General features: G+C 36.1%; 5 protein-coding genes and 1 pseudogene across 5 annotated transcripts; all 6 read right to left on the minus strand.

Annotated features, from left to right (window-relative positions):
* Positions 1-911: 911 nt before the first annotated feature.
* LOC108985364 (COMPASS-like H3K4 histone methylase component WDR5A) lies at positions 912-5,914 on the minus strand. The gene is made up of 2 exons (XM_018957644.2): positions 5,177-5,914; positions 912-1,512 (listed from the first exon to the last, which is right to left on the minus strand). Exons 1-2 carry the CDS (start codon positions 5,849-5,851, stop codon positions 1,219-1,221), a joined length of 969 nt encoding a protein of 322 aa, XP_018813189.2. The 5' UTR covers positions 5,852-5,914; the 3' UTR covers positions 912-1,218.
* Positions 5,915-6,938: 1,024 nt separating this feature from the next.
* On the minus strand, positions 6,939-14,852 carry LOC108985359 (kinesin-like protein KIN-8B). Its single transcript, XM_018957634.2, has 15 exons — positions 14,161-14,852; positions 13,991-14,062; positions 13,756-13,872; positions 13,228-13,316; positions 12,129-12,273; positions 11,940-12,035; positions 11,451-11,542; positions 10,750-10,998; positions 10,532-10,682; positions 10,010-10,072; positions 9,693-9,929; positions 9,263-9,367; positions 9,068-9,181; positions 8,107-8,691; positions 6,939-7,395 (listed from the first exon to the last, which is right to left on the minus strand). Exons 1-15 carry the CDS (start codon positions 14,206-14,208, stop codon positions 7,363-7,365), a joined length of 2,196 nt encoding a protein of 731 aa, XP_018813179.1. The 5' UTR covers positions 14,209-14,852; the 3' UTR covers positions 6,939-7,362.
* Positions 14,853-19,214: 4,362 nt separating this feature from the next.
* On the minus strand, positions 19,215-34,166 carry LOC108985362 (probable sphingolipid transporter spinster homolog 2). The gene is made up of 16 exons (XM_018957640.2): positions 33,989-34,166; positions 33,088-33,219; positions 31,466-31,567; positions 31,186-31,290; positions 31,023-31,098; positions 30,826-30,900; positions 30,132-30,234; positions 29,894-29,959; positions 26,695-26,776; positions 26,388-26,485; positions 26,025-26,101; positions 25,751-25,864; positions 24,938-25,057; positions 20,734-20,862; positions 20,167-20,245; positions 19,215-19,767 (listed from the first exon to the last, which is right to left on the minus strand). The coding sequence occupies exons 1-16, from the start codon at positions 34,045-34,047 to the stop codon at positions 19,631-19,633; spliced, it is 1,554 nt and encodes a 517-aa protein (XP_018813185.1). The 5' UTR covers positions 34,048-34,166; the 3' UTR covers positions 19,215-19,630.
* A 9,178-nt stretch (positions 34,167-43,344) lies between these two features.
* On the minus strand, positions 43,345-45,384 carry LOC118349867 (annotated as a pseudogene).
* Positions 45,385-48,328: 2,944 nt separating this feature from the next.
* Positions 48,329-60,217, minus strand: LOC108985361 (probable sphingolipid transporter spinster homolog 2). Its single transcript, XM_018957639.2, has 16 exons — positions 60,034-60,217; positions 58,964-59,095; positions 56,183-56,284; positions 55,903-56,007; positions 55,722-55,797; positions 55,527-55,601; positions 54,829-54,931; positions 54,592-54,657; positions 53,229-53,310; positions 52,926-53,023; positions 52,596-52,672; positions 52,321-52,434; positions 51,466-51,585; positions 50,432-50,560; positions 49,281-49,359; positions 48,329-48,881 (listed from the first exon to the last, which is right to left on the minus strand). The coding sequence occupies exons 1-16, from the start codon at positions 60,090-60,092 to the stop codon at positions 48,745-48,747; spliced, it is 1,554 nt and encodes a 517-aa protein (XP_018813184.1). The 5' UTR covers positions 60,093-60,217; the 3' UTR covers positions 48,329-48,744.
* Positions 60,218-63,760: 3,543 nt separating this feature from the next.
* On the minus strand, positions 63,761-69,379 carry LOC108985360 (phosphoenolpyruvate carboxykinase (ATP)-like). Its single transcript, XM_018957638.2, has 13 exons — positions 69,253-69,379; positions 68,529-68,827; positions 67,853-68,025; positions 67,468-67,621; positions 67,243-67,327; positions 66,475-66,575; positions 65,943-66,241; positions 65,539-65,712; positions 65,361-65,426; positions 64,893-65,071; positions 64,488-64,657; positions 64,221-64,389; positions 63,761-64,125 (listed from the first exon to the last, which is right to left on the minus strand). Exons 2-13 carry the CDS (start codon positions 68,816-68,818, stop codon positions 63,982-63,984), a joined length of 2,004 nt encoding a protein of 667 aa, XP_018813183.1. The 5' UTR covers positions 68,819-68,827; positions 69,253-69,379; the 3' UTR covers positions 63,761-63,981.
* Between the last annotated feature and the right edge of the window lie 1,829 nt (positions 69,380-71,208).

The following is a 71,208-nucleotide window of genomic DNA, read 5'->3' on the forward strand; positions in this document are numbered from 1 at the left end:
TACGTATATATGTCTTGGAAGAGACATTGGGCATCACAAGGTAATTCGTTAGGCTTTGGGTGTCTTAAATAATAAATGCGTACGTAGTTGATGCTTTGGGCTTAATTAATTAAAAAAAAAATGTCTTCCTTGATTCCAGGCTTCATGGTCGAACGAGGGAGATCAAGATGTTTATTCATTTGTATTAAACTTCTCATTATTCGGGGTTTTGATCTTTTGTAATAAACTTCTCTTTTAAGTTCTCTAGGATTTACAAAAATCCTCCGGTGCGGTCCTTGGCTTATAACCTTATTTTCTCCAAGGATTCTGCTACTTTCAGAATCAGCCACCATGACCTGTTTCTTCAATCTTGATGGATCAAATTTTCTAACCAACAGTAAATCCTTTATGCATCACATTAGTCCTCATCGTCATCTTCTGGCCAAAAGCATATCCAGCCGGATTTTGTTTGCCCTCCCAACTAATAGTTCTCTAGTTTGGATCGCAAGGCATTCCCTGCGTCAGCTCCTTTGTCTTTGTTTTAGGCACGATTTGGATGGTAAGTGAAAAAAAAAAATTTAGATACAAATTAAAGTTGAAAAAAAATATTATTTTTTACTATTACTATCGTTTTAAAATTTGAAAAAGTTAAATTATTTATTATATTTTATATAAAAATTTGAAAAAAATTATAATAATGAAATGAAACGAAACAATTTCTCCATCCAAATAGGTCCTAATGTATCATGTTAAAGATGGCCAGTTTCATGGATTGAAATTTGCTAACTGTACTGAAAAACTTATTAAAAAAAACTTACATCTCCATGCGTCAGTTAGTGAGATGTTGAAAATTATTAAATTTATTTTGAATTTCAAGACAAAAATGACAAAATGAATCTTATAAATAAAATTATCAGCATGTGGCACTACTCTTGGATTTTGTTCCTAGACATTCATTTCGCAGAAGCACACAGTGATTTTTGGGCATTCGCATGCTTAGTTATCTATAAAGTTATCAACAACATTTTTCACAAGATTATAATGCCCTGGTTATATTGAATAACAGTTTGGACAATAGCATTCGGTCCGATCCTAACTAAGCTAGGTTCTTGCAGACATTGACTGAATAAGGCTACAATGTAAGTGTTTCAGGCAGCATGATGGGTCTGGCTCACGCTCATAAAAATAAAGCCACAAGACAGATGCAATCTGACTTGCAGACTTGATCCAACAGGCAAATCAATCTTTATCTTGAGTCCAGATCTTCACAGTTTTGTCATTGCCAAGTGCACCAGACGCAATCATGTTCTGAGTGGGGTGACATGAAACGGATATAGCAGTGTCCGTGTGACCTTCCAATTTCTGAACTATTTTCCTGGTCTGCAGCTCCCACAAGTATAGACAATTATCTTCAGAACCACTAACAATATACTTCCCATTTGTTATAGAAAAGGCAGACGAAATGCAGTATTTGGAGTTCACATGACCAGTGTAGGTCTTCAAAAATTTCCCAGTCGAATAGTTCCATAGCCTCTGCAGAACACAACATAGACAATACAGATGAGCCTACAAAATGAATAGTACTCAAAGGAGACAGGATAATGAAAACATCTAAATCTAAATGTAATAACAAATTTCGTTGGACACTGGAATTCAATGGCAGGGAAAAGTCATCTCTTACCCCATTGTGGATGACATTGCTGGATCTGCCTATTCACTTATTCCCAGTGGACTTTCTGAGTATTTTGGGGAAGATTCTTGAAGGCAGATAAGGCAAAGTAAAGCTAAATGTGGATGGTTGCTATTTAGGCAACCCATCGGTGATGGGAGGGGTAGGGATGGTGAGAAACACGAAAGGGCAAGTTGTGGTTGCTTTTTTAGCATACTATGAGGAAAAGAGACGAACAACATGGCTGAAGCTAAGGCCATCCTTGATGGCCTGATAAAATGCTGAAAGAGGAATTTAGTAAACATTGGAGCTGGAACCCAACTCGAAAGTGGTAGTTACATGGTTGAAAGGAAAGGGAGAGGTTCCCCGGTCTTTGAGAGATTTATGGGATCAACTCTCCACTATTCTGCAGAAGTGGGTTGTCAATCTCCCACGTCTACCAAGAAGTCAATAAGGTAGCTGACTCCTTGGCCAAAACTTGGGGCCAAAGGAGTTACTCAGCAGTTTTCAAAGTGGGTTGAAATGCCTCGGGATGTCAGAGGACTTTTGGCTATTACTAAAACATGCTTACCGCAGATATGGATCTCCACTATTCTGTTTGAAGCCCTTGCCATGTTGTAGATAAAACCCATGAAGTAAGTGATCAAATAAGTCATTTGATAGTTTCAGTTCCCCATAAAGGTGTTTTTTCTTTGAAGTTTTTACCTATCAATGACGTGTGTGTATGATAAATAGGAAAAGTGACCAGAAAGTTGAAGATTCTACAGAGAGGCTTCATTACAACAGAAATGGATGCTACCTGCCAAAAGTCATTGAGGGCGTGTTCTCTAGATGGATAGAACAAACTAATTGATAAAAATTATGTACACAAACTGTGGTGATCATTCGAAATGTGCAAGAACATTAAAGATTATGGACTATGTTGTCTTGCTTATAGGGAGCATAGGAAATCCCTTCCTAATGCTAAAAAGGATTCCAAATCAGAAATCCTTTGACTCTGTACGAATATAGATTGTCAAGTTAGGAGTAAGCAGCATTTGAAGTACAACATCACAGACTAACATGTCCTCAACCTGAAAGTTAATAAACTTTTCTAGTTACACAGGAAGGGCAAGTTGTGGTTGCTTTTTTGGCATATACTATGAGGAAAAGAGACAAACAACATGGCTGAAGCTAAGGCCATCCTTGATGGCCTGATAAAATGCTGAGAGAGGAATTTAGTAAACATTGGAGCTGGAACCCGACTCGAAAGTGGTACTTACGTGGTTGAAAGGAAAGGGAGAGGTTCCCCGGTCTTTGAGAGATTTATGGGATCAACTCTCCACTATTCTGCAGAAGTGAGTTGTCAATCTCCCATGTCTACCAAGAAGTCAATAAGGTAGCTGACTCCTTGGCCAAACTTGGGGCCAAAGGAGTTACTCAGTAGTTTTCAAAGTGGGTTGAAATGCCTCGGGATGTCAGAGGACTTTTGGCTATTACTAAAACATGCTTACCACAGATATGGATCAAAAGAAAGGAGTAAGTACAGATTTTTCATTATTGCTAGGTAATTTTTGTTTTTGTAGGCTTGTTTGAAATGTTGTTTTTGCACCTTGGTTTTGGGGCCTTTGGGACATTTGGCCCCCAAGGTGTTTGCAATTTTGTTACCATGGTATTCCTCCCCTATAAGTGGGGTATTTTTTAATATAATTGTGATTTCGTCCTCTTCCAAAAAAAGATTCTGTTTGAAGCCCTTGCCATATTGTAGATAAAACCCATGAAGTAAGTGATCAAATAAGTCATTTGATGGCTTCAGTTCCCCATAAAGGTGTTTTTTCTTTAAAGTCGTGTGTGGTATGATAAATAGGAAAAGTGACCAGAAAGTGGAAGATTCTACAGGGAGGCTTCATTACAACAGAAATGGATGCTACCTGCCAAAAGACATTGAGGGCGTGTTCTCTAGATGGATAGAACAAACTAATTGATAAAAATTATGTACACAAACTGTGGTGATCATTCGAAATGTGCAAGAACATTAAAGATTATGGATTATGCTGTCTTGCTTATAGGGAGCATAGGAAATCCCTTCCTAATGCTAAAAAGGATTCCAAATCAGAAATTCTTTGACTCTCTACGAATATAGATTGTCAAGTTAGGAGTAAGCAGCATTTGAAGTACAACATCACAGACTAACATGTCCTCAACCTGAAAGTTAATAAACTTCTCTAGTTACACAGGAAGGCGCATCCAAGACCCACAATCCAGTCTAAAGTGATGCCTTCTATTGACATTGTGCCATATTACATTATCCACGAGTATGCTTGAACGCTCAAATCATGAAAGATGGTTGAGACTGGCTAGAAAAGATTGACTTCACTTTTTTCATTAGTCCACTTCAAACTGAGCAAACAAATAAATATAAATGATATCTTTAATTAAATTTCCATGTTATTGTACATAAATTAACTTGTTACTAATAAATTTAAGGAAAAGATATTGGATTTTCAATTTTGTTCTTGCCATATTCTAGATAAAGCCCATGAAGTAAGTGATCAAATAAGTCATTTGAAGGTTTCATTTCCCCATAAAGACGTTTTTTCTTTTTAGTTTTCACCTATCGATGACTTGTGTGTATGATAAATCGGAAAAGTGACCAAAGAGTAAAAGATTTTGTTATGATTCTAAGGGTTATAAGTTTAACCAAATTAGTATCCAACAGTCTTAAGATTTTTGGATCAATGGTTCAGTCTTTAACAATTGGTATTAGGGCAGCGACCACGTCACGGGTTCAAGTTACAGAAGGGGCGACCTATAGGCTGGATTAAAATGTCTTGGTACTTTGTATAGGCATAGTGTTAAGTCATTGAATACTGATAGATGAGTGAAGCCGCCAAAAGGGAAAGGGCTACCCGGTCGATAGAGTGGGCCGTTGTGGACGTTGGATTCAGAAGTGTGGTGGAATGTTATGATCCTGAGGGTTAAAGATTTAACCAAATTAGGATCCAACAATCTTAGAACTTTTGGATCAATGGTTGAGTCTTTAACAGATTCCTCTACATGGACAGCTTCATTACAACAAAAATTGATGCTATTTGCCATATATGTCATTGAGGTCGTGTTCTCCGGATAGTTAAAACAAACTAATTGATAAAAACTGTGTACGCAAACTGTGGTGATCTTGGCAAAAGTGAAAAACTTGTTGATAAAAACTATGTAAGCAAACTGTGGTGGTCATTCGAAACGTAGAAAAGAAAGATTTTGAGGATCAATTCTTAACAGAGAAAGGTTCTGAAAAGGAAGCCAAGGAAACAAGGCTAAAAAAAAAAAAGTTAATTTTATTTGGGCCGAGGCAGCACCCCCGTTTTGCCACGAATCATATAGGCCTCTGTCTGTTCCCAACGACATAAACAAACAAGTAGAAGCAACACCTCCCATATACTAAGAATTAAGAATCACTAGCACCTCAAATAACACACAAGGACAGCAATGCCATTGAACCAAGACCGAAACTTTAAGGTAACCCACATCGCTCGAGTAAGAAAGACTTACCAAAGTGTTATCCAGAGTGCCAACAAGAAGAAACTTGCCATTGGGCGAGAACTTGACGAAGGAGACCGGCGGGTTCTCATCGTCGATCAAGGTCTTCATACAATGGCCGGTCCCAGCGTCCCAAATCCGACACAAGCCGTCATAGCTGCTGGAGACGATCAAGGAGCCGTCGCGGTTGAAATCTACGGATGTGACGGGATCGGAGTGCGCGGGTAAGACCTTGAGGCACTTGGCGGACTTGACGTCCCAGACGCGGACCGTCTCGTCGAAGGAGCCAGAGACGATCATGTTGGACTGTGGATTAAAGTTGACGCAAAAGACGTAGTTGGTGTGGCCAGCGAGGGTCTTGACGAGGGACCCCGTCTGGACATCCCAGAGCCGGAGAGTCTTGTCGTCGGAGGCCGAGACGAGGAAACGCGAATCAGATGAGAAGGCGAGGTCGGAGACGCCCTGCTCGTGGCCGAGGAATTCTTGGAGGGGAGAGACGGTGGGATCGGCATTGGAGTCGGAGTTGGATAAGCAGTAGGTGCGGAGGGTTTTGTCGGCGGACGAGGAGGCAAGGAGGCGACCGCTGGATGAGAATTTGACGGACGAGATGGCGCGCTTGTGGCCGGTCAGGGTTTGGGTGAGGGTGTAGGGTTTAAAGGGCAGGGAGGGTTCAGAATCAGCGGCCATTGCTGTTGGATGGTGGATAGCTGATTCGGGAACGTGAGAAGCGGCGAGGGCCCAAGTCAGGACTTTAAGAAATAATCTCACGTGATTAAAATTTTTTATATTTCATCCTAAAAAAATCGTTTATATAAAGAAAAGTTTTATTTGTTATCTACCCACCACATATTATATATAATTTTTTTATTTTTTATTTTTTTTACTAAATGTATAATATAAGAGTGATAAGCAGAAAAACTTAATTAATTAAGAAAGAACAAAAAATTAAAAATTAAAAATAAATATAATGTATAGATATGATGAGTAACAAAACTCTTATATAAATATTAATTTTTAATAACATAATGAATATATGAATATACCGAAAAGGTGTAGAAATCCAGTGCATTTTTTTTAAATGATAAATTGAAAATTTAATATGAAAAAAATTACTTTTTAACTGTGGTCCCTATTAACTTTCAAAATGAATGTGCGAAACTTACATACTATATGACTATAACTAGTATTATTCTAAAAATATTATAAATTACTTAATAAAAAAGAAGATTTAAATATCAAAGTTGGTTTTAGGGTTTTTTATTTTAATGAATAAATCAGGCTTCAGATTGGTTGAAACTTGAAATTATGGTTTAGGTTAGATGATAGTTGAAGGATAGTAAATAATATTTTTCCAATCAAGAATAAAGAGTCTTTTTTTTTTTTTTTACGAATAATATATATTATCTATAAGAAATTATGATTAATCTAGAAATGCACTATCACTACAAAAAGTGACAACAATTCTCTGAGCAATCTCATCTGTAGAACTAGTTGAGATAGCAATTGTAGCCTAGTGATCAGGAATATATCTCCCCAATTTAGGTCTCCCAAAATTCTCCGCTCGTATTCTATGGATTAATTTTAGAGAGACAAGGCATAACATGCATATCTAGAATATCTTAAGTTTCTGTACTTGGAATTTAATCAGTTTATAATCCGAAATCTGCAAGAATACTTGCTGTGTGTCCTTACTCGTATGAGAGTGTGCCCATTTTGTCTTTGGAGACCACCTGACTAAAAATTTCGATCAATCAAGTTCTCAATTAGCACCAAATTGGAAAGGATAAGAATTGCTGTTTTCAATATAAGGTAAATGTACACAAATATATACAGGCAAAGCATAGTCTACAATTGAGGTTGGCTAGTTCTATACTATATTCCCAGCTACACCCTCGTTTAGTCTCCCCACTCTTTTTCTTCCCCTTCAGGCTTCAGATACGTATATTAGCACTAAAAAAATGAAAAAATGTGAAGGGGAAGAGGGGAAAAAGATGATCTAGCATTCAAGAATATCATACAAAATTGGAAAGGGGGCCTTCAGTATTGGGATTATGGCAACCAAATGGAATGAGCCCCATAGAAGAAAGTGGGATGTGGGACAGATCTGAGTAGTCTGAGGATTTAGGTTTCTGCAAAATACAATTTCCTTCCTATAAGTCTTGGCTGCTACTCATCGCAACATATGAGGACTCTCAACCTTAATGTTTCCTCATGGTAGTATTCCGTGCATCCTGTGTGAAAAATAACCATGAGGAAACATGCAATTAGTATATATATATATATATATATATATAAATTTAAAAATAAAAAAATAAAAACATTGCAGACTTATAAAAGCAAATGGAAATATATATGATATTGTTGAAACACAATAGTAACTACTAACCTCACGATTGGAGGAAAAATTACTAAGGGTACCGAGTACTTCTGGGAGTTTAACAAAACTCTCAAATGATCTAATCATAGCTCATCCAATTTGAACATTTCTCCAACAGACTATATAGGCAGAACCAGATAATTTAAATCCAAATATGTGTGCGGTAAAGAAGATACTTGCGGATAATTTGACTTGAGAATCATATCTTTCTAAGTAAATCTTAAAGAGAACAATTTAATGGTTTCTGCCAAGGAATTTCGTTTTGTTGTCTTTTCTTCCTAAGGAGACGAGGCAGATCAATTCTGATGAAGCATATAATATTTTCTTATCCCCTTTAAAAAGAAAAAATATAAAAGGAAAGCAAAGCGATACCAGGGTAAGTGGGTCAGTGACATAGTCCATTAGCTCAGATGTGTAATAAGAGTAAACAGAAGAAATGATCGTCTAAGACCTTAACAAGTAGATTAACAAAACTCATGGCGAATAAGGACTAGAACAACACACTAACAGCTGCATGACAAACTCCAGGAAGCAAATATACCATAATAATAATTAGCTTACATACCTTATGCCGAGTGTCAAAATCAGCACTGTGACGTGAAGAGGAGATGCAGCTTTCACCATGCGGTGAAGAATGAGTTCGTATCCCTGGATAAGAACGGCGCAAGTTTTGAGGAAGCTTCATTAGAGTGCCAAACCATGAACTTGGCCTGCCACCAACCAAATGTTCACTACTCTTACTCAACCTCGGACATGCTGATGAAGGGTGATCATGTGACAGTACGCAGTAGGAGTTAAGATGCTCCTCTCTGCAAAATGTAGCAGCTGAATCCCAGTACCCTCTCAAAAATGAGGTTGAACCAAAGTGTTGAGAATGCTGGAAGATGCAAGATGCTGAAGAATATTGCAAGGGTGCAAATCTTCCATCCACTAGATTTGGTGACTGTTTCCTGTCAGAAATCCCAAGATAGGCTGTCGATGTCCAATCTTCAATTGTTATTCCCTGTTTGGCTGCAAGCTCAAATATCTTTCTTTCATCAAGCCCTAATCCCACGAGCAAGTTCCACAGATTTCTTAGTGCTTCCCTTTGGTCATGGATGACTTGATCCCTCATTGCCATTTCAAACTGAAGCTCAGTATTAGCCATCCCCTACATTAGTGCAGTATAACCGTCAGGCTCTGAAGGCATGTTTATAAAACATCATATAAAGCCTTAGATTCTTCCTGAACCAATGTTTTAGTACGGCAATGCCCAGTCATCATTTTTTACAGATAGGAACCAACATGAGCTTAAGACAAATGATCTTGTTGTGACGAGTAAACTTGTTCAGAATAGATTCCAGGTTGAGGTGATTAATAGTCTCGGGACCATTTTATACATAGAGATCCCCTCACCAAGTGTTGTTTGGAAAGCGAGGACTTCTTGTAATAATATAAGCTAAGCTCATTTACAAGTATCAGACTTTCTATAATCGTAACAGCCAATTCCAAGACAAGTAGATTGAGTCCTACTTATATCTACTCACCAGGATCCTGTATTGACTGAGAATGCTCAAGTAAGTTTTGTTACCATTGTTACTTATTGCTTCCTCAATCATATTTTGCAATTGGCATCGATGCTTCTCATTTGCTTCAATTTCCTGCAAAAGATAATCGGTAATATGGTACAAAAGCATTAAAGACTGTAAATCTTATGATCACCAGTACGTGGAGAGCACTACCTTTTGGTAATTGACACCAGCTTCATCATTGTCACGGATGTTATCTAGAATGACTTGCCGTCTTGCTCTCAAAGCCTCCACAACTGCTCCATCTTTTCCAGTAACCTGCGACAGTAATAGAAAAAAGGTACTTTATCGTTGGTATAAACTATATAAAAATTTGGTCCTAGTATGGTAAGCAGAGCAAGAAAATATTGGGAGGGAGATGTGACAGTAAAGCAGACATTCAGACCTCTATCTTGCCCTTTTTTTGGTACTGCAATCTTGGTGGACAATTTAGAAATGCAACGTGCAAGAATCTAAATTCTAAGGAATTTCTTCAGGCATCAAATTTCAGAGAGAAATGAACACTTTGTTACATTTATGTATTTCTTAGACGATGTAGAATGGGCAAAATGCAGTCTGCATGATAAAAGTGGCACTATCTAACCTGTTTTTTTGCAATAGCATCATCAAGATGTTGGAGTTCAGTTCGGTTCCGAAGGTTAGTTTCCTCAAGCTCAAATAATGCCTTCTGCAAATTTATCCGTTCCTGAACATTTTCACTTATTTCATGGCTCAATATATTCAACCAAGAGAGCTCATCGTCTGCAGCCTTCTCAGCAGGTTTGACACTTTTGAGTGATTCTTTTGCAGCCAGTTCTTTCTTCAGTCGGCCAACCTCAACCTGTGAAATCAAATATGTCATATTCCAAGACAGGCTATGCTACCTCAAAAAAACAGATAAAGCTCTATTTAATAGCTTACCTGAAGACTGTCAATCATCAGTTGGTAATCTGATACGTGTGTATCTACTGTGCCTATGTTTTTCTGTTGAGAAACAAGAGCATGATGAAAACTCATTACCAAGAAACAATGCTTGATGTGGTGTGAGTCTACAGAGAGTGATAACTGAATTAAGCCTGGTAAACCATGTAGATACTAAACAGAAGCATATACAAAAGATACGCTTTACTGTGACAGAATAGAAACTGAATACTGACAATTCAATTAGCAAACAACATGACCTTACTCTGATGCCAAAAGGGAAGCTGCCCCAACTATAATAGAAGAAAAAAGTAGAGTTTATTGAGAGCTATAATATAAAAAGAGCTGAGTATTAGCCTTCCAGCAGAATTGTGTTCATCCAAAAAGAATATCAAGTAAAGCACTGCAAGCCATAAATAACTTTACAGTGCTCATGCTTTCAAGAATGATAATTTTTTTATAGGTAAAAAGAAAAAAAAAAGTGATAATTAGATGTATCCCATATTAATTTTTGAGTCCCACCTGAATGTGTGTCTTTATTTCCTTTGCTCGGTCAGCATACTTCAAGGTATTCACAGTGTGAGGATACTGACTGTCCACAGGGCACACTGTAGCAACCATGACTGTTTGAGAATTACCACTCAGACCATCTTTAAGTATTCGTGTCAATTTGCTGCAAGAAATGTATATTAGCTATCAAACAGGGACAACTTCAGATTATAATAAGTACCATCTGTCACCTGTTGCGGTAAGGAACATAAGCAAGACCCTTTTTTTGTTGTTTCCCCAAAGCATTTATACAGTTTGCTAAAGCAAGAAGTGACCGGTTGATATTAGCTCCATCTCTTAGCTTTTGGCCTCCGCTATTTGTTTCAGAAGCTCGTTCACTGCCAGCAAGATCTACAAGTGCAAGTTTTCCTCGCATTATTTGATTTCGATACTTATTTTTTTGTTTCCTTTTCACAGTAATCTCCAGAACTGCATGTGATCTGGTTACATGGAAACAACTTCAAATGAGATCATGCAAAAAGGTTGCACTACATAGAGATGGCTCCATGCTAGAAATATCTCAAAAAGATGATAGTGGGATAATGATCACAGCTGTAGTGAAGTGACAAGTGAGAAATTTCTTAACATGATGATGTGGTGCTTATAATTATTATAGTATCAGGAAAGTTTGAGTATCATTAATGTGGAGAGCGCAGCAGCATGTGTAGTCCCTGTCCCTTATTGGATATTTGTTAGTTACACCTGTTACAGAAAGAGCCTGTAAGAGACGGGGGAGGAGTGGGTGTTGGCATAGGGTTGGATTGGTAGCACCTGTTCCTTAGCTGGCTATTTATGAATAGTGTACGAGAAAAGGGATGCTATACACAGCTAATGATGACAGCAATGATGATATGTTTTGGGCAAGTAAGAAATCCAACTAATGCATGCTCACCGTGAAGAAGTTGCATTGACCTCTGTGCTTTCTGTTTTCCGTCGACTATTCCCCAAATTCAGGAGTTCAAGGATTTTATCAGCTGACTGAACCTGAATTAGAAGCATAAGTAATCAATAATAGGTTGTTAACCATAGTACATAATTGATGCATCAAAGACCCAGAATGCACATTGATAAAGGAAAATAAAATAGAGTAACTGGTTAATTATGTCGAAAAAAGAAAACATGGCGGATGAGAATTAACGAAACCATAAGTGGCCATAAGGTCAGACGAGCGCATAGAATCTATTTTGATTGCTTTATTGATTTTCAGCTAAAGACCAAATACCTATTCATTTATTTTATTAACACAGAATAAGGTTAACAAGCCACAGACAGATCAGCCATGATTCAGTGATGTGGTCAAGGCTTGCATCTTGCATGTCAAGCAGACAAACACCACCCAGATGAAACATATAATTGGCGGGGGGGGGGGGCAATAACGAACCTTGATATATCTCAGCCCAGCAACAATTATTCCTTGCTCGGGATCCTCTCTAAGTTCCAAATGACATGATGATTTTTCAAGCAAATCGTAGATAACCTAAGTTCATATGAGATCAAACATTAAGAGATAAAGAACGTGAGCAATATATATGTATATATATCAATATCTTAATCAAAACGAAAACCTTACTTCATTGTAGACTTCAAGGTAGGAGCAAGTAACTTCAAATTCATCAGAGCTCTTGTTTGATTTGATCAGATCAAAAACAGTATGCAGACTGAGAACCATGAGTCCAGGATCATCTTTAGTCCCAACCATTGTATAGGTTTTACCACTGGATATGTATTAAAAAAAAATAGGTAGATTCCATTACTAAGAGAATTAACAGATGGAGAATGAGAGAACAAATCAAAATACATAAAGATATAAGATCAAATTTTTGAATGAATACTAATTGATTTAACAAACTTTTTAATTATTCACAGTGCCCATTAATGATGATGATGAACTTTACAACCAATGCGCATCCCTGGACAGCATATAGGCTCACAAGTGGAATTACCATTACCACATATAAATAAAGAATAATTAAGAATATGATATGGAGAAATACAACATCTGTGACTACAGACCAGGAGACTAAAATCTAATTGTTTTAATAAATTGATCTCAAATGCTGGCAAAAGAAGGAAACTTATATGCAGCCAATTGACCTGCTTCATGAAATGATATTCATATCTCAACTAACTGCAAACTTCTATGGTTTAACCACAAAGAGTAGTTGAAGTGCGCCACCAGCTTTATAAAATCTTACATACCATGAAAAATTAGAAGATATTCTTAGGTGAATGCTTCACTTTTGATTTAAAATTGTTAAGATTCTAGAAACTAGTATCGCGCTTTTTGTATAGGTATTTTTTTATACCATTCATATAGATGGATGGTTAAAAAACTTTTATTCTAGTACACGAAAAAATTCAAAGTTACAACCAGACAAATACATTATAGGCTGAGGTTAATGATCAAATTCTTTACTAGCTTTCCATTTAGCCACTATGCTTTGATGCCATTCTGAAATCATGCCATAGAAATCAACTCTATGCACATGGAGAATCTTGGAAATTGATGGCAGCAAATATGGACAAACAACGCAAAAGTCACCCAAATTTTCAGATAAATAATGACCAAGGAAAGGAAATTGCCTTATCCAGTACGGAGATAAAAGTAGGCAAAAGATTAAGAGACAATAAAAAACAAAACAACTACACTAATAGATCTTGTTAGTTACCTTCCAGTTGAACCGTATGCAAACACAGTTGCATTCAGACCTTGAACAACCCCTGAGATTACAGAGGATATACATTTTTTGTAGACATCCTGGATAGATGAGTATAAGCAGAATGATAAGTTATAATAACATTAAAAAAGCAAATATATTCGAAGATGGTTTGGGCTATGCATTGAGTATAGTTTTTTAGCAAATGTTGATGGACTGAAGGAATTATGTTAACCTGAAAATCTAAGCTGTTTGCACATCCTAAAGGTTTAATATTCTAAGATTTTCGTGGAAAGTGGCATATGAACAAGCAAAATGCAAGTGAACAGACTGCAGCGACCACAATTTATCCGAAATTAGACTATTTTACACGATACGTGTGCCTAAGTAACCATCACAGATGAGGGGACCTAACCATAGGGAAAAGTCAATATTTATGTCTTTCTGTGCAGTATGCATCATTTTGCCAAAAAGGTTACATAATTTTAATCATAATGGATAAAAGAACATAACTCCACTACGTTAAAAAATGCAGCATACCACATTTGTACATCCAGGACCAAATGCGTGATCGAAACCATATCTCTTCTCTTTTGTTCGATTCTGTATGCGTTCAAGGTAATCCTTGGATGGGTCGGGATCCAACACAACCACCTCCTATAAAACGAATTACAGCATTAGCATACTCACAAAAATCAGTAATAGAACTCACTTAACTAATATGAAGCGAAGCCAAGATTTATAGGTTTAAAGAAGAAATCTAACACCGACACACCTTACTGTCAATTACTCGGACAATGTTGCGACCCCGTTCTCTCTCCGTAAAGGGCCTACATTTTACGGCAACCTGTGGCCAAAATCGAACAGAAAATATCAAGCAAGAAAGTGGTAACAAAAATAAGGCAAGTAATGATTTCTGGACTGGTATAGAAAGGAAAGATTCACCGTAAGTGTGGTGGCTTTCTTTGCGGCAGGAGCTCTAATGCTCGGCATGATTCTCCAACATCGATTTCCAAAGTATCACAGGGGCTTTAGCTGTAGCTACCAATTCGGATCGGGTTTTGAAATCTTGAAAAGAAAAAAAAACGATTGTTCATACCATTTTTACAGGCCTAAACTAAATCCAACAGCAGGAGAGTCGCTTTCATTCCGTTTCCACATAAATGCACTTCATTTTGATTTGCAAAATGAGCCCCGATTCATTTTGACAAGTCCCTACCCTTCGCAGAGTGAACGGGCAGTAGCAGAAAATTCAAAAAGATAAAAAAAAAAAAAAAGAAGAAAGAAAGGAAAGATCAAAGGAAAAGAGGCTTTCATCAGTACAAAGTTCTTTCCTTCAAAAAACCACAAGTAGCAACCAAACCACTGATTTTCTCGAACCACATTGTGTTGCGAGAAATTTGGAAAGCGTACATATCAGCCATTCCCTGAAGAACAAGAACTTCAAAAAAAAGTAGAAAGATCCAAAGATTGCATGCAGAACCCGAGAGGAAACATGCGATGCCAGAGCTCAACAAAAGGCTCCCGTGGAAGCGCGTGGCAATGGAAGGTAGTGGACGAATAAAAAAGAAAAGGCAAGAAAGATTCTGTGTTCTACGGTGTATCGTACTGTGATGTACTGTTGCAGGCAGCAGTTAAATTGCGCAGGTGTGCGTGGAAGAAAGAGCAGCAAGTGAATTCCAACTTATCATTGAATGTTACATTATTAATTTCAAAGAGTAACGTCGGATATAAGTTTTAAATATATAAGTTTTTAATAAATTTGTAAAAATGTGAAACTTATTAAGAAAAAATGACTTTTTCATATTTTTTTTTTACAATGGAGTCATTTTTTTTATAAAAGATTTGTGTAAGATTTGTGCATTTGAGATTTGTATATATTATTTATCTAATTTTAATATCATGACATGTTGCATTACGATAAGTATAAGTTTTAAATAGATAAATTTTATATAGATATTTTTATAAAAAAAAGTGAATTCCATTAAAAAGAATTTTTTTACACTTTTTTAATATGAAGTCTACATTTTTAGAAAGATCTGTACGAAATTTATCTATTTAAAACTTATACAAATCATTTATCATGCTATTACATTCCTAATTTATAGGGTTTACTTTATCCCATTGTGGCACCACAAATATCACGTGACTTATTAAAAATTTTAGAAATATATATATTATAAAAATGGCACTAGAAATATAAAAAGATGAAAACTAAAGTTAAAGATTCTCTCTACTTTCTCTACTTTTTTACGTTGTCATGTTAGTAGGGCAAAGTGAGTTATATAGCTTAGGGGTACAGGTATAGTAGCATTAATAATTTTTTTACTATTCAAAATTTTTAATTTTTTGAATTTCAAATAATATTTGTTGTAACAAGTTTTTATAATTAAGAAAGATAAACACGTATTACTCTTCGTTTGATACATCAACTCATCTCAATTCATATCAATTCATCATTATAATTTTTTCAAATCTCAACATAAAATATAATAAATAATTTAATTTTTTAAAATTTAAAAATAATAATAATATTAAAAAATAATATTTTAATAATATTTTATCATTTCAACTCAACTTAACTCAATTCAACATTAAAACGCATTTGGTTGATGCTAAAAATATAAAATTAAGAAATTAAGAAACGAGCACTCAGGAGTTATCGATCAAGATTGAAAAATTGGTTATCTAAATTTTTTAGTTGAAACTAATTTTGATAAAGGAATACTTGAACATTTATTTATCAAAATTGTTTTCGTTGACTTAGTTTTTGAAACACATTAAAATACTAGAAAACTAATTTTTTTTTTTATTAAAAAAAAAACTATTTACTAAATCGTTTTTCCACAACATAAAATGGATGAATGTGAATTTCTCGATATTAAATGTTGCCTAATGTTGTGGATTAATTTTATGTTTATTGATTTAAGAAATATGTAAGACATAATTCGTATTCAAAAAGTATACATAACAGCCTTATACCACATATTTGTTGAGTAAAAAAATAATAATTCTTTTATTCAGCAGGTGTGTAGTATAGAACTACTGAGTAGAATAATTCTTTTTATCTTCTAGAGTTTTTGTTCCAATTCTAGACTTTAGAATAGGCGAGCAATATACACATAAAGTGAGTCTCACGATATTTATAATTGTCCGAATGAATTTCTCAAACAATAATAAATATTTAATAAATACTATAAAATATGTTGGAGCGGGCTACTCTGGGCAGTAGAGTAGCCCGCTCCACTTTACCACTTATTGCTTTTCAATTTTTATTTTTCTATTTACATTTTTTTAATAGATTTAAATATTTTTAAAAAATAAAAAAAATACACTAATATACTTAAAATCAATTTTTTAATCATTAAGTAAAAAAAAAATTTATCAAGCGATACATCTGAGCGGTATGTCACGGGCGGCAAAGTAGCCTTTTTCAAAATATGTTTTATATGTCTATTTTTCTACTGTTGATGTGTCTTAAAGTTCGGACAAGAAGTTTAACAGACCTAAGTCTGGAATGAGCCAGTAGGATAATGTGGCTGATAGGTGTCTGATTTGGGAGGTTTTTTTGGAATATTGGGGAGAATGGAGTGTAATTGTTAACGACAGGGTTGGTTGGACGGTGGTTGGGTTGGTGGTTTTGGGTTATGATTTTATTTGTTTTCTTTTACTTTTTTTGGTTGACAATGATTTCCGGTGATTCGGACATAGTGATGGGCTTTTTTTGCTTTCCGGTGATCTGTGTATTCTAGCTTTATGTGGGTTAATGTTTGAATAGAAATGTTTGAAAGATGATGTTTGGATGAATTTGAGAAAAAATACAGATAAAAAAAAGAAGAAAAATGATGGGAAACAAACGCATAATTCCTTTGTGAGATACAGATAAGAGGGGGTAGATTCCTGTAAAATTCACTTGCCCAAAAGTTGGAAAATCTACCTCAAATAATTATGATCAAATCCAAAAACATCCATTGAAAAGAGTTATGCTCTTTGGCTCTATTATATTTAGAATAATGTTAGGCTGTGTTTGGTTTTTAAACTCAGTTGAGTTCAGTCTAACTTTAAATTGAGTCTAATATCCAGACATTCAATTCTCAAATTATTAAACGCATCTCAACTCAAAACATTCTTACACATAGGACCCACAATATTTTTCAACTTAAAACATATTTATACGTGAGACTCACAATCTTTTTCAATTTCTCATAAAAGTAATAAATTCATCTTAATATACAAACACATTTTAACCTCAGTTTAGATGGATCTCACATAACTTTCTCTATTGCTCAACTTACTACTATTCATAAAAAACTCAACTCAGCTGATCTCAACTCAACATTGAAACGTATCCTTAGAGTTGTGCAAGTACCGCACATTTTTTTTTAAATAAGTGTGATAGTTGTACACTTTATAACTGCAAATATCATTTCTCTTGTATTTATAAAATAGTTAAAAATTATATATAAACTAATGTGGGAGACCTGTATATTTGTTTGACGTGTCGATAAAAAAAGTTTGTAAATGGATTAATGCATGGTATTTGATGACCGCCTTATAATTTAATTATTCCATAAACATTGTATTTGTCGCAACCAGATGATGTAACACAATCCAATCCAAAAGGTTAGGATTTCCAAATTTCCTAAAACCTCGTTATATCAGACCGCGTTGGATTAATTTCGCCTCTCACCGGATTGGGTACCCAACCAGACATTTTCTACAATGTATTATCGACAGAGCTTTCTCCACCAACTAATCTAGACTGAAATTATACGAGAGTTTTTCATTTTTTCCTGAAAAGTCTTAAAATCAGGATTATTATTTTTAATAATTGTTTTTCAAAAGCTTTCTATAATTTAGACAGTGATAGAACAAAAATAAGCTCAAACCATTGAATGTTAAGGTCTACACTATTTATTTCTATGTTTTTATCTTTTTCAAAAAAGTTATTAAATTTTTAAGTCGGTGTGTAGAACATATCATCTACATCACTTAAATGGTAATATTTGATTTATACGGTTTAAATTTTAAAATTTATTTTTTAAATAAAATTATGACATGTAAACAATTTATTAAAGTATGATCCATACGGGCTTAAAAATAAAAATTTTATTTTTCAAAATAATATATATATTTTAGACAAAAAAAAAATGGTAATAGTATGAAACTATTTGACTTATCAACTAAAAAAATACTATTTTTTTTTCTCTTCAAATTGCTGACAGATAAGAAAAACAGGAATCTATATTGCTGACAAAACGCATTGCCAAAGTAGAGTTAGGGTCAAAGGCCATAACACTGTAAAATCTATCTGGAATGATAAGGATAGATCCTTGATTGAGTAGCACACCCATCTCTGAAGATGATAGTGCTTTGGCATTGGGATTCGCAGTGAATGAAAGAGAGCTGAAGGATGCCCCTTCACAAAGACACTCAAAATTGAATACAACATATATATATATATATATAGAAACATGTCAGTTTGGTGGTTGACACATAAATGGTCAATTTATTAGTCAAGAAGAAGACGACGCCCTATTCCCCCCAATTACCATCTCATTTGTCTTTGTAAAACTTGTCATATGGTCCAATCCAATGGTGGGGTTTGCCATTTGTATATCATGTGCTGAAGGAAGTCTCCATTCTTTGCTTCTTGTTTTTTCTACCCCCACCTTCTTTTTTTTTTTTTGTCTTGTTTCACAAATCAGGCTAAGTCGCTTGAGAAACTTATTTACAGAGTTTAAATAATATAGAGAAATACTAGTATACTGCCTGAATTTACCCCACTTTGACGGTTCAAGATTTTTTTTTTAATTTTTTTTACTTAATGATTAAAAAAAATAACTTTTAATATATTGATATATTTTTTTATTTTTTAAAAATATTTAAATATAAAAAAAATAAAAAGATAAATTTGTGCTAGGAGGCACGCCCAGCGGTCATTGCTGGGCGGCAGCCTAGCACTACTCAAGAACATAATACACACCGTAGTACAAGCATTTTATAAAGCTGTCAGCAATAATTTATCTTTACATAAATGGAAAGACTATACAGCTGAAAATCGTACTGCAAGCAATGCAAATATTCTGATTATATGCCTTTTTCTTATCTACAAGTTGTCTGTGAAACAAATAGGAATGCACAACCTCGACATTGAGCTGCTTGTGTTCTGACTGACTTGAAGGGGAAATATTATTTTTCATGTTCTCTTACAAATCTTCAACACACAAGCTTGGACAGCAATTTTTACCCCAAGTGGAAACCTAACACTTTACACTCATATGACATGTTAGGGCACCAGAACTGTACAGATTAACATAAGTATGGTTTCACATATACTCTTGAAAAGTTTGTTGTCGGAGTTCCTTCTTCTCAAGTCTATTCCTTGAGGTACTCCAGGCTTTGCATATAGAACTTATGCTTCGACAGAGTCATCTAGCATCTCATTTCTGTTTCCTCCCAGCAAAGGCTTTGTGCTAGCCGCCTTCTCAACCGTGGAGCCTTTATTTTCACCTTCTTCATTGGACATGTCCACACTGTTCAGGAAGATCCCTGTAAAAGTAAATACAATTTGCATTGTAACTCACTTTTTGAATATTTCATCAACAAATCAAGCAACTTGTATGGACTTCCATTTCAACCCGAATTCACATCTTATTTTTAGTAGTTCAGCAGAGTGATTTGTGAATGAAGCCAAAAATCTTTTTGTCTCTATATCCTTGGTGAAACGAGGAATGGAGATGTTTCATAAAGAACCAGGGTGTTGAAAGTTAAGGAAGCCGTGCCGAAGGAGAATTAAACAAAAAAGCATGGTAGCACCTGATGGGTAGTCAATCAAAGCTTGAAAGAGCCGCTCTGAATGGCGTTGGTTACACTCTAGTACCTTTCTCTCATTAAAATAATTTATCGTCACATCTATACAAGCTATTTATCTGATTCTTGATCACTCACCTATAAACCATATTCCAGCAGCAAGAAACAGAACGGATGTTAGAATAAGTGCTGTTTCCCTCCAATTGTTAACATGATCCTGTGTGTGACATTTACCAAAGCCAAAATAACATTATTTAGATTTTATATAAATAATCAACCTAATGCTCTTGCTGCTAATTCTATATCTGGCCCACAACAAATTTTGTTACAGACAATTAAAGGAAAATATGGAGTAGCAAGATTATTCGTCCATAGCGAAACAGGCTATACTTTGCCGAAAGTAACTTTTCATGATTTTGAAATAACAACAGATTTGACATAAATTATTAACCAAATGCACTTACAGCTAATACTATATAACTGGAAACTGCTTTTGCCACAATAACTTCTGTTAAAGGACAAAATGGAGTAACAAGATTATTTTTCCACAGCGGAACATGCCATACTTGCAGCAAAATAAATAAAAAAACATAAATTCGTGTATGTTGGATTAGCATATACATGTGAAGGAAACACAACTTAATATCAACTATATTTCTCTCTCCTTCCTCAAAGATATAAGTCGAGAGAGTTTCACAGCCACACCTGAAGAACCCCAACAAGAGGTGACGAAGGCACATCGCCAAAGATGTGGATTGAAACGGTGGATATAGCCATAGACAGAGGCCTCATACTTGGTTTGACACAATGGAGACACACGTAATTAACAGGAGCCTGCAAAAGCAAATTGATACTGTGAAGGAAATATGAGTGGATCAAATTTCTGGATGTTATTTGAGAATAAAGTAGTTCAGAAATTAATGTCAATGTGCAGAAGTGCATCAACATGCAAGTATATGGTCAGTTGAATTGAAACCCAAAGCATTTACAAATAAAGTAGAAAATTGTGTTAAGTTCTTAAAATTGATAGTAACATGTCATTTATATTATACATGAGTCATATATTCAACCATTCTGATGAGGATCCAAAATCAAAAGCATTTTTTTTCCGACAAGGCCAACCTTACATTTTCAATGACTATAGCAATAACCTTCAGCAAATCCTTAACAAGCTAACAAAAGTCTACAGAATATCGTTATGCTAACAAAAAGTTTCAAGGACTATAGCAATAACCTTCAGCAAATCCTTAACAAACTATCAAAAATCTACAGAATATCGTTAAGGTAACAAAAAGTTTAAACACATAAAACAAAGAAAGTTTTTTTCTGTAAGTAGAAAATAAAGAAAGAAATTACTTGTAAGAAAATATATTATTCTAATAAAAGCTCAACAAATACCTATACATCAGTATATCATTTGCCTACATGCACCCAAAAGAGGGAAAAAATATTTTAACCAAGAAAAGGGATTCAGGTTACAATTTTTAAAACTTCTGTCATTCTTTTTTTTTTTTATAAGTAAGAATAAAAATAAATAAAGTTCCGTCACTCTAACATTGGAGGGAAATACTTATTGGGGAGGAGCAAGCACAGAAAACTTTGCTAGTTGCAGATCTTGAGAGAATAATTCTACAAGAAGAGATGTCATGGTGCCAGAAATCAAGAGCTCTTTGGCTAAAAGAAGGGGACCAGAGCACGAAGTTTTTCCATAAAGTTGCAAACTCTCATAGAAGAAACAACACCATTGAGATGCTGAAAATTATGGGGGTTGAGTGTAGAGAAGAAGAGGTAATAAAAGACCATGTGGTTGATTTCTTTGGAGAGCTCCTCACTGAGCAGGTGGGGTGGACGCCTACTCTGAATGGATTGGTTTTTGACACTATTGAGCAGGGGGAAGTTGCTAGAATGGAGAGAGCTTTCGAAGAAGAAGAGGTTTATGATGTAGTAAGGAAAATGGCAAAAGATAAGGCCCCTGACCCTGATGGGTTCTCTATGGGTTTTTACCAAGATTGTTGGGAGGTGATAAAAGGGGATTTTCTGAAAGTGTTTCAGGAGTTTTTCTCAGTAGGAAAATTTGAGAAAAGCCTCAATACCACATTTCTTGCTTTAATCCCTAAAATGGTAGGGGCCACGGAGATTACAGATTTTCGGCCTATTAGCCTATTGAATGGGACTTACAAGATCATCGCAAAAGTGCTCGCTAATCGCTTAAGTGGGGTTTTGGGGAAGATTGTTACTAAGCCTCAAAATGCCTTTGTGAAGGCTAGACAGATCCTTGACGCGGCTCTAATTGCTAATGAATGTCTCGACAGTAGATTGAAGGCTGGCAGCTCAGGGCTTATGTGTAAGTTCGATATGGAAAAGACGTATGATCATGTTAATTGGGATTTTCTTCTATATCTATTGGTCAGGTGTGGTTTTGGAGAAAAATGGAGGTCTTGGATCAGCTGGTGTATATCCACAGTAAAATTCTCTGTGTTAATCAACGGCAGCCCAGAGGGTTTCTTCCCGAGCTCTCGTGGTTTGAGACAAGGGGATCATTTATCTCCTTTACGTTTTGTTATTGTTATGGAGGCACTAAGTAGGATGATCTCGGCTTTAGTGACAAATGGTTTTATTAGTGGTTTCCAGATTGGATCGCCGAGTAGGGGTATCACTACCATTTCGCATCTACTGTTTGCAGACGATACGCTTATTATATGTGATGCCGATTCAGATCAGTTGAGGGCTGCGAAGGCGTTGCTGCTTTGTTTTGAAGTAGTGTCTGGTTTAAAAGTGAATTATGTTAAATCTGAGTTGGTGCCTATTGGAGAAGTTCAGAATATGAGGGAGTTGGCTGGCACTCTGGGTTGTAAGATTTCGTCGTTCCCTATGAGTTATTTGGGACTACCACTGGGTATAGCCTCGAGGGCGCTCTCTATTTGGGATACAATGATTGAGAAAGTTGAGAGGAGATTGGCAGGTTGGAAGAGAATGTATTTGTCAAAAGAGGGCCAGATTACGCTTATTAAAACTACGCTCTCTAATCTTCCCACTTATTTCTTATCCTATTTCCTATACCGGCAAGTGTGGCGGGTCGTCTTGAGAAGCTACAGAGAGACTTTCTGTGGGGGGGCTTAGGCGACGAGTTTAAATTCCATTTAGTTAAGTGGGAGATGGTGTGCTGTCCCATTTCCAATGGCGGTTTGGGTATCAGAAATTTGAGGGTGTTCAATCAGGCATTACTTGACAAATGGTTGTGGCGATATATTAAGGAACCAGAAGCCTTATGGAAGACTGTGATTGAGAACAAATATGGTGGTTTAAGGGAGGGTTGGTGTACTAGAGAAGTTAGAGGGGCCGCAGGAATGGGGTTATGGAAACACATTAGAAGAGGGTGGGAGGTTTTTCATCGACACACGACTGCAATTGGGTACAGGTTCCAAGATCAAATTTTGGAAGGATGTTTGGTGTACCAATAGTGCTCTACAAGACTTGTTTCCTACACTTTTCTTGATGGCAAATGCTAAAGATGCCATGGTGGCAGAGGTTTTGGAAGTCGGAGGAAGGAATATCCACTGGAATATCAATTTCAATCGGGCGGCACAAGATTGGGAGATGGGGAGTTTTGTAGATTTTTATAGTCTCTTGTATTCTTGTCACCCAAATCTCCAGCATGCAGATGATCTGTGGTGGTGTCCAGCAAGAAAAGGGGTGTTCACTGTTCGCTCTTTCTACAAGGAACTCACACAAGTCCCTGAGATACAATTTCCCTGGAGAAAGCTTTGGCGCAATAAGGCTCCTCCCAAAACTTCTTTCTTTGTGTGGACAGCGTTTTTGGGAAAGATTCTCACTACGGATAATCTGAGAAAAAAAAAGCATAATTATAGCAGAGTGGTGTTGCAAGTGTAAAAGAGGGGGTGAGTCGGTGAATCATTTACTTTAACACTGAGAGATAGCCAGGAATATATGGGATGAGGTGCTTAATAGAATGGCATAGCGTGGGTTATGCTGAGAACCGTGTTGGATGTTTTGGACTGCTGGACCTCTATTCGAGGTGTGCGATAGATCAAAGCGGTTTGAAAAATTATTCCTATTTGTATTATGTGGTGCTTGTGGCAGGAGCGCAACGAGAGGATTTTCGAAGACAGAGAGATCAATGGCGGAGTTGAAAATGTTATTTTTTAGGACTCTTTGTACTTGGGCCATTGTTGTGGACTTTAATGGCATGGATTTTCATGAGTTTTTAGTTTCTAATGATCCTACATAAATAGGGCATATTCTGATTTTGTAATTGACAGTTGATTGGATGAATAAATACTTATTTTACTTATAAAAAAAAAAAAAGGTCTCCTCAAGATTTCTAGGCCTTTTCATATGTAATTTAAAGACTTCAAAAGAAACAAGGTGAAGAAGAAAGGATTCCTTTTTAAGCAAGACACAAAATACAACAGAAAGTTTGTACAAATCACCAAGTCTTCTAACGGTATCACTTCTCATTGCAATGACACGATGATATCAACATATACCGAATGACATGGTCAAATGCTGAAAGGATTCCTCAGCATCCCTAATATAAATTGGAGCAGTTTAAAATAGAATAATACAAAGTTAATAACATAGGTATTTGCCCCCATCCACATGCGTCCATCATCATACAATCCATGTTAAGTTATATTTACAGGTTACCATGATTTGTTCATGGAATGTCATGTGCCAGACAACGGCTTTAATATCGCTGGCAGCTCGGAACCGTTCGAGTCCTATACATCACACAATGCAACAGTTTCCAACAGTAATGCCCCATTTATCAACTTTCCGTCCACAGACACACTCTCTCCCTCTCTCTCTCTCTCTCTCATGCACATTATTAAAAAAAGAGCCATGGATCATCAAATTTTTAACCCAACTCAGACAGTTACAAATTTACCTGTGTAGCAAAGACTAGTATCTCGCCCACTGAGAAAAGAGCTATGAAACCATACAAGCTTTTGAGGCAGAAGGCACTGAAGCAAAACATTGCACCTAGTAATGTTGCTCCAGAAAGAAGCTGTAACACGAGTAGAGAAATTTAGAATACAATTAAGAGCATACAAGTTATTGTCCGACAACTCAGAAATTAAGAATACGAAACAAATTCAAAATTTCAAATCAACAGCAGATGATAAGTTCTCCACCAACGCCAGCATACAAACATGGAAAGAAGTCAGAAAAACTCATTTCAATGTAAAACTCAGCCTCTTCAAAGAGTAGTATGACTACTACGGTGATTACAAATAGATAAATTGCTAAAGGTAAAGTTAATTAAAAAAAAAAATTCATTATTCAACAAATAACAGGAAATGCTGAGTAAGAAACCAGCAAAATTTAGCTGCTCCAAATATAATGTGTATGTTTTCATGTGCTAAAGAAATAATAGGATGTGAAATAGAAACAATTCAGTGAGATTCAGGGTGAAATTGTGAGGTTTTTTTCAAAACTCTTTCCGCAATTATTTAGATGAATGAAATGGTTCAAGTAAATCATATCGAAGTCTCTCAAACAGAAAGTTCTTGCATTTATGCAACATCAACAAACGCTCATATCTATACAAGTGAAATTATGTAAAAGTTTAATATTGTCTTGTTCAATAGTACAAACTTGATATTAAAGTAGATTCAGCGCCTGGGATAATGATGAGTGAATGATTATGCACTGAAAGAGCCATCTACCTCACGTGTCCCCCAGACGCAACAGAACTTACCTTAAATGCATTTGAGATCGTGGCACTCATGTAATCCAGGATGAGGCCTCCAGATAACGTCCCAAAAATTCCGCAAACAATTGTGATCCCTCCAAACAGCAAATCTGCATTATTCTGCCCAAAGACCCAAGTAACAAGAGGGTAACTATCATTACTGAAGAGATGGTATTCTCATTATACAAGAAATGAGGATTTGAATCAAAGAAAATGTGTATTTTAACTGGAAAAAATTCAAGATAAAAAGTTAACAGATGGAAGTTAAAAGGTGTCATACCATGTGATAAATGTTATAACCAGCCTTTGGCCCCCAGTATGAGTATGCTCCACTGACAAAGTTGTACGATGTGTAACCTGCCAACCAAAAAACCAAACAAAAACAAAAACAAAAATAAAACTCCATATTTACCATATGTGCCAAGTAACCTGAAAGTCACCACTCCATTAGAAACTCTGGAATAACGCTAACAAAAACTATGATCGACCATAATTTCATACCATATCATAAGAATTCAGAATATTCTTGTACTAATACTTCTCCAGTTTGTATATAAACGAATAAAAAACTGTCGCCTTGTGCAGAAAATGAGGGTTGATAAAGTACCTAAAACATTTGTTTACTTATAAAAAAAAAAAGTACCTAAAACATTCACAACATAGACTTTATCAAGCAAAAGCACTTTCATCTCTCTCGAAAATCTAGAGAACTGATCCAAAATTTTGAATGCACCCCTTGACCTGAAATACAAAAGGAGACAAGACAGTCGTACCCAGAATAAAGGAATTTCACAAAATGATAGTATTCATTTCTTTCCAATTCACTATCTATAAATGTCATAAAAGAAGGCATTATTTTATTTTTCTCAACATTAGCAACCACCAATACATGTAAAAGCATATGTAAACATAAAGAGACATGGAGAAGGACAGCCGCAAGAGCCACTTACTTGGAAGCTTTATTAGAGGCTTGAGCACCAAAACCTTCATCTTCAACCACAACATAGCCATTTACACTTGGAACCTTTGAATCTATAATTGGGAACTAATAAGTGAAAGAAACCTCAAATCAAAAGAAGAATATAATGAACAATTACTACAATAAGAAATTTTAAGGCCCAAGTCAAAATCGGTCGCTTCAAGTTCATGTGTGCTGTAAGTTTGATTCCTCTATTTTTAATTGAACAATGCTACTCTTCATCCTAGATTTTGTCACTTTAGTCAGGCCTGCTGATATGACATATTTTAAGTAGCTTAATATGTCAACCATTAACTCGACAGCCACTTAAAATGTGCCCATCAACAAGGGTGATTGAGGCTGAAAAAATCTAGGATGAAAAAGAATCTCCCTTTTTTATTTGAACAATTTACTCATTGAACACCTAAATTGCATTCAATGTAATCATTCCATTCAATTCTAACAATGTGAATCCTGTTAATTCACATGAGACCACACATCGCCCCTAGACAATGCCAATTGATGGCAAACTCTGGGTGAAAAAAACAGGTGAGTGTAAGATGGAGCATGTCCGGTCCAAGAGCAACATAGTCTATAACTCCTCTTCCACACATCTCAAATCCAGCTCCTCATTCTACAGCCAACAACCAACACAAACAAAGAATGGGATGAGTTGTCGGCCTCCAGCTTCCAATGGCAATCATGGAGGTCAGATCACTTCAATCTCCTAATCTCTTCTCATGGCTCTCAAGCACCAAGCCTCAACAAAATAGACCAAAACCAAGCCTAACCATAAACAAAAATACCAAGAGACCCCTTATCTTAGCTTCTTTATGAGAGTAAAAATTGCTAGAATTGGGGTTCAAATAATCACTCAGATTTTGGGCATGCAACAGTTGCATGATGAACATTAGCAAGAATTGGACTTGGTATAAGGCAAGTTGAGGGGAGCTTTGGATCACAAGATGGGAACTTTGTGTGGTTGGATACATGGATTTTAGTAAGGGAGTGTGTTTGCATGAACAATCAATGATGGTAGTTTGGCTCACAAAATGGGAAGCTTAGTGTGTTCAGCCTCCATGGAGTTAAGGGAGTGTGCTTGGATGATGAAAAAGAAATTATTTTTGATAAGTAATAATCTTTATTGATTTGAAGGAGGAAGTGATGCAGATTTTTCATGCTTTTCATTCTAGTCAAAAGTTTGAGAAGTCACTAAACGCCACCTTCATTGCTCTCATTCCCAAAATAGTTGGTGCATATGAATTGAAAGACTTCTGGCCTATTAGTTTGGTAGGTGGGATATATAAAATCATATCAAAGGTGTTAGCTAATCGTATGAGTTTGGTGATGGACAAACTCATTTCCAAACCTCAAAATGCATTTGTAAGGGGTCGGCAAATCCTGGATTCAGTTTTGATAGCAAATGAGTGCTTGGATAGTCGATTGAGAGAAGGCACCCCGAGGGTTCTTTGCAAGCTCGACATGGAAAAAGCCTATGACCATGTCTGTTGGGATTTTCTCCTCTATATGCTTAGAAGATGTGGTGTGAATGGATTAAACATTGTGTCTCGACCGCTCAGTTCTCGATCCTAGTCAATGGAAGACCATGTGGTTTTTTTCAATCTTCAAGGGGTTTGAGACAAGGGGGCCCGCTATCTCCTTTCCTTTATGTTATTGTAATGGAGGCATTGAGTCGTATGGTGGAGACCGCCGTAAGGGGGGGATTTCTTGCTGGTTTTTTAGTGGGCAGCAATAGTAATACCAGCTCCATTTCTCATTTACTATTTGCAGATGATACGCTCATTTTTTGTGATGCTGTCAGTGGCCAGATTCAAGCTTTAAGGGCAGGTGAACTTGGGGAAGTCGGAGTTGGTTCCGGTGGGGGAGGTGAATAATATAGCCTCTTTAGCGGAGTTACTAGGTTGTAAAATTGCCTCTCTCCCTATGAAATATCTTGGACTCCCCTTGGGGGTGTCTTTCAAAGCAAAGAGTATTTGGGATGGAGTGGTAGAGAAGGTTGAGCAACGACTATCGGGCTGAAAGCAGCTATATCTATCTAAAGGGGGGGAGATTAACCCTTATCAAAAGCACTCTTTCCAACCTTCCCACTTACTATCTTTCTCTATTTCCATTACCGGTGGGTGGGGCAAACCAGATAGAAAAGTTGTTTAGAGCTTTCTTGTGGGGTGGCATGGGGGAGGAATCCAAACTTCACCTTGTGAGTTGGCAAAGGGTGAGCTGTCCATTTGCGAATGGGGGGTTAGGGGTGCGAAATTTGTGTGTATTTAACAAGGCACTATTAGGGAAGTGGTTGTGGAGGTACCAAATGGAAGGGAACTCGCTGTGGGGAGAGGTTATTGATCATAAGTATGGTTGTGTGTGGGGGGGATGGTGTTCTAAGGAGGGTAGGGGGTCTTATGGAGTAAGCCTGTGGAAATTCATAAGGAAGGGGTGGAACACTTTTGAAAAATATCTCAAGTTTGAGGTGGGTGATGGAACACGTACCCGCTTTTGGATCGATGTATGGAGTGGGGAGAGTCCTCTTTGCATGGCTTTTCCAGCTGTTTTTAACTTGGCTGGAAATCAGCAAGCTCCAGTTTCAGAAATTCTATGTCGTGCCAATGGGATGGTCACTTGGAATGTCACTTTTACAATAATGCACAGGACTGGGAACTAGAAGAGCTGGCAGATTTTTATAGTTACTTGTATTCAGCAAAGCTAGGGGCCAATGGGGGTGACCGTATGTTGTGAACTCACACGAAGAAAGAAAAGTTTACTATTAAATCCTTCTACAAGGTCTTGACAGTCCTACAGCCCACTTTCTTTCCATGGAAGAATATATGGAAGGTATTAGTTCCATCTAAAGTTGCGCTGCTCATGGGAAGATTTTGACGGTTGATAATTTAAGAACGCAAGGTATGATGATAACGGAGTGGTGCTACATGTGTAAAAAGAGTGGGGAATCGCTTTAAAGACTTTAAGACTGAGAAGATGGTGGTGGAACTTTAGGCCTTTTTCAACTCACTTTACCTCTAGACGGCTAATCATAAATGCTTTTCCATTTCTAGCTTCCAAGATTATCTTGCTCTTTCTTACTCTTGATTATGCATATGCCTTGTTAATTCGTGTATACTTGGGTAAAGCCCCTTTTTGCATTTTGATTTCACTTATAAAAAATGAAAAAATAGTACCTTCAATGGCACAAGCAACAGCCTCAATAGATGTCAAATCTTTTTTTGGCTCAACAGGGGCAAAACCTGTGGTTATAATAAGTTCAATGCCAGATTAAGGAAATATAAATTAATAATGTGGGATAAAAAACAATCAAAACCTTTTTACTTTTTTGGTAAGTAAGACTACCCAATTGTGGTGAGTGTGGATGGAACAATCAAACTTAGTAAGAAAAAATTTGCATTCCAAAACAAGTACCTTTTAATTGCAAAGGCTTCATCACAAAACCCAAAACAGCAAATGGAAGCATAAAAAATGCCTCTCCAAAGAATGCATAACGCCAATTCAAATTGTTTCCAACCTAAAAAGGGGGAAAAAAAACAAATACTGTTATGGTGAGTAAAATCAATAAAGAATGCCACTAACTCAGCTAATACATAAATTTTTTTTTTTTATAAGAACTCAATTAATACATAAATTGAGTGACCATAGGAGATGATTTAACACATCCAAAGAGATAAGGACAAGCAGACTCCTGGAGCATTATAATATTGATTCTAAAACCAAATCATGCTAATTAATGAAGCTTCTCTGGTTTAATATGTCACAATGAAAATCAGTCACACTAACTGACCAAATAGCAGAGAACCCCTCATCCTAAAAGGGATGGTATAGGAAATTTCGTCATAAACCCAAGAGGGCCTAAATCCAATTTACAGATTTTGGGGAAACTTTTGACAGAATGAAGAAAATTATATACACACCTCATGGGATAGAATGTCTCTATGGAATGGGTGTAAGAAACGTTAAAAAAGACGAATCAATGTAAGCGAACTACAAACAACCAAATCCACCTTCATATAAGAAAACAAAAAAGTTGCTATTTTAACCAAAGAAAATTGAAGCTGACAAATATAATCCGAAGATTAACTATCCCGATTCAAGAACTTACAAGTCCACCATAAACATAGCCTAGAGCGACTCCAGTTGGAATACACATGTAATATGTTGCAAGCCATGCTGTTTTCTGGAACCATCACAAAGACTCATACTCTGTAATTTGCAAAATCAGCACACATATTCACATAGCAAATTCCAAAATTCTAATTATAAACTAACAAGAGAAAAAATAAGCAAAAAGAAACTAACCTGAGCGGCAGGGGCATTGTCATCTATAAATGAAGCAGCAAGACTTATGAAAGAAGCCTCTCCAACACCAACCAGCCTAGACAGACAACATCCACAATAAAATTCGCAGCCTAGTACAAGAAGATGATAAAAGCACTGAAAAAAACCGCATTGTTGAACTTACATGCGACATATCGCAATGGACCAAAAGTCAAATGAACTACCACACCCAGCTGCAGCAAATGTCCAAACAGATAACCCAACTCCAATAAGCCTAAAAGGATTGTGGCTGCAAGAGGAATAATGTATTATATATAAGCACATGGATGCCATAAGGGTAAAGGATAAGATACTAATCCACCGTATGATAAAAATATCTTAATCAAAGATCTATCATTATGACATCATTGTCCAACCTTAAATTATGAACTGGTAAGCAACTAGTGAGTAAAGAAGATGATCACCTCTTTGCCAAGGATGCAAATATTGGAGAAGCTACAAGAAGTCCGACCATAAAGGCAGAAGATAGAACACCATCTTGGAAATTGTCCAAGTTAAAATCCCCCCTACAAGAATCATGATATGATAAGCCAATGAAAAAGACCCAAGATTATTAATAAACGGATGCTCTAGCATATCATGCTCAACTACTAGTCAAAATTCAGTAATATGATAATTGAAAATTTTCAACCAATATTTTAAGAAAAGCAACATCTTCAGAAATAAATGTATAGAGCATGTCACTGTGGTATGTGCGTAAGGGAAGGAGTGATCATAGTGTGTCAAGGTGGTTGTGTGTATGAAGGCTGCCAGCCTGGCCATGTCACCATCTAAGACAAATCATGATTTACTGGTGGTAAATAGCCAAATAATTGAAGTTTGCTTGTGCCGGTATGTATTTGTCAAGCACGCATGTAGCAAGCACAAATCCAACAAGAAGCCCTACAAACACATGAGCACCCCACTAGTGCATATAGAATTTATCAAGAAAACTAAGATTGATCAACAAATTAGTTGGCACCATTTAGATCACACCAAAAGACAATCTTGTGTTTTGGCATACGAAGATTTTTTTTATTAGTGTTTTGGCTTAAGAAGATGCATACCTAATACCTAATTTAAATAATTTTATACAAACACACACATATAGGTGTCGTTTGGATTCGAAGATGAGTTGAGATAAGTTGTGAATAGTAGTGAGATGAGTTATAAATAGTAGTGAGATTTGTGAGTTAAAGTTGCTGAATAATAGTGAATAGTAGTGAGATGAGTTGAGATGGGCTGTGAATACAAACGAGGCCATAAAGTTCTATAAGACTTGAACAAATTTCCTATCTTCAAATTTGATATAGATAGTACAATAGACTGTACCAATGTGCACACCAATTTATATATATACACATACATATATATAAGTGTGAGCACACCAATTAGTTAATGTGTAATGTAAAAAGTTTGATGCATTGGCATTGCAGTTGATGTATAGTATTGGAGTCCCTTGCTTATTCCGTGGAACATAAATACATGCCTGTATGAGCACCAGAAGAGAAATAACACAACGCGGATCAGAGAGAGAGGGGGCAGAGAAGGAACACATTCATGAGCCACATGACCCCTTTTGTTTTTACTTTCAAATTAATAAGTTGAACACCTAGTGGATCTTGAACTCATGACTATACCCTCCACCCCTTTCTTACGGGTAGAAAAGTTGCAATGAAGTTAGAGCTCATCGGTTTCATGACCTAAATATCCATGCAATAGCATTGGATGAATATGACTCCCAAAAATATCATTCAACAATCATTTCAAGCATATTCATTTAGAAATTCATTTCATAGCCATCTAGGAATATAAAATCCTCTAGTGTCACAATGACGCTTGATCAAGTACCAAGCTTCAAGTGTTGGTGATGATAAGAGAAGGTACAATATAAGAAAATAGCATGACATGGAAAGAGACTTTGAATTTCTTCGTATTCAATTCACATGAGAGGCACTCTTACTAAGCATGAGAAATCATGCAGCATATTAGATTCAGGTTGTTAAACTAGTATTTAAATGACATGAAATCATCCAGTAAATCTTACTGAATTCCGCTACCCGAAGAACAAATGCCACCATCAGTGCAAGTCCCAAGACTACCATTTACACCATTGCTTGCTATTGCTCCTCGATCCACATAATTTATCATGTTAATTACACAAAAGATCATAAGTAACCTGCAAATAATAAATAAATCCTTTATAATAAGCAAAAGCCAGCAACTAGGAAATTTAATTTAATTTTTACAATTAAAGAGCATGAAGCACGTCAGACTTCCATTCAGTAAACATTACAATTCAAGCTGAGCTTTAAACATGACCACTATCAAAACGGAATCAACATTAATTCGAGGTCGGAGAAGTATAACTTCAGAATATCGAAATCACAGATTTTCTTGTCATGATAAAAATAAGACCAGAAAAAGTAAATGTTTTCATTAAAATGAATGGCTCCTAACCTTGTAAAGACCCAACAGTCCTACAATGAACTCACTACACATGTACCTAATTCACCAGAATACCCAACTAATTGCGCAAGATGAAACTGTATCAAAGCCGCCAAAAGCTCCTTTTACATTTTTAATTATTAAAATCCAGCTTAGAAGATTATATTTTTTAAAAGATGTAAACTACAAATGCCCATCTACAATAACCCATGTTGGCAGATTGGTTCTCTATCATCTAGAAAATTTGCAGTCATCCTAGGCAAACCCAGTCCAAATGAATTCATCCATCTATTATTCACTCCACTTCCGTTGCTGTGTAATTACAGGAGAAAGGAAAAAGAAATTAAGAAGTTCCCCAACATCAAATAAAACCTAGAAATAGATCAGACGCAAGGTCAGAACTTTCAGAACATAATATTTTGGGAAACATAATTTACAATACAATATTCTCACTGAAAATATCCGGTAAAACGGAGGAATGCGGTGGGGGATGCGGGTACCTTTTGGGGGTGAACCATGAAGGACTCTGTGCCGAGTCTTCTCTGGGTATCTTCGCCATTTCTTCGTCTTTAGATGAATCGATGGGAATAGCTTCACAAGGCTTGAATCTGAATTGTTCCGACTTCTGATAAAATTTTTGGGTTCCTCGTTGGCTCGTTTACTTGATTTTTCTTTTCCTTTTCTTTTTTTCAACTGTTCTTCGTTTACTTGTTACTGAAGCAATTTTCTAATTTTTTATCACTATCTTTTTTTTGTTTTTGAAGTAATAGTTATAATTATAACTATCTTCTCAAAGGTAAAACATAGTCTTTTTTTTACGGCAATAAATTCATCAAAATTTTTTAATTCATTCCTATAATTTAATATAACGAGTACAACTCATAAATATAAATTGTCATTCTTTAGCGATATTGTCGATATAAAAGATTATAACTCATGTTCTTTGTTGACAATTAAGAAAATGCATACTATTGTTCTTTAAACTTTGACAATTAAGATGAAAGTTTAAAATTGAATAAAATATTATTATTATTTTAAAATTTAAAAAAATTAAATTGTTTATTATATTTTATTTAAAAATTTTAAAAAAATATAATAATTAGATAAGTTGAGATCAACTCTGAATCCAAACGGGATTTTAAAATTTTTTGTCTCGATTAATTTTATCTAGAAGATAAATTGTGAATTATGTTTAAAGTGAATTTTTAAGCATAACAGTTAAATGTCATGTAATAAAAATGCCCGATTTTATTTTTTATCTTAACTCTAGAAAAGGAATAAATTATCAGAGTCATAAAAACCAAATGAACATCCCAAAACTCATCACATAACAAATAAGAAGAAATATTCATCCAAAGATTCCAAACAATTTTTTCCATTGTACTTATTTTTTCACAAAGAAAAAATACAAAACAGATACAACAAAAAAAAAAACAATTTTTTAGAAAATCAGAAAAAGAATTCGCTTAACAAATATAGTTTGAAGGTAATAATACAGATTTCTAGCAACTGATAATTGTTTTTCTTATAATTAATTCTTACAAAAACAGTCTTTTTAATATCACCATTTCATTCTCTGGGTATTCTAATTCCTCCTTGTTATGTGTCTATTGTTACAAATAAATAAATAAATAAATAAATTTATGAAAATCAGCAAGTACTCTTGCCAATCCCATTTGCTAATTTTTATAGTAACTAATCCAAGCTCTAGTCATTAGAAAACTATTAATTATTATCAACATTAATTGGTATATAGAATATACCAACAAAAAATGATGAAATAAGATTACTCGTATTTCAAAGAGAAATTTAAAGTCTTACTTTTGAGAGTTTAAGGTTGAACATAATTAAGAGTGGCAATTCATGTTTATAGGTTGTATTCATGTCATATCAAATTATGAACATTTAACTATATAAATCAATCTAAATATGACCAATTAAGATAAATAGCTTAGATCCTAACACAACTCATTTAAATAATAAGTCATGTCTTGTCATCTGTTTAATAATTAATTAAAAATAGATAAACATGATTCAACTTATTTCAATCATTTTCATATAAATGAGTTAAACTAAACTCAACAATAATAAATGTGAGCATACGTGTAAAATTACAATTTTAGCAATAAAATATAAGCATATTAAGAAATACCAATATTACAACCAACAATAATTAAATTTTGGTTTTGAAATAAAATTAAACGGGGTATTGCGAATTGACCAGTTTATTAATCATATCTTAACAGGTCAATCCGTTTTTATCCGAACTCATTAATATCAAATTCAAAATCTCTAATTTTGTATCATATTCGTATTGGATTCATAAATAGGGTCAGATATTGCCACCCCTAACATAACTTATAGCAAAGGGATAGGATGTCTTGCACGCCTCCACTACCCAACACAAGTTTTGAGAGATTTTTCAATCTTCCATGTGAGTTTTTCCATCGTGTGATGGATATCTTCAATGAGGTCTATTTTTGCAGATAATGATTTCCTATTTTTTATGCATTTTTTTATGCGGAGACCTCAATAGTACTTGCGTGTCCTTTTCTCTCTTTGTAGTTTGCTTGGTAGGGGAGAAGGAAAACTCTATTAGTAGTCAAATTCGTGTACCCCTTGCGCACCCCGGATGACATGGACCGGATTTAATGAAATGGTGTGGATTGCACTTTAGGTGGGAGATGAAAAATTGAAACACTACAGATTGCTTTTGGCGGATTCCTTCTTCCCCAACCCTTCTCCTTCTTTCTCATTCCCCCAGAAGCTCTTCTCTTTTGTCTCATTCCCCATTCCCCCCGTAACTTCTACAAGTTAAAAATTGCTCTCTCTCTATTATCGACGAGACCCACAATTATCAGAGACGTCCGGTCCAGGTTCGTTCACTTCCTATCTCTGAATTTTATGGCTGAAAAGTAAACGGAGAAAGATGTTAAAAATCCATATCTAGTAATTTCCAGCAATTAGAAGTAGAGCTCTTCTTCCCTGCCTCCTCGCAATCCCTTAATCTTCAAGCCTCTGAATGTTTTCAAAAACTTTGAAACACCATCAAAACAATTACTCTCATTCTTCTTCCCATCAAAATTGATGGCTTTCATGCTTGTTTGAAGCTCCATTGCTCTCTCTAAAAAAAAAATGCTAAGTGCTTCAATTATGCAAAAAACATTTTATATTATATAGAAAAAAAAAAAAAACTTTCCTTGAAGTAGGAAAAGATGGTCATTTTGTCTATCTGAGTTTAAACACATAAATATGGGCAAGATCTTGCTCAAATCTGAGTTTTGATAAAAAAAAAAAAAAAAATGCATGATAAAAAGAATTGACTTTTGATGCTCAAACTTACTGGGTTGAGCATACTGTGCTCTTTGAAACTCTCCTCAAGAAAAGCAGATTTCTCTTTGGTGAGTCTGAGTTTCTTCTGAGTCAACTCATTTTCATCATCATCGCTAGCTCTTAAGTCACAACCTCCAAATTTCTCTTCGTTTGTCCACCATTCCTAACACATAAATCCATCTGAAACGGTGAAATTGTACTGTTTGGAGATGATCTCCTTAATCCAGCTTCTTCTTCTTTTCTTTTCTTTTCTTTTTTGTTCAAATTTGTTAAATTATCCTGCCAGGTCAGTAGGGGGTGCGCATGGAGTGCACGAATTCGACTACCCCTAGCAGAATTGAGGGGAGAATGCTCGAAGTATTCATGCATATGCTTAATGATAATGACTTGAAGAGAGAGAGAGAGAGAGAGAGAAGGATTTACATGGTTAGGCCCCTTTCCCAACTCCCTTCCCCTCCATTATTTTCCATCTCTACTTAGTACTAATTTAGATTCAGAGATGAAATGAGATAATTTTATATGAAAGTTGAAAAAAAAATATTGTTTAAATATTATTTTTTAATATTATTATTATTTTTAGATTTGAAAATATTGAATTGAAATTTAAAAAGGTTGAATTATTTATTATATTTTGTATAAGAATTTAAAAAAATTATAATAATGAGATAAAACACTTTTCGAATCCAAACGAGACCTAATTTTATGTGTAATCAAGTCCTTGTAATCAGATTCTCTGTTTCTCTGTCCTTGTTCAATCTTTGCACGGTGGGTTTTATTCTTCCAATAAGCCTTTGGATGAGCTTCATATTTGTACTAATTTCAACCCCGACACCTATACTTCTACTCTAAACATTTTCTGTGGTTCGAACGTTGATATACACAATATGTCAACTCTATAATATTTAATGTTGTTGGTGGATAATATAAATCATAACCTTAAATATTATGAATCCATATTATATATTATATATATATATGAATATCTCCAAATGATTATATATATATATATAGAGAGAGAGAGAGAGAGAGAGAGAGAGAGAGAGATACAAAACCTCGATACTTATCTTCATCCATTCAAAACATGATGATACTCAGGTATTTGTACCACCCAAGTATTTGTTGTCTGTAGAGAGAGAGAGAGAGAGCCACCCAAGTCTGTTACTTGAAAGAATTTGTACCAAAAAAAAAAAAACACTCTTTAGCAAAGATGGATTGGTGCACAATCCAACGGAAAATGACCAAAGAATCATTAAGATAATCAGTTTTTAACATAATACATCTAAAGATGTAAGTCTTGACTCTTAACTCGAAGATTGCTTCATTGAGAATTGGCATTTGCCCCATTGGGAAAAATAAAAATAAAAATAAAAATCTCATGTCTCCAAAGCTATTTTCTTTCTCCCTTCTTTAAAATTGGGGTTTTGAAAAAATAAAAAATAAATTCAGACCAGGGGAATGTCTGGCATATTTTTCATTTTAATGTAACTTTTTAAGATGGATCACCCTGAAGATGTTGAAGTTTTACTTTTAAGCCCTCATAAATATGTTGATGACATGGGTCATGATTTCACAACCTACTCTATTGTATCTCCTATCTCATATTCAAGCCCTCAATTATACGCAAAGAATCGAAGGCTTACTAAGCAAACATGGCAATTTGGATGAAGCACTACAGACAACAAAGCCGAACACCAAGTGCAAGAATAAAAAAACCAAGGATTTTCCACGTCGAAGAATACTTGGACATAAAGGATCAAACTTCATCTACATACCATATCATTCTGAAGGATCATACAGAAAAACCAACCAGTTTACATATAGTTAACTGAACCAAGTAAAATGCACATCCCAACAATTCTTATTTTTCCGTCGACCAAAACCTCCCAAGATAGTTCATAGTTTATTGCTTCTTGTTAAGGCTAATATTGTTCCAATAATAAAGCCTAGCTCACAGGTATCACAGCCGAAGGATTATAGCAGCATCACGTAACAAACACCTGCAACATGCAGCGGCATGCAGCGGCATCCTCATTTCATTTGTAACAAACCTAGAGTCTAGAATATTCTTTATGTACAGCTTTCCATTTCTAGCTATAAATATGTAAAACCATCATTGTAAAGATCAAGTGAATCAATACAGAAAACAGAGGAATTCTTTTTTTCAACATGGTATACAGAGCCTTATAGGACCAACGTCCATGGCTTCTCCCTCCCTCCCTAACCCCAGTTTTTCCCACGCCATCTCTGTCAAATTAACTCCTGATAACTATCTATTATGGAAGGTACAACTTGTACCTTATCTTCGTGGACAGAAACTTTACAAGTTTGTCGATGGCTCTTTTCCCCCTCCTAAACCCGCGCTGGACGATGGTGATTTTAATCCCATCTATGAAGCCTGGTTCCAGCAGGATCAATTTGTGATGTCTGCCCTTATTTCATCCCTATCTGAACCTATCATGGCTCAAGTTGTGGGATGCACATCTGCTCGTGATGTGTGGCTCTCTCTCGAGTCCACTTATGCTTCTGTCTCTCAAGCACGAATTATTCAAACACAATTACAATTAGCATCACTTAAGAAAGGAGCTGACTCTATTTCGACGTATTTTCGTCGTGCCAAAACTTTGGCTGATACTATGGCTGCTGCAGGACGTCCTCTTCCAGATGCAGATTTCATTCCTTACCTTTTGGCTGGGCTCGGACCTGATTATGATGCACTTGTCTCGTCCGTTGCTACTCGGTTGGAGCCTATTCCTTCTACTGAACTTCTTGGTCATCTGCTAGCACATGAAGCTCGTATGCTTCATCACACCAATACTAGTCTTTTCTCCAGCGAACCTTCTGCTCACTACACAGCAAAAAATCATTCTCCTCAACGTGGTCGAGGACATCGCTGGGGTCGCACCAACTCCCGTGGTCGTGGTCACTCAAATCGTGGTCGTGAGACGTCTACAGGTAACCATGGTCACATATCTTCTTCTTCCACTGACAACCGTTTGGTTTGCCAGGTCTGCAATCGACAGGGGCATTCTGCTCTTACCTGCCTGTACCGATTTAATCAGGCCTATACTGCTGCCTCCCCAACCACTGCCAACTTCTCATCAAACTACACCTCAGATCCCAGCTGGTATCCGGATACAGCAGCAACAAACCACATTACCAGTGACTTATCCAATTTGAATTTGCAAGCTGCTGAGTATCATGGCGAGGACACTCTGCGTGTTGGTGATGGCTCCTCAATACCCATCTCTCACTCTGGTTCCGCTTCTCTCTCATCTAATTCCTCTAATTTCTTGTTAAATAAAATTCTTTGTGTTCCTTCATTCAAAAAAAATCTCATCTCCGTTCGTCAATTCTGTGTCGACAATAACGTCTTCTTTGAATTTTTTGCTGATTCTTTTTGTATCAAGGAATGCATCACGGGGAGACCTCTTCTTCACGGGACCATCCATAACGGCTTATACTCATTTTCACCTTCACAGTCCACTGCTCTGACTACATCCATCTCTGTTCCCACTTGGCATTCGAGGCTCGGACATCCATCTATCAAGCTTGTTCGGTCCATCTTGCAACGCCATGGTCTACCTTTTGATCCACGAATAATTCCATCCTTCTGTAATGCCTGTGCTAAGGCCAAATCTCATAGATCTCCAGCTCACTCACGTCTCCACAAGTCCACCACACCTTTTCAACTTATCTTTTCAGATTTATGGGGTCCCTCCCCACATGTATCACATGATGGATTTCAATATTACATTAGTTTTATGGATGATTACTCGCGTTACACATGGTTGTTTCCTCTCAGAACAAAATCTCAAGCACTTGAAGTCTTTATTAAATTCAAAACTCAAGTTGAACTTCAATTCCAAACAAAAATAAAACAATTTCAATCAGACTGGGGGGGTGAATTTCGACCCTTTTCTCACTATTTAGAATCTCACGGAATTATTCATCGTATTACATGTCCTCATACTCATACACAAAATGGTATCATAGAGCGTAAACACCGTCACATTGTGGACACGGGTTTAGCTCTCCTTGCTCATGCCTCGGCTCCTCTCAAATTTTGGCCGTTTGCCTTCACTCATGCTGTATATTTAATCAATATTCTACCTTCACACTCACTACATAATTCTTCTCCTTACTTTCTTCTTCACCAAAAATCTCCAGATTATAGCAGTTTACGTGTTTTCGGTTCTGAATGTTGGCCTCTCACTACACCCTACAACAAACACAAATTCTCCTTCCGCTCATTACCTTGCGCATTTCTGGGTCTCAGTCCAGCCCACAAGGGCTTCATTTGTTATAACATTCCCACGGGCCGTTCCTACACATCCAAAGATGTTCAATTTAATGAAGACTCATTTCCCTTTGCACATGCGTCATCAACTGAGCCCACCACCTCTTCTTCTTCAACTCACGTGATCCTTCCATCACTTCCTCCAAATAATCCAATAACCCCGACTTCATCTCCTTCCTCTATCTTGGGCCCACACCCGTCGTCTCCTTCTTCTTCTTCCTCTCAACCATCATCATCAACGCAGAGTTTCACCTCGTCTGATCCTCCGCCACCTGCACATCAAATGGTAACACGGTCACAAACCAGCTCTCTTCGACCTCGACAGTTCACTGACGGCACCATTAAGTGGCCTCCACCTCGTGCCTTTCTCAGTAGTTGTACTACCATCCCGGAATCCCCCACAAGCTTCACGGAAGCTCAGAAATACCCCGAATGGCGTGAAGCAATGACAAATGAGTTCAATGCTCTCCTCGCCAATCATACATGGACTTTGGTTCCATTTTCACAGGCCTCCAACACCGTTACATGTAAATGGGTTTTTCGCACCAAACGGCTCGCTGATGGGTCCATTGAACGACGGAAAGCTCGGCTCGTTGCCAAGGGTTTCCTTCAACAATCTGGGGTCGATTTTGATGAAACGTTTAGTCCCGTTGTGAAGCCTACGACCGTGCGATCTGTTATTGCTCTTGCTGTAACCCGTCGTTGGCCAATCCGTCAATATGACATTCAGAATGCGTTTCTCCACGGACCCTTGCATGAAACCGTGTACATGACCCAACCTCCTGGATTTACTCATCCCCAATTCTCATCTCATATTTGCAGGTTACATAAGGCCCTTTATGGTCTTCGCCAATCACCACGTGCATGGTACTCAAGGCTAAGCTGTCGTCTGGTTGATCTCGGGTTCACAATTTCATCAGCAGATCCCTCACTTTTTGTACGTAAGACCAAGTCCAGCACAATTTTTGTACTTGTTTATGTAGATGATCTTTTGATCACTGGCTCCTCAACTTCTCATCTATCCGAACTCATCACCAACCTGCGCACTGATTTTCCCATTACCGATCTCGGTAATCTGCATTATTTTCTCGGTGTTGAAGCGACCTCCACATCAAATGGTTTGATTTTAACTCAGCAGAAGTATGTTCTCGATCTACTTAAACGGACCAATATGCAGTTTGCTAAACCTGTCAAGACTCCCATGGCTACCTCTGAAAAATTAAGTGCCTTCACAGGGAATATTTTCGAAGACCCTACACTATACCGAAGCATTGTCGGTTCACTCCAATACTTGTCTTTCACACGGCCTGACTTATCTTATGCAGTTGGCAAAGTATGCCAATTTATGCATGCCCCTCGGTTACCCCACTGGCAAGCTGTGAAGCGCATCTTGCGCTATTTGAAACATACTTCACAGGTTGGTTTGCATTTTTCTCCATCTTCCAATCTCAATCTCACTGCCTTCTCCGACGCCGACTGGGCAGGCTGTCCTGACGATCGTCGATCAACAAGTGGTTTTTGTGTCTTCTTTGGAGATAATCTAGTATCTTGGTCCTCGAAGAAACAGCCTACCGTCGCCCGTTCATCTACTGAAGCAGAATTTAAAGCAGTTGCTAACGCCACAGCAGAGGTCATTTGGCTCCAACATCTCTGCCGTGATTTGGACATCACCCTTACTCGTGCTCCCTTGATTTATTGTGACAATATGGGTGCGACTTATCTCTCTTCAAATCCAGTGTTTCATGCCCGAACTAAACATGTCGAGATTGACTTCCACTTCGTACGTGATCGAGTCTTAAACAAGTCCCTGCAAGTAGCGTTTATTTCTGGAAAAGATCAGGTTGCCGATGCGTTAACAAAGCCTCTCTCTGCCGCACGTTTTGCCTCCATGTGTTCAAGTCTGCACCTGCAACATTTGCCGCTTGACTTGAGGGGGGATGTTAAGGCTAATATTGTTCCAATAATAAAGCCTAGCTCACAGGTATCACAGCCGAAGGATTATAGCAGCATCACGTAACAAACACCTGCAACATGCAGCGGCATGCAGCGGCATCCTCATTTCATTTGTAACAAACCTAGAGTCTAGAATATTCTTTATATACAGCTTTCCATTTCTAGCTATAAATATGTAAAACCATCATTGTAAAGATCAAGTGAATCAATACAGAAAACAGAGGAATTCTTTTTTTCAACACTTCTCTTCTGCTGGCGGCTGCTGCTCGGGGCTTAGAAGTTTGAACCAGCTGCAAGGATTTCCTCTGTCAGTTTGTTGTCCTTGCCAATCTTGTAGCTTGTGAATGTTTCAAAGTTCTTCTTGAACAGACCAGCCAGCTTCAACAGTGTATCATTGTAAGCCTTCTTGTCTGACCACTGCAACCCAAGATCACATGCATCGGGTTAATGAAAATGGCAATCACATGAAGATAGAATTGTTGCCAAATACATGTGAAAGGTATCAAGTAGAAGGCAAACTTACAGTGTTCACCGGGTCCAAGATTTCAGAAGGCACTCTCTCAATCTCGGTAGGGATCTCAAGCCCAAACACTGAAGTCTTTTGTAATTAGACTTGAGGAGGCTGCCAGAGTGTATGGCGTCTATGATTTTTCTTGTGTATGGCAGCTTGATTCGACTCCCTGAACCATACCTGCAATGAGGAAAAATATCAGCACCTTTTTTTAAAAAAAAAGTAATAACTAGTGTAATTAACTTCAATGAGCTCGATAGACAATAATCTTCGATTCATACCTTCCAGTACCCGACCAGCCAGTGTTGACAAGCCATCCTGTGGCACCATGCTTCTGCATCTTCTCAGCCAGCATGGCCACATATTTGGAATCACAGTATTTTATAAAATTACCAGAGTAGTATAACCACTGATTAAATGGTACATAGTCTGTGCCAAGTTCAGCTTGCTCACTTGTGGGAGCACACCAAACGCATCACATGCCAGAAGTATGGCATTCTTTGGATGAGGACCAACGCATGGTACCTTTGCATTGGGGATGTACTCAATAGGGTAGGACGCACGCGTGTTCTCTGCTTCAACAAGAATAGCACCTCATGAAAAGTTGAATAATTTAGGTAGTCATACATAAGCATATTGGTATATGATGTCGACATTTTCTACAATGTATTATCGACATAGCTTTCTCCACCAACTAATCTTGACTGAAATTATACGAGAGTTTTTCTTTTTCTTTTTTCTGAAAAGTCTTAAAATCAGGATTATTATTTTTAATAATTGTTTTTCAAAAGCTTTCTATAACTTTGACAGTGATAGAACAAAAAATAAGCTCAAACTATTGAATGTTAAGGCCTACACTATTTATCTCTATGTTTTTATCTTTTTCGAAAGAGTTATTCTATTTTTGAGTCGGTGTGTAGAGCATATCATCCACGTCACTTAAATAGTAATATTTGATTTGTAAGGTTCAAATTTTAAAATTTATCTTCTAAATAAAATTATGACATGTAAACAATTTATTAAAGTATTATCCACACTGGTTTAAAAATAGAAATTTTATTTTTCAAAATAAAAATATATATTTTAGACAAAAAAATGCTAATTGTATGAAACTATATGACTTATCTACTAAAAAAATACTATTTTTTTTCTCAACAGAATGCTGATAGATAAGGAAAAAAAGAATCTTTTTTTTTTTTTGAATAAAACCTCGTATATCTTCATTTCATTCAACTATAATCAAGTATTACATTTCTATCAAACTGTAGAACAGAAAACACATCATCCGGATAATCCTCTATCCACACTATTTCCTCTCCTAAATCAATTGCTTTTTTAGCCAAACTATGTGCCACTTGATTGCCTTCCCTATATACATGTTGTATCTTCCATCTATTTGTATGTGTAAAAAACTGCTTCAAATCTTTTATCATTTGACCATACCATACGGTCCATACCCAACTCTCTTCTGATCTATTGACAACATTTATCACAGTCAAAGCATCACCTTCAAAGACTACATTTGTAAATCTAAGCTCAGTACACAACTTAACAGCTCGCCACAAAACATGAATCTCTACAACTATTGGACTACATACATTTCCTTTTGGCATCCTGAGAGAAACAAGTACCTCTCCTTCCTCATCCCTTATTACTATGCTAGCTCCCATCTTCATAGTTTTCTGGTTGAAAGTCGCATCCCAATTCACTTTAACTTCATCAACTCCAGGCTTCTTCCATCTCACCTCTCTATTTCCCATTACTCCACTTGACCTTCTTTGTCTACAAGTTTCTATGGCCATCCTGAGACAGCAAAAAGGAAGTCCTCTTGGGACTTGTTGCAGCAGTTGAAACTAGAAGGACAAGTCCCATAGTGTGTTGCAGGTGATTTCAATGAGATAACCTGTCAGTCTGAGAAATGGGGAGGTAAGCAAAGGGAGGAAAGTTAGATGATACTATTTAGGGAGGCTATGAAGGAAAGTCAGTTGTATGATCTGGGTCATAGTGGTGATAGATATACATGGAGCAATGGACATTCAGAAGGCACTTTTGTCAATGAGAGATTGGACAGATATCTAGCAAATGGTAGATGGCAGGAGCTGTTAAAGGAAGTGAAGGTTGAGGTGTTGCTTGCTAGATGCTCAGACCATAAACCCATAGTAATGCAAATATGTTCAAACAGGCTAAGGGGAATTAGAAATAGGATGTTTCGTTTTGAAGCTTGCCGGACTAAAGATGAGGAATGTGAGGAGGTGGTGAGGGGGGAGTGGGAAAGGGGCAGAGAAGGAAGAACCTCTTTAGAGAGAATTCAGAAGGCTTTGGTAACATGTAGCACTAAGTTGATGGGGTGGGGGAGATGAAAAAATAAAAGAGAAAAAGATGAGCTGAAGGAAAAAATTGAGTTACTAAAGGGGCAACAGGAGGTGGAGGATGGAAGCAAGTGTGAGGAAGTCAAGAGGTTAAAAAGTGAGGGGCCAACTGCTAGAGAAAGAGGATATAAAATGGAAACAGAGAGCTAAAAGGAGTTGGTTTCGAGAGGGAGATAGGAATACCAAGTACTTTCATGCCTGTGCAAGTCAAAGGAGGAGGAAAAGTAGGATTATTCAGATTTTTGATTTATCTGGCAGAGTTTTGAAGGATCAGGTAGGTATTGAAGGAGCTTTTAAGAGACATTTTGAAGAAGTCTTATCCTCGAGTGGTCCATCTGTGGAAAAGGTTGAAGCTGGAACTCAGTTTATTAAACCTAGGGTGAGTAGTGAGATGAATGGACTTTTAACAAGAGAATTCACAAGGGAAGAGGTGAAATCAGCTGTGTTTCAAATGGGGCCTTATAAATCTCCAGGAGTGGATGGATTTGGAGCTTTTTTTTACCAGAAATACTGGCATGTAGTAGGAAAGGATGTATGTTTGGCTGTATTGGAGTTTTTGAAAGGAGGCAATGACCTGAGGTTAATTAATCAAACTCTTATAGCCTTAATTCCTAAGGTTAAAGAACCTATCACAGTTAGTGATTTTCGACCTATAAGTCTGTGTAATGTTCTATGTAAAATTGTGGCCAAGACATTAGCAAATAGGTTGAAGATGATCCTGCCATCGATCCCAGCAGCCTCCCTTTCCTCTCTCCCTCCTTCCCCTTCACCCTTAGACCTATTCCCATCAACCTCATAGAATTCTCTGGTAGCCTCATTCAAGATTACCCTCCCACTCTCTTCCCTAGCAACAACCTTTTCACTAGTCTCCACCCTCACATCCTCACCCTCTTCATTTTCCTCCCTCACTTCTTCACCCTCTTCATTTTTCATCCCCTGCTCATCCTGCTGCTTCTCCCTCTTATCCTCTTCTTCATCAAACACCCTCTTCCCCCTGAAATTTCCTCGGGGCCCCCCCACTTGCCCTTAACCAAGGACCAAACTGGTTCTTCTTATCACCAGTTAGATTCTTTGCCAGGACACATCACTCCTCCCCATGAACTATACAGCCACATTTAAAGCACAGGAAGCTTCTCATAGCTAAAGGGCACCCACAACTTCTACTCATCCACTATTATAGTTCTTCCCCTCGCCACAGCCTTCCTTAGATCTTACCTCCACCTTTACCCTTAGATAACTCCCCTAACAGACATCATCCTTGGGTGCATCAACCTCTTCTACTCTTCCAAGGGAACTCCCAATCTTCCATATCTTGATCATCGTTGCTCTTACCACCTCCTTCCCCTTCGTATGATACGAACATATTTTCCCAATAAGGCTACACTCTCCTCTGCTTTTCACCTTCCCCGAGCCTCCTGCATGTACATTAATGGCAGCATTCTCCTCCTCATTCAGGCTCAGCTTCTTCTAGATCTTCCATCCCCACCCACTGTACCACTATCGTGAACAGTAACTTCACTACCCACCACCTATGGTGGGACTGGTTGCTTCTCTTCCTTTCCATGCCCTCAGGCCGTTATAGAGAGAGAAGAGTTTCCCAGCTAGCCCAGAAAACAGGAATCTATATTGTTAAGAAACGCATTGCCAAAGTTGAGTTAGGGTCAGAAGCCATAACACTGTAAAATCTATTTGGAATGATAAGAATGGTTCCTTGAATGAGTAGCACACCCATCTCTGAAGATGATAGTGCTTTGGCATTGGGATTCGCAGTGAATGAAAGAGAGCTGAAGGATGCCCCTTCACAAAGACACTCAAAATTGAATACAACATATATATATATATATATAGAAACATGTCAGTTTGGTGGTTGACACATAAATGGTCAATTTATTAGTCAAGAAGAAGACGACGCCCTATTCCCCCCAATTACCATCTCATTTGTCTTTGTAAAACTTGTCATATGGTCCAATCCAATGGTGGGGTTTGCCATTTGTATATCATGTGCTGAAGGAAGTCTCCATTCTTTGCTTCTTGTTTTTTCTACCCCCACCTTCTTTTTTTTTTTTTGTCTTGTTTCACAAATCAGGCTAAGTCGCTTGAGAAACTTATTTACAGAGTTTAAATAATATAGAGAAATACTAGTATACTGCCTGAATTTACCCCACTTTGACGGTTCAAGATTTTTTTTTTAATTTTTTTTACTTAATGATTAAAAAAAATAACTTTTAATATATTGATATATTTTTTTATTTTTTAAAAATATTTAAATATAAAAAAAATAAAAAGATAAATTTGTGCTAGGAGGCACGCCCAGCGGTCATTGCTGGGCGGCAGCCTAGCACTACTCAAGAACATAATACACACCGTAGTACAAGCATTTTATAAAGCTGTCAGCAATAATTTATCTTTACATAAATGGAAAGACTATACAGCTGAAAATCGTACTGCAAGCAATGCAAATATTCTGATTATATGCCTTTTTCTTATCTACAAGTTGTCTGTGAAACAAATAGGAATGCACAACCTCGACATTGAGCTGCTTGTGTTCTGACTGACTTGAAGGGGAAATATTATTTTTCATGTTCTCTTACAAATCTTCAACACACAAGCTTGGACAGCAATTTTTACCCCAAGTGGAAACCTAACACTTTACACTCATATGACATGTTAGGGCACCAGAACTGTACAGATTAACATAAGTATGGTTTCACATATACTCTTGAAAAGTTTGTTGTCGGAGTTCCTTCTTCTCAAGTCTATTCCTTGAGGTACTCCAGGCTTTGCATATAGAACTTATGCTTCGACAGAGTCATCTAGCATCTCATTTCTGTTTCCTCCCAGCAAAGGCTTTGTGCTAGCCGCCTTCTCAACCGTGGAGCCTTTATTTTCACCTTCTTCATTGGACATGTCCACACTGTTCAGGAAGATCCCTGTAAAAGTAAATACAATTTGCATTGTAACTCACTTTTTGAATATTTCATCAACAAATCAAGCAACTTGTATGGACTTCCATTTCAACCCGGTGTTCACATCTTAATTTTAGTAGTTCAGCAGAGTGATTTGTGAATGAAGCCACAAAACTTTTTGTCTCTATATCCTTGGTGAAATGAGGAATGGAGATGTTTCATAAGGAACCAGGGTGTTGAAAGTTAAGGAAGCCGTGCCGAAGGAGAATTAAACAAAAAAGCATGGTAGCACCTGATAGGTAGTCAATCAAAGCTTGAAAGAGCCGCTCTGAATACATTGGCTACACTCTAGTACCTTTCTCTCATTAAAATAATTTATCGTCACATCTATACAAGTTATTTATCTGATTCTTGGTCACTCACCTATAAACCATATTCCAGCAGCAAGAAACAGAATGGATGTTAGAATAAGTGCTGTTTCCCTCCAATTGTTAACATGATCCTGTGTGTGACATTTACCAAAGCCAAAATAACATTGTCAAAAATTAGATAAGTAAAAAGACAGGGATCGAGACTATGGATCCAAAGCAGTTAAGGAAACCAAATTAGATATATATATATATATATATATTTTTTTTTTTATATGAGTGAAATTAAATTAGAAATTTTATCATCACAAGCAGGAAAAGGTATTGTGAGTGCATTTTCAAACATTGAACATAATGATTTTAGTCATTACTTCAGCATATAAATAAAAAGCACACAAATCCGAGTTATTATCATTTAACTGCGTAATGATACTGGCAATCAATACTGTAGAAGAGTTAACAGAGGAAACTCCACAACTTTTTGCTTTGAAATTAAAAAAAAAAATGTGTATTTAATTTTCCTGACCAACGTTAATAAAAGCACAAATTTGTTTGGAGTGTGTGCTTTACGCTTCTCAAGATTGGGGTCCACCACATCCTGCTTCAACAGGATTATAGGCCAACGAATTTCTTCAATGCAGCCATTTCTAGCCCCATAATCTCTAAAACCTCCACTTGGCCATCTCTTCTTCACTATTTTTCTCACACATGCATGGCCCGTGGGACAGTACTCTGAAAGTCAATTTTCATGATTTTGAAAGAACTGCAGATTTTATATAAATACTCAACCTAATGCTCTTGCTGCTAATTCTATATCTGGCCCACAACAAATTTTGTTACACACAATTAAAGGAAAATATGGAGTAGAAAGATTATTCGTCCATAACGAAACATGCTATACTTTGCCAAAAGTAACTTTTTGAAAGAACAACAGATTTGAAATAAATTATTAACCAAATGCACTTACAGCTAATACTATATAACTGGAAACTGCTTTTGCCACAATAACTTCAGTAAAAGGACAAAATGGAGTAACGAGATTATTTTTCCACAGCGGAACATGCCATACTTGCAGCAAAATAAATCAAAAAACGTAAATTCATGTATGTTGGATTAGCATATACATGTGAAGGAAACGCAATGTAATATCAACTATATTTCTCTCTCCTTCCTCACAGATATAAATTGAGAGTTTCAAAGCCACACCTGAAGAACCCCAACAAGAGGTGACGAAGGCACATCGCCAAAGATGTGGATTGAAACAGTGGATATAGCCATAGACAGAGGCCTCATACTAGGTTTGACACAATGGAGACACACGTAATTAACAGGAGCCTGCAAAAGCAAATTGATACTGTGAAGGAAATATGAGTGGATCAAATTTCTGGATGTTATTTGAGAATAAAGTAGTTCAGAAATTAATGTCAATGTGCAGAAGTGCATCAACATGCAAGTATATAGTCAGTTGAATTGAAACCCAAAGCATTTACAAATAAAGTAGAAAATTGTGTTAAGTTCTTAAAATTGATAGTAACATGTCATTTATATTATACATGCGTCATATATTCAACCATTCTGATGAGGATCCAAAATCAAAAGCATTTTTTTCCGACAAGGCCAACCTTACATTTTCAATGACTATCAATAACCTTCAGCAAATCCTTAACAAGCTAACAAAAGTCTACAGAATATCGTTATGCTAACAAAAAGTTTCAATGACTATAGCAATAACCTTCAGCAAATCCTTAACAAACTACCAAAAATCTACAGAATATCGTTAAGGTAACAAAAAGTTTAAACACATAAAACAAAGAAAGTTTTTTTCTATAAGTAGAAAATAAAGAAAGAAATGACTTGTAAAAAAATATATTATTCTAATAAAAGCTCAACAAATACCTATACATCACTATATCATTTGCCAGATGCAACGAAAAGAGGGAAAAATACATTTTAACCAAGAAAAAGGGATTCACCTTACAATTTTTAAAACTTCTGTCATTCTTTTTTTTTTTATACAAGAATAAAAATAAATAAAGTTCGGTCACTCTAACATTGGATAAAGGATTTCTGAACTATAAAAGTCTCCTCAAGATTTCTAGGCCTTTTCATATGTAATTTAAAGACTTCAAAAGAAACAAGGTGAAGAAGAATCTCTCTCTCTCTCTCTCTCGTGCACATTATTAAAAAAAGAGCCATGGATCATCAAATTTTTAACCCAACTCAGACAGTTACAAATTTACCTGTGTAGCAAAGACTAGTATCTCGCCCACTGAGAAAAGAGCTATGAAACCATACAAGCTTTTGAGGCAGAAGGCACTGAAGCAAAACATTGCACCTAGTAATGTTGCTCCAGAAAGAAGCTGTAACACGAGTAGAGAAATTTAGAATACAATTAAGAACATACAAGTTATTGTCCGACAACTCAGAAATTAAGAATACAAAACAAATTCAAAATTTCTAATCAACAGCAGATGATAAATTCTCCACCAACGCCAGCATACAAACATGGAAAGAAGTCAGAAAACTCATTTCAATGTAAAACTCGACCTCTTCAAGAGTAGTATATGACTACTACGGTAATTACAAATAGATAAATTGCAGAAGGTAAAGTTAATTAAAAAAAAAAAACTCCTTATTCAACAAATAACAGGAAATGCTGAGTAAGAAACCAGCAAAATTTAGCTGCTCCAAATATAATGTGTATGTTTTCATGTGCTAAAGAAATAATAGGACGTGAAATAGAAACAATTCAGTGAGATTCAGGGTGAAATTGTGAGGTTTTTTACTTTTTACTGATCAAAAAAAAAGAAATTGTGAGGTTTTTTTCAAAACTCTTTCCGCAATTATTTAGATGAATGAAATGGTTCAAGTAAATCATATTGAAGTCTCTCAAACAGAAAGTTCTTGCATTTATGCAACATCAACAAACGCTCATATCTGTACAAGTGAACCTACGTAAAAGTTTAATAATGTCCTGTTCAATAGTACAAACTTGATATTAAAGTATATTCAGCGCCTGGGATAATGATGAGTGAATGATTATGCACTGAAAGAGCCATCTGCCTCACATGTCCCCTAGACGCAACAGAACTCACCTTAAATGCATTTGAGATCGTGGCACTCATGTAATCCAGGATGAGGCCTCCAGATAATGTCCCAAAAATTCCGCAAACAATTGTGATCCCTCCAAACAACAAATCTGCATTATTCTGCCCAAAGACCCAAGTAACAAGAGGGTAACTATCATTACTGAAGAGATTGTATTCTCATTATGCAAGAAATGAGGATTTGAATCAAAGAAAATGTGTATTTTAACAGGAAAAAATTCAAGACAAAAAGTTAACAGATGGAAGTTAAAAAAGTGCCATACCATGTGATAAATGTTATAACCAGCCTTTGGCCCCCAGTATGAGTATGCTCCAATGACAAAGTTGTACGATATGTAACCTGCCAACCAAACAACCAAACAAAAACAAAAATAAAACCCCATATTTACCATATGTGCAAAGTAACCTGAAAGTCACCACTCCATTAGAAACTCTGAAATAACACTAAGAAAAACTATGATCGTGAAAATGACCATAATTTCATATCCATATCATAAGAACTCAGAATATTCTTGTACTAATACTTCTCCAGTTTGTATATAAACGAATAAAAAACTGTCGACTTGTGCAGAAAATGAGGGTTGATAAAGTACCTAAAATATTCACAACATAGACCTTATCAAGCAAAAGCACTTTCATCTCTCTCGAAAATCTAGAGAACTGATCCAAAATTTTGAATGCACCTCTTGACCTGAAATACAAAAGGAGAAGACACAGTCATACCCAGAATTAAGGAATTTCACAAAATGATAGTATTCATTTCCAATTCACTATCTATAAATGTCATAAAGGAAGGCATTATTTTATTTTTCTCATCATCATCAACCGCCAATACATGTAAAAGCATATGTAAGCATAAAGAGACATTGAGAAGGACAGCCGCAAGAGCCACTTACTTGGAAGCTTTATTAGAGGCTTGAGCACCAAAACCTTCATCTTCAACCACAACATAGCCATTTACACTTGGAACCTTTGAATCTATAATCGGGAACTAATAAGTGAAAGAACCCTCAAATCAAAAGAAGAATATAATGAACAATTACTACAATAAGAGATTTTAAGGCCCAAGTCAAAATCGGTCGCTTCAAGTTCATGTGTGCTGTAAGTTTGATTCCTCTATTTTTAAATGAACAATGCTACTCTTCATCCTAGATTTTGTCACATTAGTCAGGCCTGCTGATATGGCATACTTTAAGTAGCTTAATATGTCAACCATTAACTCAACAGCCACTTAAAATGTGTCCATCAACAAGGGTGATTGAGGCTGAAAAAATCTAGGATGAAAAAGAATTTCTCTTTTTTATTTGAACAATTTACTCATTGAACACCTAAATTGCATTCAATGTAGCCATTCCATTCAATTCTAATCATGCGAATCCTGTTAATTCACATGAGACCACACATCGCCCCTAGACAATGCCAATAGATGGCAAACTCTGGGTGAAAAAAAAAAGGTGAGTGTAAGATGGAGCATGTCCAATCCAAGAGCAACATAGTCTATAACTCCTCTTCCACACGTCTCAAATCCAGCTCCTCATTCTACAGCCAACAACCAAGATAACCAAAGAATGGGATGAGTTGTCGGCCTCCAGCTTCCATGGCAATCATGGAAGTCAGATCACCTCAATCTCCTAATCTCTTCTCATGGCTCTCAAGCACCAAGCCTCAACAAAATAAACCAAAACCAAAACCAAGCCTAATCATAAACAAAAATACCGAGAGAATCCCTTATCTTAGCTTCTTTATGAGCGTAAAAATTGCTAGAATTGGGGTTCAAATAATCACTCAGATTTTGGGCATGCAACAGTTGCATGATGAACATTAGCAAGAATTGGACTTGGTATAAGGCAAGTTGAGGGGAGCTTTGGATCACAAGATGGGAACTTTGTGTGGTTGGATACATGGATTTTAGTAAGGGAGTGTGTTTGCATGAAGAATCAATGATGGTAGTTTGGCTCACAAAATGGAAAGCTCAGTGTGTTCGGCTTCCATGGAGCTAAGGGAGTGTGCTTGGATGACGAAAAAGAAATTATTAAAGACTTAAAGACTGTGAGAAGATGGTGGTGGAACTTTAGGCCTTTTTCAATTCACTTTACCTCTAGATGGCTATTCATAAATGCTTTTCCATTTCTAGCTTCCAAGATTATCTTGCTCTCTTTTACTCTTGATTATGCATATGCCTTGTTAATTTGTGTACACTTGGGTAAAGCCCCTTTTTGCGTTTTTTAATTTCACTTATAAAAAATGAAAAAATAATACCTTCAATGGCACAAGCAACAGCGTCAATGGATGTCAAATCTTTTTTTGGCTCAACAGGGGCAAAACCTGTGGTTATAAGTTCAATGCCAGATTAAGGAAAAATAAATTAATAATGTGGGATAAAAGACAATCAAAACCTTTTTTCTTTTTTGGTAAGTAAAACTACCCAATTGTGGTGAGTGTGGATGGACCAATCAAAACTTAGTAAGAAAAAATTATGCATTCCAAAACAAGTACCTTTTAATTGCAAAGGCTTCATCACAAAACCCAAAACAGCAAATGGAAGCATAAAAAATGCCTCTCCAAAGAATGCATAACGCCAATTCAAATAGTTTCCAACCTAAAAAGGAAAAAAAACAAATACCGAAGTCTGTTATGGTGAGTAAAATCAATAAAGAATGCCACTAACTCAACTAATACATAAATTTTTTTTTATAAGTAACTCAATTAATACATAAATTGAGTGACCGTAGGAGATGATTGAACACATCCAAAGAGATAAGGACAAGCAGGCTCTTGGAGCGTTATAATATTGGTTCTAAAACCAAATCATGCTAATTAATGAAGCTTCTCTGGTTTAATGTCACAATGAAAATCAGTCACACTAACTGACCAAATAGCAGAGAACAACCCCTCATCCTAATAGAGATGGTATAGGAAATTTCGTCATAAACCCAAGAGGTCTTAAATCCAATTTACAGTTTTTAGGGAACCTTTTGACAGAATGAAGAAAATTATATACAGCTCATGAGATAGAATGTCTCTATGGAATGGGTGTAAGAAACATTAAAAAAGACGAATCAATGTAAGCAAACTACAAACAACCAAATCCACCTTCATATAAGAAAACAACAAAAGTTGCTATTTTAACCAAAAAGAGAATCGAAGTTGACAAATATAATCCGAAGATTAGCTATCCCGATTCGAGAACTTACAAGTCCACCATAAACATAGCCTAGAGCAACCCCAGTTGGAATACACATGTAAAATGTTGCAAGCCATGCTGTTTTCTGGAACCATCACAAAGATTCATACGGTGTAAATTGCAAAATCAGCACATATTCACATAGCAAATTCCAAAATTCTAATTATAAACTAACAAGAGAAAAAATAAGCAAAAAGAAACTAACCTGAGTGGCAGGGGCATTGTCATCTATAAATGGAGCAGCAAGACTTATGAAAGAAGCCTCTCCAACACCAACCAGCCTAGATAGACAACATCCACAATAAAATTCACAGCCTAGTACAAGAAGATGATAAAAGCACTGAACAAAACCGCATTGTTGAAAGCAACAACTTTATTGAACTTACATGCGACATATCGCAATGGACCAAAAGTCAAATGAACTACCACACCCAGCTGCAGCAAATGTCCAAACAGATAACCCAACTCCAATAAGCCTAAAAGGATTGTGGCTGCAAGAGGAATAATGTATTATATATAAGCCCATGGATACCCAAAGGGTAAAGGATAAGATACTAATCCATCGTATGATAAAAATTATCTTAATCAAAGATCTATCATCATGACATCATTGTCCAACCTTAAATTATGAATGGTAAGCAACTAGTGTGTAAAGAAGATGTTCACCTCTTTGCCAAGGATGCAAATATTGGAGAAGCTACAAGAAGTCCGACCATAAAGGCAGAAGATAGAACACCATCTTGGAAATTGTTCAAGTTAAAATCCCCCCTGCAAGAATCATGATATGATAAGCCAATGAAAAAGACCCAAGATTATTAATAAACAGATGCTCTAGCATATCATGCTCAACTACTAGTCAAAATTCTGTAATATGATAATTGAAACTTTTCAACCAATATTTTAAGAAAAGCAACATCTTCAGAATAAATGTATAGAGCATGTGACTGTGGTATGAGTGTAAGGGAAGGAGTGATCATAGTGTGTGCATGGTGGTTGTATGTATGAAGGCTGCCAGCCTGGCTATGTCACCATCTAAGACAAATCATGATTTACCGGTGGTAAATAGCCAGTAATTGATGTTTGCTTGTGCCGGTATGTATTTGTCAAGCACGAGTGTAGCAAGCACAAATCCAACAAGAAGCCCTACATACACATGAGCACCCCAAACGTGCATATAGAATTTATCAAGAAAACTAAGATTGATCAACAAATTAGTTGGCACCATTTAGATCACACCAAAACACAATCTTGTGTTTTGGCATACAAAGATTTTTTTTATCAGTGTTTTGGTTTAAGACGATGCATACCTAATACCTAATTTAAAATAATTTTATACAAACACACACATATAAAGTTCTATAAGACTTGAACAAATTTCCTATCTTTAAATTTGATATAGATAGTACAATAGAATGTACCAATGTGCACACCAATTTATATACATATAAGTGTGAGCACACCAATTAGTTAATGTGTAATGTAAAAAGTTTGATGCATTGGTGTTGCATTTGATGTATAGTATTGGAGTCCCTTGCTTGTTCCATGGAACATAAATACATGCCTTTATGAGCACCGGAAGAGAAATAACACATGCGGATCACAGAGAGAGAGAGTGGTGGTGGTGGTGTTTGGGGGGGGGGGCACTACGGCACGGGAAGGAAAAGCACATTCATGAGCCCACATGACCTTTTTTTTTTTTTTTTACTTTCAAATGAATAAGTTGAACACCTAGTGGATCTTGAACTCATGACTATACCCTCCATCCCTTCCTTACGAGTAGAAAAGGTGCAATGAAGTTAGAGCTCATTGGTTTCATGACCTAAATATCCATGCAATAGCATTGGATGAATATGACTTCCAAAAATATCATTCAACCATCATTTCAAGCATATTCATTTAGAAATTCATTTCATAGCCATCTAGGAATATAAAATCCTCTAGTGTCACAATGACGCTTGATCAAATACAAAGCTTCAAGTGCTGGTGATGATTTTTTTTTTTTTTTATAAGTAAGAGATAAATATTATATATATAAATGAAATAGGCGTAGCCTATGTACACAGGATGTATACAGAAGAACACCTAAATACAATCTACATGCGATAATTTAAAGACAAGAAATCATAAACATTTCCCCCTGTAATACAATAGCGGAAAGCCAAGACAATAAAGTGTGGAACAGAAAATTCTTCAACTCAGCCAATGTGCGTTCCTTATCTTCAAAACAGCGCGCATTCCTTTCCGTCCAAATATACCACATGATGCACAACAGAATCATCTTCCACACTGCTGCCACTTGTTGACAGCCTTGTATCTTCCTCCAACAACCCAACAGATCCACCACCCTCATAGGCATAACCCAAGCAATCTCAACCCTTTGAAAGATCTCATCCCACAACACCCTTGTTACCTCACAATGTAGTAAGAGATGGTCCAAAGATTCTCCATTTTTTTTACACATGTAGCACCAATCCATAATTACACATCCTCTCTTCCTCAAATTGTCCGTGGTCAATATCTTCCCAAGGGCGGCACTCCAAACAAAAAATGCTACTTTAGAAGGCACACAAGACCTCCAAATATTCTTCCAGGGAAACGGAGTATGATCTTATGTTGTCAAGATGTTATAATACGCCTTCATTGTGCATAACTGGTGATTATTAGCCCTCCACTTCAATCGATCACGCTAGGGTATAGGGGTCCCCGTAGAATATAGTGAGCTGAAAAATTCTGCAACAATAGATAATTCCCAGTCATGAAAATCCCTACTAAAGAAAATGTTCCACTGATACGAGCCATGAGAAAATAACCGCACATCCGCCACTGACGCCTCCCTGTTAACTGCAATATGATATAGAGCCAGAAAAGCCCTTTCCAAAGCTTGATCTCCACACCACATGTCCTACCAAAAACTTATTCGATTGCCCTCACCAACTACAAAATGGGTTTGATTTGCAAAGCATGGCCACCCCTTCCTTATAAACTTCCATAAACCCACACCATACCCCCCTCTCACTTCGTTGGAACACCAACCACCCCTAGTGACACCATATCTAGCATCAATAATTTCCTTCCACAATGATCCCTCCTCCAAGTGATATCTCCAAAGCCATTTTCCCAATAGAGTTTTATTAAAAGTTCTCAAGTTACACACTCCCAATCCCCCATTCACAACTGAGGCAAACTGTTTTCCATCTAACCAGGTGAAATTTCATCTCCTCCCTCATGCCTTCCCATAAGAAAGCCCTAAATAATTTCTCTGCTAGTGATGATAAGAGAAGGTATGATATAAGAAAATAGCATGACATGGAAAGAGACTTTGAATTTCTTCGTATTCAATTCACATGAGAGGCACTCTTTGGAAGCATGAGAAATATCGTGTAGCATATTAGATTCAGATTGTTAAACTAGTATTTAAATGACATGAAATCATCCAGTAAATCTTACTGAATTCCGCTACCCGAAGAACAAATGCCACTATCAGTGCAAGTCCCAAGACTACCATTTACACCATTGCTTGCTATTGCTCCTCGATCCACATAATTTATCATGTTAATTACACAAAAGATCATAAGTAACCTGCAAACAATAAATAAATCCTTTATAATAAGCAAAAGCCAGCAACTAGGAAATTTAATTTCATTTTTACAATTAAAGAGCATGAAGCCCGTCAGACTTCCATTCAGTAAACATTACAATCCAAGCTGAGCTTTAAACATGACCACTATCAAAACGGAAATCAACATTAATTCAAGGTCGGAGAAGTATAACTTCAGAATATCCAAATCACAGATTTTCTTGTCATGATAAAAATAAGACCAGAAAAAGTAAATGTTTGCATTAAAATGAATGGCTCCTAACCTTGTAAAGGCCCAACAGTCCTACAACCAACTCACTACACATGTACCTAATTCACCAGAATACCCAACTAATTGCGCAAGATGAAACTGTATCAAAGCAGCCGAAAGCTCCTGTTACATTTTTAATTATTAAAATCCAGCTTAGAAGATTAAATTTTTTAAAAGATGTAAACTACAAATGCCCATCTACAATGACCCATGTTGGCAGATTGGTTCTCTATCATCAAGAAAATTTGCAGTCATCCTAGGCAAACTCAGGCCAAATGAATTCATCCATCTATTATTCACTCCATTTCCGTTGCTGTGTAATTACAGGAGAAAGGAAAAGGAAATTACGAAGTTCCCCAACTGCCACTCCAACCTAAAGAGAATCAACAAACAATATTTTTCCAGTTTCCCATGTTTTCTCAGAGACCAAATTTGGACTGATATATAGTTTCTCACGAAGCACCCAACAATTGAAAAAAACATAGACGAATCTTCAACACTACTCCACCCCTTCCCTCAAAGTACATAAACGAAACGCAACATCAAAGAAAACCTAGAAATCGATCAGATGCAAGGTCAGAACTTTCAGAATGGGAAACATAATTTACAATACAATATTCTCACTGAAAAAATCCGGTAAAACGGAGGAATGCCGTGGGATGCGGGTACCTTTTGGGGGTGAACCATGAAGGACTCTGTGCCGAGTCTTCTCTGGGTATCTTCGCCATTTCTTCGTCTTAGATTAATCGATGGGAATAGCTTCACAAGGCTTGAATCTGAATTGTTCTGACTTCTGATTAAAATTTTGGGTTCCTCGTTGGCTCGTTTACTTGTTTTTTTCTTTTTCTTTTCTTTTGTTCCTTTTTTTTTTAACTGTTCTTCGTTTACTTGTTATTGAAGCAATTTTCTAATTTTTTATCACTATCTTTTATTTGTTTTTGAACTAATAATTACAACCATCTTCTCAAAGGTAAAACATATCGTCTTTTTTTTACGGCAATAAATTCATCAAAATTTTTGAATTCATTCCTATAATTTTTTTTACGGCAATAAATATAAATTGTCATTCTTTAGCGATATAAAAGATTATAATTCATGTTCTTTGTTGACAATTAAGAAAATGCATATTGTCAATATTATTATTTAATTCCTAGATCATGATATATTGTTCCTTGAACTTTGACAATTAACTTAGGTGTCGTTTGAATAGTAAATTAAGATGAAATTAGTTAATATAAAAGTTTAAAATTAAATAAAATATTATTAAAATATTATTATTGTTTTAAAATTTAAAAAAATTTAATTATTTATTATATTTTATATGATAATTTAAAAAAATTACAATAATTAGATGAAATAAGATTAAATAAGTTGAGATCAACTCTGAATCTAAATAGAACCTTAATATAAAATTTTTTGTCTCGACTAATTTTATCTACAAGATAAATTGTGAATTATGTTTGAAGTGAATTTTTAAGCATGGCACTTAAATGTCATGTAATAAAAATGCCCCATTTTCTTTTTTATCTTAACTCTAGAAAAGGAATAAATTATTAGATTCATAAAAACCAAATGGACATCCTAAAACTCATCACATAACAAATAAGAGAAATTTTCATCCAAAGATTCCAAACAATTTTTTCCATTGTACTTATTTTTTCACAAAAAAAAAAATACAATTTTTTAGAAAATCAGAAAAAGAATTCGCGTAACAAATATAATTTGAGCGTAATAATATAGATTTATAGCAACTGATAATTGTTTTTCTTATAATTAATTCTTACAAAAACAGTATTTTTAATATCACCATTTCATTCTCTGGTTATTATAATGAGAAATTCTATTGACAGTCTCCACTTGGAGACTGCATGTACAGGCTTTTTATTAAATGAAAAAAATATCATTTTAAGAGAGATAATTTTATAATTTTAAAAAAATTTAAAGATAAAATTACTTAGACTTGCATTGCAATTTTCAAATAGGGACTGTATCTAGCATTGCTATATTATAATTCCTCCTTGTTATGTGTTTATTGTTACAAAAAATAAATTAAAAAAAAAATGAAAATGAGCAAGTACTCTTGCCAATCCCATTTGCTAATTTTTATAGAAACTAATCCAAGCTCTGGTCATTAGAAAACTATTAATTATTATCAACATTAATCGGTATATAGAATATACCAACAAAAAATGATGAAATAAGATTCCTCGTATTTCAAAGAGAAATTTAAAGTCTTACTCTTGAGAGTTTAAGGTTAAACATAATTAAGAGTGACAATTCGTGTTTGCAGGTTGTATTATTGTCATATTAAATTATAGACATTCAATTATATAAATCAATCTAAATAGGACCAATTAAGATAAATGGGTTAGATCTTTAGATCCTAACACAACTCATTTAAATAATGAGTCGTGTTGTGTCACCTATTTAATAATTAATTAAAAATAGATAAACATGACGTGACTCATTTCAACCATTTTCATATAAATGAGTTGAACTAAACTCAATAATAATAAATGTGAGCATACGTTTAAAATTACAATTTCAATAATAAAATATAAAAATATTGAGAAATATCAATATTACAAATAACAATAATTAAATTTTGGTTTTGAAATAAAATTAAACTGGGTATTGCAGGTTGGCCAGTTTATTAATCACATCTTAACAAGTCAACTTGTTTTGATCTGAATCCATTAATATCAAATTCAAAATCACTAATTTCGTATCATATTCGTATTGGATTCACAAATAGGGTCAAATATTGCCACCCTAACATAACTTGTAGCACAGGGATAGGATGTCTTGCACGCCTCCACTACCAAACACAAGTTTTGAGAGATTTTTATAGTCTTCCATGTGAGTTTTTCCATCGTGTGATAGATATCTTCAATGAGGTTTATTTTTGCAGATAACGATTTCCTATTTTTATGCATTTTTTGATGCGGAGACCTCAAATGGTATACTTGCGTGACCTTTACTCTCTTTGTAGTAGTATTCATTCATCCAACTGCTAGTGGTGCTTGCGTGACCATTTCTCCCTTTCCCCATTCAAGTCCCTTCCCCTCCTTTATTTTCCATCCCCTAGTTTTATGTCTGATCAAGTCCTTGAAATCAGATTCTCTCTCTCTCTCTCTCTCTCTCTCCCCTTATTCAATCTTTGCACAGTGGGTTTTATTCTTCCAATAAGCCTTTGGATGAGCTTCATATTTGTACTAATTTCAACCCCAACACCTATACTTCTACTCTAAACATTTTCTGTGGTTCGAACGTTGATATACAAAACCTCGATACTTATCTTCATCCATTCAAAACATGATACTTAATAGATTATGTTATTGGGTCCAGTCTCTCTACAGAGATGCTAAGATGCACCATCAGAAATAAATGTCTCATCTATTCCAGCACACAAGGTTTATCAATAAAGAAAAATTCTAGTTATTATTCTCACGCGACACATAACTTTTTAATTTTTAATTTTTTTTTCTTATCAAATATGTAGTATATAAATGACGAGTAGAAGAATTCAATTAATTTAAGAATAATAAAACTAAAAAATAAAATAAATAAAATAAAAATAACTATGGTACGTGATGAGTGAGGATAATGAGTAACAAAGCTTCATCAATAAATAACTATATCAAGGAATAAGGTGAAAGAAGAATACAAAGATGTGCCAAAGCTGTACTTTTTCCCCATAATTTACCAAAAAGTTAATACAAAATCTCTCATATTCGATTATTCCTTGCAGTAAATATAATCTATTTTGTTTTTATTTTTTTATTTACGTTTTGCACACCCCACCCAAGTCTGATACTTGTAAATCATTTGTACCAAAAAAAAAAAAAAAAACAACCACTCTTTAGCAAAGATGGATTGGTGCACAATCCAACGGAAAATGACCAAACAATCATTAAGATAATCAGTTTTTAACATAATACATCTAAAGATGTAAGTCTTGACTCATCTCATTTCATTTTTCATTGAAAATTGACATTTGCCCCATTGGAAAAAATAAAAATAAAAATAAAAATCTCATGTCTCCAAAGCTCTTTTCTTTCTCCCTTCTTTAAAATTGGGGTTTTGAAAAAAATAAAAAATAAATTCGGACCACGGGAATGTCTGGCATATTTTTCATTTTAACGTAGCTTTTTAAGATGGATCACCCTGAAGATGTTGAAGTTTTACTTTCAAGCCCTCATAAATATGTTGATGACATGGGTCATGATTTCACAAGCTACTCTCATGGGTTTAAGACATTGTTCCTCCTCTCTCATATTCAAGCCCTCAATTATACGCAAAGAATCGAAGGCTTACTAAGCAAACATGGCAATTTGGATGAAGCACTACAGACAACAAAACCGAACACCAAGTGCGAGAATAAAAAAACCAAGGATTTTCCACGTCAAAGAATACTTGGATATAAAGGATCAAACTTCATCTAAATACCATATCATTCTGAAGGATCATACAGAAACCAACCATTTTACATATAGTTAACTGAACCAAGTAAAATGCACATCCCAACAATTCTTATTTTTCCATCGACCAAAACCTCCCAAGATAGTTCATAGTTTATTGCTTGCTTCTCTTCTGCTGGCTGTTGCTGCTCGGGGCTTAGAAGTTTGGACCAGCTGCAAGGATCTCCTCTGTCAGCTTGTTGTCCTTGCCAATCTTGTAGCTGGTGAATGTTTCAAAGTTCTTCTTGAACAGACCAGCCAGCTTCAACAGTGTATCATTATAAGCCTTCTTGTCTGACCACTGCAACCCAAAATCACATGCATTGGGTTAATGAAAATAGCAATCACATGAAGATAGAATTGTTGCCAAATGTATCAAGTAGAAGGCAAACTTACAGTGTTCACCGGGTCCAAGATTTCAGAAGGCACACCCTCAATCTCGGTAGGGATCTCAAGCCCAAACACTGAAGTCTTCTTGAAATTTGCCTTGAGGAGGCTGCCAGAGTGTATGGCGTCTATGATTTTTCGTGTGTATGGCAACTTGATTCGACTCCCTGAACCATACCTGCAATGAGGAAAATATCAGCACCTTTTTTTTAAAAAAGTAATAACTAGTGTAATTAACTTCAATGAGTTCGATAGACAATAATCTTCAATTCATACCTTCCACCTGACCAGCCAGTGTTGACAAGCCATCCTGTGGCACCATGCTTCTGCATCTTCTCAGCCAGCATGGCCGCATATTTGGTAGGGTGCAACATAATAAATGCTGCACCAAAGCAAGCCGAGAATGTTGCCTGTGGCTCCTTCACACCCTCTTCAGTACCAGCTACCTAAAATTTTCATCAAAAAAAGGTTCAGTAAGATAAATTAGTAGCCAACTTAATTTGTTTGCAAACCATTATCGCATGTTCCTTTCCTAAACAGAGCAGAAGTGCATGTTCCTTTTATAACCAGAGCATGAATGTAACTTAGCTCCAAATGTTAATTGGAATCCCAGCTATTACCAAAATTACCAGTAACCTAGCTCCTAATGTTAATCGGAATCACAGTATTTTATAAAATTACCAGAGCAGTATAACCACTGATGAAATGGTACATAGTCTGTGCCAAGTTCAGCTTGCTCACTGGTGGGAGCACACCAAACGCGTCACATGCCAGAAGTATGACATTCTTTGGATGAGGACCAACGCATGGTATCTTTGCATTGGGGATGTACTCAATAGGGTAGGACGCTCGCGTGTTCTCTGTTTTAACAAGAATAGCATCTCATGAAAAGTTGAATAATTTAATTAGTCATACATAAGCATATTGGTATATGATGTTCAGACTTTCATCCCTTAAAATTATCCATTTCAGCCATTCACCGGCTTTACAAAGTCAGCTTCCCATTCTTTGTCAACTTTCAGCAGTGATGGTACTCATCATATTCAAATCATAAGTTCTTTGGGTTTGCTTCCAAAATTTTTCCATTCTTTGGACAATGATAGTAAAACATTCGTCATATCCAACTAAATTGAATAAAGGAAAGTTTACCTGTAACAGATTTGTCAGTATAGTCGACCTCTCTGGTGTGCTCATCAAACACAACATTTTCCAGCACTGCCATTGACATTGAATTTAATTATTTTAATGATGATATGGATAACAAAGAAATATTTGAAGATAAGAGTAAAACTAGGATCCTTTCGTATATCTTTAACTTCGCTATTACCAGTCCCAAATTTAATGGCATTCCAGATATCAGGTTCCTTCTCCCTTGAGAGGTCAACGCACTTGGCATAGCAACCGCCTTCAATATTTGACACACCATTGTCACTCCAACAGTGTTCGTCATCTCCAATCAAATACCTATTGTGATCCGTAGACAGAGTTGTCTTTCCAGTGCCTAAAATAAAGACATTTGAAAATAAAGCCAATGAGTGACCGAGGGAGAGAGTATAAAAATGGCACATGCCAAATCATTTTTTCTTTTTCTTTTTTTGAGCGCACATGCCAAATCTTGTTTCATGATAGTTATAACAATAAGGGCTCAAGGGCGGCAAGATAGAGTAAGAAGGCACATATCATATTGCAGCGTTTTGAGCCACATCATGCCCTGCTCCGATGATACTATACCTGACAGACCAAAGAAGAGGGCAACATCTCCATCTTTTCCAATATTGCAGCCAGAATGTAAGGAGAGGATTTGACGCTTAGGCATGAGATAATGCATAACACTGAACAGACCCTTCTTCATTTCCCCGGCGTACTGGGTGCCGAGGATGACCATTTCCCTCCTAGCAAGATTAAGATCTATGCTAGTAGAGGATGTCATGTAGTGCGTGTAACGATTACATGGGAACTGCCCAGCATTGTATATAGTGAAGTCCGGAGTACCGAAATTCTCCAGCTCTTCAGGAGTGGGTCGGATACACCTGCCACCCACCCAGTTATCCAATTGTACACTAAGCTAATAGACCATTACATTTCTCATCGAGTTTCCTCCATGGAATTCTAGCCAGGGATGATAATTACTCAATATAGGATAAATTTTGCATAGTGTCAACGTTAAAGGAGACTTATCTGGCAGGCTTAGACCTCTGTGGAAGAGACAACAGAGAAACAAAGTGTATTGTAAATTGATTAATCATTCATAATTTATACTTACATGTTGTGCATGAACAAGGAATGGTATGCCCTGGCAGAGACAATCCGGACTTTAATTGTATTCTCTGGGTCCCAGTTCAAGAACTGGTCATTCACAAAGACCTGAAAATAATGAGTTTAAGCCCATTGTCAATTTACCATCAACCTCTATGCTTGATATGATGATTAAAGAATATATTAATCTGTCTTCTCCATCATATTTCACCATTAATTCCCATTACTTTAATGCATACTCCCCATGTGCTCACATAATCAAAAGAGGACAAGAATACCTACAGATAAGCAAGGGATGCTAGTACTTAATAGCTGAATGCCTAATGGATAAATTCATCGAATTATTAATTATAGGCATCAATATTTTCTTCATAATTATCTGGGCTACAGTTGCTGAATCGGTGAGGTTGAATAAGACATATCTATAATTAAATAAAATCCTGTTTAAAAAAATAAAAATAAAATAAAAGATACCAATACAACACGGACAAGCAAGTTAGTTTTTTTCTTTACGTACAAAAAAAGGACACGGTTGTTTCTTAAGTCTTTAAGAGGACCAGAGGCCGTTTGGTCAACTGGAAAAAAAAACACAAAAACAAAGTAGATACCAGCACTGATATCACCCTGTCCAAAAGGGGAAGGATTCAAAGATCACAACTTTCTTTCATGTTCCTCTTTTGGACCCATTTTAAAAGGTGATTCTTTTCTTAATCAAAACTCGTTACATAAATCAAAACTGCTTTGGCAAAGTAAATAAAAGGCTGTAGAAGATAACCTTGTCCAAAGAGTTCAAGTAATCAACAGCTCTTTCTCTGTTGACCAAGAACGTATGCTCGTCCATTTCAATGTTAGGTGAACCCCTATTCACAGACAGCATAATCAAAAGATTGTGGATGTTAACAAAAGAGATCAACTTAAGGTAGAAGATAGATGAAATTGCCGACAAAAGAGATTAAAAAAAGAGAACAAAAAAAAAGGACTATCAAAGGGGTAAACTTACTTTCCCCACCAAAGCTCATCCTCAGTAGTCTCATCCCTGACAACGCGCTTATCTCTGGGAGCTCGGCCGGTCTTGGCTCCAGAAAGGGTTGCCAAGGCACCAGTAGCTGTGATGAACGACCCTTTCTCATACTTTATAGCCTGCTCGTATAGCTCTGCACCAAATCCCAAGTCCCAAAAGCTAACAAGTTAATTTGTCATTATCCTTAACTATTTCATTTTAAAAACGCGGCGTCTGTCTGTTAGTAACAAACGTTTATTGCCAACTATATTAATTAAGATTTTCATAAATACAAATCCTTTTGTTTGTCGTATTTATAATGATTTTTTCGTATTAATTATTCACATAATGATAATTAGTTAATAAAGAAGAACAGAACATGTACCTGCTGGAGAGAGATTGTAGAGGACATGTGTGAACTTCAAGGCACTGTCACTAACGTTGAATGCCGGCGTAAAATGGTGGTGCGACACGTGCTTCGGGGTCTCAGACTTCCGTGCGGGGTCTCCTTTCACTAGGTTCGGTCCGGTTTCTCTTGTCAGCGACGCCAAAGATGCACTGTTTCAACACAGCACGAAAACAACCTCAGATTATTTTAAATAATAATAATAATAACCAAAGCAATTTCTTCGCCGGGAAATTTCCCGGAAACAATTTCGTTAATTATCATTGGGCCTCGTGGCTGGCCCCACTGAAGGGTATTGAAGTCTTTCCAACTTTAATAAATAATTTCATCGGATTCTCGGGAATCCAGCAAATGATTTAAAGGCCGAAATTATTCTGCATCTGCTAACGTGTCGTTACCAAAGATGGCACATCACCGAATATTTACGCCGGTCCCAGTCGTCCATCACCAACTCCCATCATATGTCTACGCCGTCTGATCATACTACTTTTTAGAGTCAAAAGAAAAGAAAAGCTTGGGTCCGCTTATTTACTGGGTCCCCCATACTTCAGACGCCAAAGCTCTTTTTTTTTTTTTAATTTTTTATTTTGCTTTTAAATATTGCTTTAACGCTTAATTAGTGATGTAATACTGTGCGTCGGTGTGTCTATATAACCTGATGGACTGGAGTTGTTGTTTGTGAAGCTCTTCCTCGGAGATGGTGGCGAACGAACCCTGAGTCCCTTTGATAGGTGTGGTGGGTGCGGACTTCTTCTTCTGGAGCGAGTGCAGCTCGTCGATGGTCTGAGCCTTAACGGGAGGTGTACTGTCATCGTGGCAGATCCCGTTGGTCTTCTTGTTCGTCTGGATCTTAGCCAGGCCGTTCCGTGCCGTCCCGGTCCCTGCAATCCTGGTAGTGGTCGTCCCGAAGCTGAACTCTCCGTTCACGTTTCCGTTTCCTGCCATCTCTCTCCTCTGCACACAAATAACTTTTATTATCAAAACCAAAAAAAAACATAACATTTCAGCACAATATTAATTACGTCATGGTTCCTATACGTTCAACTGAGGTCTGAAAAAATGATCTATAGCTAGGATTCATCTGATCAGATAAGTATAAAGCTAAAAGTTTTTCCAAGAAAAAAACTTGGATTTTTATTCCAGATAGTCTTGTCTTTTTTCAGGTCTGGCAAATCTGGTTTGAAGGTAACTGTGTTACATGGTTGAAAATCAAAAGTACGATCTAGAAGATCATTCAGACAACAGCCATGCAAAACAGAGCAAACTTTTCAAGTTATCATCCTAGAGAAGATAATAACGAACAGAGAGAGAGAGAGAGTAGAAAAGAGCTAAGAGATCATAAAACTACAAGCGAGAGAGAAAAGAGAGAGAGTTCGAACCAGAGATTGCGAGCTCGAAACGAAAATGAGGAAGGAAAAAGCGAAAAGGCTAAAGGAAAATGAAATGTAAAGGGAGGGTTGTGACCATGAAAGTTGCAATATCGGTTCGAGGAAACAGACGAGAAGAGGTGATGGAAAAATGGCGAGGGAGCGCTTCCTTTTAAAGCTTCATTGGACCGACTTAACCAGGGTTTCAACCCAAGTGGTTTGGTAACCATAGTTAAATCCTATCTTCCTCTGTGGTCAAGCTCGAAAAAGAGAAAAATTCCAAAACCCATTAAACGAGAAGCTGAACTCGGATATAGCTTACGAATCTGGTGCACCTCGTGCCCACCGTAGCTACGTGCTCTTTCCTTTTCTCTACATTTTTAAAACGCAAAATGTAAGAAAAAAAAAAAAACTTATTTTTGTACATAAAATTTTATGTATTTTTCATTTAAATAAAAATTTTACATTTTTAAAAGAGTATTTTTCTTAGTCTATGTGTAAGTCACGTGCCAAAATTTAGGATAAAAGATCAATATTATTCATTCCAGAAATTAACTTAAAACGGTAAAGTAATAAAACTAAAAATTTAAAAATGTATGAAAATTATTAGATTGTTTTTTAGGATTTTACATTTATAGGAAAAAAAAAACGCACGCACACTTACGTTCATTGGTCAGACTATATATAGTGTTCCTATCCTCATCCGATTTTCTCTGAAATGCATGCATGCATGTACAGCTAGATGCAAACGGTGAGCAACGTAGCCCCCACGCGTATGCACCAAAAATGTAAAATGCCCCTCCCTTCTCCATTTGTTACATTCAATTGAATTTAATTCCATTTTTAGTTCCGGAAATTTCCCTCTGTCGCTGAGCAGTGAGTGCTGCCTTTTTATTCTCTAGTTTGATTTTACACGAAGCTCATCGGCGTCTGTTCGCCGCGAACCATCGAAGTTAAATGGGTAGGGCCAGCTCAATTTTATTTGGTTACATGATCGATCATCAGCCGTCCATCACTCTGGGCGGCCAAAATCTGCTGTAACTTCACAGCACGACTGAATGCAGCAATAGACGCAAATGTAGAGCACTAGCATTATTTTCAAAATTTAATAATTTTAACTTTAAAATTCTATTATTAGATTTATGCTCAAATTTTTTGAGTCACAATATATTTAAGTTGAAAAATAATAATTTAAATATTAAATTAAATTTATAATTAATATATAATTAATATAATTATAAAATATTAAAATATTAAAAATATTATTATTAATAAAATAATATTATATTATTATTTTTATGAATCCAATAACTAATCCAATGTGAGGTTATGGATAAAGAGGTTTTAGATTTATGAAAAATATGTACTTTTCATTAAATTTTGAAGATGAAAATAATAAATCTAATGCTAATGCTCTTAATTATGAACAAGTTTTAAAAAGTGGACTAAAAAATTAAAAAAAAAATTATATCTTTTATAGTGGTATCAATTTTTTTTTTTTATAAAAAGCTTGTATATTTTAAATTTATATATATCATTATTATCTAACAAATGTGGCAAATTTAAATTTCTACGTACTTTTTTTTTTGAATAAAAAAGCATAAACATATATATAATATATTATAACGTAAATAAAAAGAGTATTGATAAGATCATGTAAAATGTATATTATTTTTTTTTTATAAAGGACACGTCTTGTGTATTGACCAAACATTATACTTAGGTACTATTTGCTTAATAAAATACTACTTATTATCTTTGCACCATATATTACATTTAATTTTTTATTTTTTATTTTTACTAAATATGTTATGTATAGATGATAAATAAAATAATTCAATTAATTTAAAAAAATAAAAATAAAAATAAACGTGGTGTGTAAAGTTGATGATATATATAGTCAGATCTAAATTCTTTGTGCGATGCCTCGATTGAGATTCACACGTCGTGTTTTTATTTTTATATAAC

The sequence above is a fragment of the Juglans regia genome, chromosome 11 (assembly GCF_001411555.2).
Source record: "Juglans regia cultivar Chandler chromosome 11, Walnut 2.0, whole genome shotgun sequence".
NCBI lineage: Eukaryota > Viridiplantae > Streptophyta > Magnoliopsida > Fagales > Juglandaceae > Juglans > Juglans regia.

What these genes read in the sequence shown, in the direction of transcription:
- LOC108985364 (XM_018957644.2), bottom strand. Translation starts at nt 5,851, where the DNA reads ATGGCCGCTGATTCTGAACCCTCCCTGCCCTTTAAACCCTACACCCTC. An exon ending in GCACTCTGGATAACACTTTG is followed by an intron (nt 1,513 to 5,176) that starts GTAAGTCTTTCT and finishes TGTGTTCTGCAG; the next exon opens with AGGCTATGGAACTATTCGAC.
- LOC108985359 (XM_018957634.2), bottom strand. Translation starts at nt 14,208, where the DNA reads ATGCCGAGCATTAGAGCTCCTGCCGCAAAGAAAGCCACCACACTTACG. An exon ending in ACCTTGAAGTCTACAATGAA is followed by an intron (nt 12,036 to 12,128) that starts GTAAGGTTTTCG and finishes ATATGAACTTAG; the next exon opens with GTTATCTACGATTTGCTTGA. An exon ending in AAATAAAGACACACATTCAG is followed by an intron (nt 10,073 to 10,531) that starts GTGGGACTCAAA and finishes GTTTCTCAACAG; the next exon opens with AAAAACATAGGCACAGTAGA.
- LOC108985362 (XM_018957640.2), bottom strand. Translation starts at nt 34,047, where the DNA reads ATGGCGAAGATACCCAGAGAAGACTCGGCACAGAGTCCTTCATGGTTC. An exon ending in TCCATTGCGATATGTCGCAT is followed by an intron (nt 31,099 to 31,185) that starts GTAAGTTCAACA and finishes TTGTCTGTCTAG; the next exon opens with GCTGGTTGGTGTTGGAGAGG. An exon ending in GCCTCTAATAAAGCTTCCAA is followed by an intron (nt 26,486 to 26,694) that starts GTAAGTGGCTCT and finishes TTTGTATTTCAG; the next exon opens with GTCAAGGGGTGCATTCAAAA.
- LOC108985361 (XM_018957639.2), bottom strand. Translation starts at nt 60,092, where the DNA reads ATGGCGAAGATACCCAGAGAAGACTCGGCACAGAGTCCTTCATGGTTC. An exon ending in TCCATTGCGATATGTCGCAT is followed by an intron (nt 55,798 to 55,902) that starts GTAAGTTCAATA and finishes TTGTCTATCTAG; the next exon opens with GCTGGTTGGTGTTGGAGAGG. An exon ending in GCTATGTTTATGGTGGACTT is followed by an intron (nt 54,932 to 55,526) that starts GTAAGTTCTCGA and finishes TTTCCTTTTTAG; the next exon opens with GTTGGAAACTATTTGAATTG.
- LOC108985360 (XM_018957638.2), bottom strand. Translation starts at nt 68,818, where the DNA reads ATGGCAGGAAACGGAAACGTGAACGGAGAGTTCAGCTTCGGGACGACC. An exon ending in CTACAATCTCTCTCCAGCAG is followed by an intron (nt 67,622 to 67,852) that starts GTACATGTTCTG and finishes GATTTGGTGCAG; the next exon opens with AGCTATACGAGCAGGCTATA. An exon ending in TACTGACAAATCTGTTACAG is followed by an intron (nt 65,072 to 65,360) that starts GTAAACTTTCCT and finishes TTGTTAAAACAG; the next exon opens with AGAACACGCGAGCGTCCTAC.